General features: G+C 39.7%; 2 protein-coding genes and 1 pseudogene across 6 annotated transcripts in view; 2 read left to right on the top strand and 1 right to left on the bottom strand.

Moving 5' to 3' along the window:
- The window catches only part of LOC112797076 (uncharacterized), a 7,158-nt gene extending 6,578 nt beyond the window's left edge, over positions 1-580 (top strand). For all 4 annotated transcript variants that reach the window (XM_025839834.3, XM_029297916.2, XM_025839833.3 and 1 more), the window contains 2 exons: positions 32-88; positions 190-580. In XM_025839834.3, the coding sequence (XP_025695619.1) occupies positions 32-88; positions 190-329 (197 nt within the window). In that variant the 3' untranslated portion in view covers positions 330-580. The remainder of the gene's footprint in view (positions 1-31; positions 89-189) is intronic.
- Positions 581-6,032: 5,452 nt separating this feature from the next.
- Positions 6,033-8,689, bottom strand: LOC112795092 (MDIS1-interacting receptor like kinase 2-like). 2 transcript variants are annotated; one of them, XR_011881285.1, is made up of 2 exons: positions 6,629-8,686; positions 6,033-6,546 (listed from the first exon to the last, which is right to left on the bottom strand). XR_011881285.1 is itself a non-coding variant. In XM_072235763.1 (2 exons), the coding sequence occupies exons 1-2, from the start codon at positions 7,317-7,319 to the stop codon at positions 6,224-6,226; spliced, it is 1,014 nt and encodes a 337-aa protein (XP_072091864.1). In that variant the 5' UTR covers positions 7,320-8,689; the 3' UTR covers positions 6,033-6,223. The 2 variants fall into 2 exon arrangements, 1 of the variants encoding a protein (XP_072091864.1); XM_072235763.1 differs by having other exon boundaries at positions 6,629-8,689.
- Positions 8,690-21,023: 12,334 nt separating this feature from the next.
- Positions 21,024-42,524, top strand: LOC112795091 (uncharacterized; annotated as a pseudogene).
- The last annotated feature ends 29,565 nt before the right edge of the window (positions 42,525-72,089 follow it).

Below are 72,089 nucleotides of genomic sequence, written 5' to 3'. Positions count from 1 at the left end.
TTCTTACCTAGTTTTCTATTTTGATTCCCAGGTATGAGGCGAGATGTAAATGTTCTGATCTTTTTAGATGTTAGAAAAGCATTGGAGGGTATGATAATATTCCAATCACAATTCTTGAAATGCTGAACTTCTTAGTTGTTTGTTGATGATAGTAACTAAAGATATATTCCTTTTGCAATCTTATTGCAGAAGGTATGAAGCTTTTCATTTCTGACAACAAGGTTATCTTGACAGAAGGTTTTGATGGAGTTGTACCCCCCAAGTATTTCCAAAAGATAGAATCGTGGCCCGGTAGACAACCTATTCCTCTCCAAAATAATTTGTCGTAGTTTATTACTGGTTTAGGATTACAGTGTGTGGATTACTGCTTGCCTGATTGGTTGTGTAAACAATGGCAGTTTTTTCAGTCTTCACCACCGTTATTTGGACTTTCTTATTAGAAATTCAATTAGTCCGGCTTGAGAAACTGTCATTGTTTCTTCAGCATGGATGTTTTATACTCTTGTTAAATTTAAAACAAAATGGTTAAGTCTAACTCATCCTATGAATTGTTAATAAAGTTTTTCCGAAGTTTCAAGTTTTTTGCATGTTCTATATAATATTAGACAAAAAAAAATATCTAATGTATGATTTCAGGTAGGTTGATGATTCATAAACTTTCTATTTGAAAGCCCCACATAATATTGGTTACCATTAAGATTTAGTTATTTGAGTGAGCAAACTGCATAATTTGAAAGGGAATGCTATAAGTGATAAAAATCATAATACAAGGCGAAAATACATAAAAAAATTTGAACTGGAAGGCATACCCAGTTGAAAACAAAACAGAAGATGGCTTTCATACATAAAATTAGGGCAATCACCTAAGAAAATATGATTAAAAAACCTCCTAATTTTTACCTATTGCGTATATTTCTTGATTTACAAGTTGGTGAATTGAAATACCATCAAAATGCCAAAGCAATGGCGACTTTGAAAACAAAAGCTCATTAGCTATGTCCTGCATTGAAGGTCTTGATTTTGGGTTGGGATGCAAGCATGCCAATGCTAATGTTAGAACAAGTACAATATCCTGCATGTCTTTTCGAAGAAAGGGCAATGGGATACGTGAATCCAATACATCTTTGATCATGATCTTTGGAGGAGATGGTTTTGACATATTGGAAAGTAGTTCCTTAGGATGTTCTCCCATTATTGTTTCTAAAGCCACCACTCCAAAGCTATAAACATCACATTTTGTTCACATTTTGTTGTCACGTTGATGCTGTAAGCCAGTTCTACAATATATTCAAACATTAAATAGGTTACTATGACATTTAAATAATAAATAAATAAGAGAATAAAATACAGTTTTACCTGGGGCAACGTATCTGGGAGTGCCAGCTAATAGAGTTTGATTAGATGAATCAGAAGAAAGTAGTTTAGCTGTACCAAAATCTGATAGACAAACCTCTAAATTTGAAGTCAACAAAACATTGGTACTAGTTACATCTCGATGGACAATGGGTGGAGTGCAATGATGGTGCATATGAGTGAGAGCAAATGCAGTCCCTTTAATAATGTTTACTCTCTTAGACTCTTACTCCAATTCAACTCTTGAGCTTCTTCATCAATGGCTAGGTTATAGAACAAGTTTCCCTTTTCCATATACTCATACACCAAAAACATACAGCTGTTGTACACCAAAAACATACAGCTGTTGTGCAAACAAAAACCATAAAGCCTAATGATGTTGCGGTGGCGAATTTCTGTCAAGACCTTGACCTCATTGCTAAAACTCTTGTAAAATGATAGATTTTCAGACTCTGTATTGTGAAGCTTCTTAATGCAACATTTCTGCCACTAGGAAGCTGTGCTTTGTAGACACTTCCATAAGCACCTATTCCAATGCAATACCTTATATCAAAGTCTTCTGTGGCTTTGATTATGTCTTTAAATGCAATTTTACCATCATAGTTCCAAACTGAGAAGATATCCCCATTCTTGCTTCTTTCCTCAAATCCGTACTCTCTTTGGAGGGGATAGAAGACACTGATTCCAAGCCATATGAACACTGTTGTAATGAAGAAGTAATTCAAGGCAGCAAGGGAAACTAGTGCTATGGTACTATATGGAGAAGAGCAAGAGGGTGACTGCTTATTACCAATCAGTGCTTCACTTGGAAAACCACAAAAGTGTGTATCTGGAATAAAGGAATTGTAAGATATATTGAGATATGGAACGGAATGGAGTCCCTCTGGTATGCTTCCTGAGAGGCTATTATTACTGAGGTCTAGATAAGAAAGATTGCCAATTTGAGAAGGAATATGTCCACTTAAAAAGTTGTTACTTAGTTGCACATAACTGCAATGATTTAGAATACCAAATGGAATTGGTCCCTTAAGGCTATTGTTGGAAATATCTAAAGTTGAAAGCCTAGAGAGTTGTCCAATCCCAGATGGTATAACACCAGAAATATTGTTATGGGAAAGGTCTAAGGCTTTCAAATGGAACAGGTTCTCAAATTCTACAGGGATGGGACCTTCAATATGGTTTGAATCAAGGGACAAAGATTCCAAATCCTCTAGTTGTCCAAAGGTAGAAGGGATTGAACCATTCAATGAGTTATTTGACAGAGTTAACTGCTCTAAATGCTTTAAGTACCCTAGCCTTTCGGGAATGGGAATGGGGCCTTCAAGATTGTTTGAGTGAAGAGAAAGTTGAGCCAAACACTTCAACTGACCAAAAGTGGAAGGAATAACACCTCTAAGAAAATTGCTAGCAACATTAACTAACTTAAGTTGAGTGAGATTTGAAATTGGAGTAGGCAACTCACCTTCAAGATAGTTAGAAGAGAGATCAAGATACATAAGCTTTGTAAGAGTGCTTATTTCACTGGGAATGGTTCCCTTGAGTTCCAAACCAGTAAGTTCTAGACGGATCAAATTGGGGAATGCAGTAAAATTGAAGTTCCTCAATTCAGATGAAGGGATAAAAAAAATAACGCCTTGTTGAAATCTCTATGACACTTCCAACGTCATTGCACACAATACCAGTCCAGTTACAATGTTTTGAGATGTCACGACCTTCCGTCCACCCGCTATGGAGCAAGGCCTTTTGTTCCTCGTTCAAGGACGAGGAATTTGATGCTGCCACCATGGTGTTGGCACTCATAACGGTTAGGAGGACTAAGGCAAACAAAGTGTGAACAAAGATAAGCTTCATTAATGCAAGTAAATTGCAACCTGAGTTTGTCATGTGTGTATCTAAATTTCACTGAATTGTGTTGTATAATATTCTCTCAATTGTTGTTGCACATATATATAATAAGGAGTAAATGAACAAAAATATTATGAAAGAGTTTGGAGTGGACAGAAATACACATAAAAGATCGTAAATATTAAAGTACACTCGAATATTGAAAGAAACGGTGAGAATGTGACATATATAGAAAGGGAAAGTATAAGGAGTCAATGAAATATTTGTATAAAGAATGACTAATAATTAATACTAGCTTTAGACTCAGGCATTCCACCGGAATAAAATGGATTTACATTTTATAAAATATATAAATTAAATTAAAATTTAATAATTATAAAATTTAAAAATATATACATAAATTGGACTTTAAATAAAATTACAAAAATATTTAATTTAAATTTATTTATTTAATTTTATATTATTATTTGTATTTTTTAAACAGTCAGTTTTGTTTATTTTTTAGATTTTTTTTTACCAAAAATATGACTCGAACCCGCGACCTCTTAAATGAGTATGGGGAGATTATGCCATTTGAGCTATAACTCATTGGCTAAAATTTGGAAAGATAGGAGACTCGAACCTGCAACCTCTTAATTGAGTATGGGGAGTCTATGCCATTTGAGCTATTATTCATTGGCAAAATTTGGAAAGATAGGAGATTCGAACTCGCAACCTCTTAATTGAGTATGGGGAGTCTGTGTCATTTGAGCTATTACTCAATGGCAAAATTTGGAAAGATAAGAGACTCGAACCCGCAATCTCTTAATTGAGTATGGGGAGTCTATGTCATTTGAATATAAAATTATTAGATAAAATGCAAGTTTAAAATATAATGTTTTAATAGTTGAAATTAACATTCAATTTTTTAATTTTATTTTTTATGATTTACAATAATATGATGAATTTTCATAAATATTATAATTAAATGATATTAAAAAATATAAATTGTTGAAAAGAAAAAAAAAGCGATATATAGATGATATAACTAATGAATACAATTAGACCAAAAATAAAAAACTAAAATGAAATTATAAAGGACATGATTAGTTGAAATTAATATTAAATGTTCTAATTTTATTTTTTATGACTCGCAATAATACCACGTATTTTCAACAATATTATAACTTAATGATATTAAAAAATATAAATTGCTAAAAAGAAAAAAGGAATGATATAATTAATGAACACAATTAAACCAAAAGTAAAAAAAAAACTAAAAGGAAATTGTAAAAGTCTAGTGTTTTAGTAATTTATCAAATGAATACAATTAAACTAAAAATGAAAAAACTAAAAAGAAGTTATAAAATTCTAGTGTTTTATAAATTTATCACCTAATACACATATTTAGCAAATTAAAAAAAGAGTTGTGGTCATGAACCAAATTCTTCAAATACTCGTGTAAAATATTAGTAAGAATAGAGAAAAAAATAATAAGAGGCATGATATTATGTGAAAAGAGGAGATAAAAAAAATGTGTGAAGTGAATATTGATTTATATAATAAACATAAGAAAGAGTGAATATGAAAGAAGATGATGAATTATGTTTATTACTAAATTTATGTCTATTAAAAAGAAATAACATTAATATTGAAACCATATAGAATCCTATATAAAAATAAAAAGTAAGAAAATATGAAAAATATATAATAACCTAAAGAAAAATAAATGTTATAAGAATGAGAAGGAAAATGAAAAAGAATTTTAAGTTATAATTTTATATAATAAACATAAAAATGAGTGAATATAAAAGAAGAAAATAAATTATGTTTATGCATATTAAAGAGAAATAATATTAGTATTAAAGGCATATAATATTATTTTATATAAAAATAAAGATTAAGAGAATATAAAAATTATAGAGTAACTTAAAGAAAAATAAATATTATAAAAGTGAGAAGGAAAATAAAAGAAAAATCTTAAGTTATAATAATGAAACACATGAAAAGTTGAAAAAAATAATTAAAAAATAATTTAATTAAATAAATAATAAATAAATTATGTCCATTAATTATTTAAATTAACGTGGCATAATATTAAAAGGTTAGAAGTCTAAGAATATATTGAAAAATATAAGGCTTGTAATGAATGGTTAACTATTATCCTTCCATCATTTTCTTGAAGAATCTTGGTCACCTAATAAGGCTTATAATGAATGGTTAACTATCATCATCTTTCACTATATATCATTTTGGAAAATATTGTTGAAAACTATGACGATTGACGACCCATTAAGCACGAAATGTGGTCTCCCAAGGAAGGAGTTCAAGATCTTAACCTCAGTGTACGTCTAGTGAAGCTATGTAAGTTGCATCTAAAATTCTAAATAATGATGTTCTCTATTATATTTTTTTTAATGACGTTTTAATGCTCCAAATATTTAGTTTGACTTAGTATTTTTATATTATATTATTAAATAAATAAGAAGGAATATTTGTACAAAAGCGAAGATAGTTTTGGTGTACGAATGTAATTAGAGGCAATTACATATTATATAATACTATAGAACTATTAATATGACTTTAAATAATGCTTTTCATAATAGAAAATATTTTTGTTTTCTAAAACTAAGGAAATTCAATTAAGTTATACGTTGGGGGGAATGTTGAGGCTCTCTCAATTGTTGAACTCTTTGGGCTCTTTTAGGTTGGGTCAACGGGTCAAAAAACTAGTTAGTTAGTCGGGAAAATTTCCAAATAGGATTGCAAAATACCTCGCGATAGTAATAAAAAACAAAAAGAAATTTGCTTAGCTTTTGAAATAATATAAATCAAACAATTTGATCAATATAAACTAAATTGAAACGATACTGCTCAACCCATAGATTAGAACATTGAGGGATGTCATATTTAGTTATATGCCCAAAAGTTCAAGTGTTGCATTATTTTGTGACTCACTAAAACATACAACTTGCAATGTTGCGTATATATGCTACTAAAATACAATCATATGACATGCTAATGCTTCAATTGGTAGATTGAGACATCAAAAAAAAGAAGAATTCATTGAAGTCTTGGAAGCTGAAAACTCATTAGCCACATCCTGCATTGATGGTCTGGATTTTGGGTCAGAGGAGAGGCATGCTAATGCTAGCTTTACAACATGCACAACATCTTGCATTTCTTTCCGAGATTTCGGAAGTGGAATCCGTGGATCCAACACATCTTTCACCAATAATTGTTGAGTAGATGGCTTTGTCATAGTGGACATGAATTCTCTTGGGTGATGACCCATCGTTGTTTCTAATGCCACCACTCCGAAACTATAAACATCACATTTTGTAGTCACACTCATGGTGTATGCCAATTCTACATCAAAAACAACCATAGAGAGTTATATAAATGATGATGAGGACAGTGATTTATTTGGATAATTAGAATTAGAAATTACCTGGAGCAATATATCCATAAGTGCCAACTAAAAGAGTTTGGTTAGATGAATCAGGATCAAGAAGTCTCGCTGTGCTAAAATCTGAGACACAAGCTTCTAACTCTGAATTCAGCAGAACATTGTTGCTGCTGACATCTCTATGAACAATAGGAGAAGGACAATGATGATGCATGTGAGCAAGAGCATAAGCTGTCCCTTTGATGATATTCACCCTCTTGCTCCACTTCAACTCTTGTGCTTCCATCTCGTTGGCCAAGTTACAGAATAAGCTTCCTCTTTCCAAGTATTCGTACACCAAAAACATGCATCTGTTATGCAAATAGTAGCCATAAAGCCTAATGATGTTGCGGTGGCGAATCTCTGTCAAGACCTCAACTTCATTGCAGAAGCTCTTGTAATAGGATGGATTTTTTGATTCTGTTTTGTGAAGCTTCTTTAATGCAACAGTTTTGTCACTTGGAAGTCTCGCTTCGTAGACGCTACCATAAGCCCCGGTTCCAATGCAATATCTGATATCAAAGTCCTGTGTGGCTTCAATGATGTCCTCAAATGCAATTTTGCCATCATAGTTCCAAATTGAGAACAAGTCTCCATTTTTTGTGGCCTTATTTTCAAGCTTGCCATGATGCCTGGCACGGAAAATGCATATTCCAATTCCAACAGAACCCAATGAAATGGTAACGCAGACCATGATTATGACCAAAACCAGTGATCGGCCAAAATGCTTATTATGATGATGGTCTTCTAATTGATAACAGAATGGAATAATAGACTCAAGTTCCTTTGTGTTTTTGATACTAAGATTATTGTAAAAAAGGTCTAAATATGAAATGTTTCCAATTTGAGAAGGAATGCTTCCACTTAAATTGTTATGGCTAAGATCCACATAACTAGAGTGAATAAAGATAGAAGATGGGATAACACCAGAAATAGCATTATAACAAAGATTTAAAACTTCTAGATGCAACAAAAGCTCTATTTCTTTGGGGATACAACCATCTATCCTGTTGGATCCGATGCTGAGCACTTCCAAACGGGTCGCACCCGATTTGCTCAGGAATTGGACCAGACAAGAAATTTGAACTCAGGTCTAACGTTAATAAATTTGTTAATTTCCCTATTTCATGAGGAATGAAACCACTAAGCAAATTTGAATGAAGGTGGAGACTTGTCAAACGCTTCAAGTACCCAATTTGCTCAGGAATTGGACCAGACAGGGAATTTGAACTCAGGTCTAAGGTTAATAAATTTGTTAATTTCCCTATTTCATGAGGAATGAAGCCACTATGTTTGTTTTGGGAAAGGTCCAACACAAGAAATTGAGTTAGATTTGGCAATGTGAAAGGAACCTCATCACCAAAATGTTGATTGTTGGAAAGGTTCATGTGTGTGAGATTGCTCATTTGACCAAAAATCAATGGAATGCTTCCAAGGAACCTGTTGGCACTCAAGTCCAACATGACAAGTCTCTCCAGCTTGCTTAGTTCTTGTGGAATTGTACCACTAATATAATTGTTAGAAATGTCCAACACCACAAGTTGAGTTAGATTTTCCAATAATGTAAAAGGAACCTCACCTGCAAAAGTGTTGTATGATAGGTTGAGATGTTGTAGCTTCTTGAGACCACTTAGTTTAGGGAACTCACATAACCCCATTTCACTGAGATCTAGATGGACTAGATTTTGAAACACTGAAAAGTTTAGTTTCAAAAAGCAGAGTTGTGTCCTGAACTCGTCGGTGAAATTACTTGGAGTTGGAGGTGAAAGCAATGTTATACTTCCAGCTTTGTTGCAGTTGACTCTGGGCCAGTTGCAACGGTTTGAGACATTATTATGTTGGTTACTCCACAACTCTTTACTAATTGAAAGCATAGCATTGGCTTCTTGATCCAAGGGTGACAATTTGTGAGTTCCAGCATTGGTGGTGATGCCAACAAAGACAAGTGGCACTAACATCAAAATAATAGTGCAAGTGCATGATATAGCCATTGGAGTTACAAGTGTTTGATGAATTAATGATCAAGTTATGTATTTTTCAATTATTATTCCACAACTTAAAGCCTCAGGGAAAGTGGAACAAGGCTACTAATTAGTGTCATTTTCTACAACTTGAAAGCCACGACAATCAAAGTGGAACATAGCACTTTGGTTTTTCCACGATGGAATTCTCAAGTCGTTGGTGGAACATAGAATGAACGTGTAAGTCGGGCAAATCAAGTTCTGCCAAATATATAGTCATAAAGGTATGACTAAAATAGAGTTCAAGAGGATGGAATGTATACATATATAGATGTCCGTTGATTCTTCCATCATTTTCTTGATGAGTGTTCTTAGTCACTGTACAAGATGGCTCTGGTACGGGTTGAGAGATGGATTGAGAACTTGCGGGTTGAGGTGGATGCCGGATCGCTTGACTGAAGCAATGGAGGGAGGTACCTGCAAAGACACTCCGACGCTCAAGTCAGAATGGATCTGAGAGGTATAAGGTGTGAGGAATGAATGAATACCTGTAGGGACTTGGGTCCTCTATTTATAGGTGTTGGGAGTTGTCTTATCTTATCTTGTTTGGTCAAGATAGGGAAGACGTTTGAATTCGAAAGTTGGTTAGGGGTTCTAGAGGGCCATTTTTCGGGCCTTCTGGAAGAGGGGGACGGGTCGGACCCGAGGAACCGGGTTCGGGTTCAAACGTGGGTTCGGGATTCGTGGGCCGGATCCGTAACAGTTGCCCCCGCAGTGGGAGAGCGAGCAAGGTCGGTCTGTCGCTGGGAGGTGTGGTGTTGACCGCGGGCTAGGTCTTTAGTTTTTCTCGGGCGTTCGTTTGGTTCTTTTGGAGGGAGATCGGTGTCTCGGCCTCAGCTTTGCTGAAGGTTCGTCTGACCGTTTTGGTTCGACGTGACTCTTCGGAGTCCACTGCATCCGTTGCGTTCTTCGAGGCATGCTTTATTAGCTTCTTTTTTCGAGGGGGCATTTAATGTGAGGGGACGTTTTCCTCTTTTGCCCCTACAAGCCTTACCTTGCTTAGGGTTAATTGTGTCTTTTCACCCCCTTCCTTTTGAAACCGTTTTTGGCATTTTACTTTAGTTCCCTCGTTCATTTTATTTTCTTTTTTGTTCTCTCTTATGGAAAAAATCTCCTTTTCTCTCTGTGGTACTTCTCTCTGGTGTTGCTTGCTGCTTCTGCTTCTCCAGCTTTCCCAGGCTCATCTTCTGCATTACCAGGTTGGCACGCTTTACTTTTTTTCTTTTTTGTTTTGTGGTGCACCTGTCGTTCTATTTTTTGCCATGCATTGTTCTGTCTTTTTTCTTTTTCTTTCAATTTTGTACTGCGTTTGGTGTTCTTGGGAGGTGGTATTTGAGTCTTGAAGGGGCTGAGCACTGTCGTGTTTGGTTAGTAGTGGTGCACCACCGTGTTGGGTTGGTAGTAGTGGTAGGTTTCTGTTTTGCTTCTGCGTAGGGTTAGTAGGCTGATGGTGGTGCTCCTCCCTGTTTTAGGTATGCATCGGCGGAGAAATGAGGGTGTGGGAGCTCCAATAGCCCCCTCCAGGGGCGTCCCCGCTCACTACACCTGGGTTACTAGCGACGTGTGGGGCGTTCCGTTGTGGATGACGGAGGCTGATCTTCATCGCCTCCGTGATCGGGGGTGATTTGTGGTGGTGGCGATATGGAGCGGCAATACGAGCTTGCCCTTCCGGACGCCGATGAGCGCGTTTGTTATTTGAACCTTGACTCGCCCACTGTTCCAGACTGGATGTGGGTTTACGAGTCAATGTTTACTCGGCTCGGCGTACGGCTTCCTTTTTCGCCGTTTGTTCAGGAGCTGCTAAGTCGGTGTTCCGTGGCGCCATCTCAGCTTCATCCGAATAGTTGGGCCGCCGTTCGAACTTTCGAGCTTGTGTGCCGGTATCTTGATCTCCCGGCTTCAGTTCCTGTCTTCCTTTTTCTTTTCTTATGTACTCTTCCGTCTAAGGAGGGGAAGCATAAGAAAGGGTACATGTCGTTCCAGGATCAGCTTCATCGCCGCATTTTTGGTTTGTTTGAAGACTCTTTTCATGGTTTTAAGAGAGAGTATTTTAAGGTGCGCCCTGTCCGGGGGCACCATCCATTTTGGTTGTCGCTAGAGGGTGTGCGCCAGTTTCCGACTTATTGGAATTTCCGTGCCGGGTCGTCGGTTTTGACTAAGGTTACTTATGATGGTCTGTCTCCTGAGGATAAGGATATTGCCAATGTCTTGTGGCATCTGTTTGGTGAGAGCCCGTTGAATCCTTGAGACGTCATGGGGGATCCCGAGGCTTGTCGGGCGTATGTTGGTGTGTGGCTGTTTCTTTCTTTGGTTTTTATATTTTGTCTCCCGTTTTTGTGACTTGGAATTTTTCTTTGGTTCCTTTCAGTTGAAATGGCTGGTGGTTTGACTTCTCTGGCGCGGCTGAAGGAGGCGATGGGTCGGGAGAAGGGGTCGTCGTCTCCAGCTACCCCTGTTTCTAATCCTGCTATGGATTCTCAGGCTGTTTCTCAGGAGGTGGTTTCTTCGGGTGTGCGGGCCGATGCTCAGGCGTTGCCTGGTCCTGCAAACTTGCCTGAAGTCGTTGTGGTCACGGCTGCTGAGGCTTCTCGGAAGAGAAAGAGGCATGAGGAACCGAGCTGCGAGACCTTCGAGGAAGAGGGTGTTGTGCCTAGTGTGATGGACCGACGTTTTGATGCCTCAGGGTTCATTGATCAACACTTGATGCCTGGTACAGAGCCGTTTTTTGATGGCTGTGATGTTTCGTTCCAGGCTAAGTCGGTGTATCATGCCCTCCTTCGATCTGCCGTTGTTGTTCGAAAAGCTGAGCCCGTGATGGCTCAGGTCGGTTTGTTGGATAAGAAACTCTGCCATTCGTAAGCCGAGGTGGTTAAATTGAAGGAGAAGCTCGAGGCTGCCGAGGATGCGAGGGCAAAGGCAGTGAAGTCTTCTGAGGAAGCCGGGGCGGAGATCCTCCGTCTTTCTGAGGTTGAGACTTCACTTCTTTCCCAACTGGGCGAGGAGCGGCAACGGGCTTCTAATGCGGGTTCTCAAGCTGCCGTGCTTCTCGGTGAGTCGGAAGCTCTGAAGGCCGAGGTTGCTACCTTGAAGAAGGAAAAAACGGAGTTGTTGGCTGATGCTAAGGGCGCGATTGTTGCTACCGAGGAGACGATAAGGGATCAGGCTTTAGTGTTGGCTCCGGGTGTGGATGTGTCCATGATGGGAGCTTTCAAGACTGTCCGTGATGGCCAGATTGTCGACCTCGAGTAGTTTTCTACCTTTGTTATTTTGAATTTTGTTTTGAACTTTGTGTTTTGGATATTTTGGTTGGCTGTGGGCCGTGTAACCGTGACTTCGTAATTTTGGACTCCGTTTAATGACTATTTCGGCCGTTCGGGCCTCTTTTGTATATTCCGTTTTAAGCTATTCCATTTTTTGTTTATTTATTCCCTTTGTTTGTGATGAGCGGACCGTCGTTTGCTCGGGTTTTCGTGGATATCCATGTTTTGGGCCTGGGGGTGATCGGCCCCCCAGTCATGGTCGTGTTTTTGTTCCGTATTTGGGACACTTAGAGAGGTAGAAATAGCTTTTTAATGGAATTTTATTAATGGTTGGGCCTCGTTAAAACCCTCCGTCTATGGCGAGAAAGAGTACCCGGGATTGATACTCAAACGAAAATTGAAATTTCAAGAGTCGTAAACTGGGAAGATAAGTAAAGTAAAGAAAAGACATAAACAATAAAGAGAAAAGGGGTGACCTAGTTAGGTCGGTCTAAGTGTAGTATCGTCGTAGGTTGGTGGCGTTCCATGTCCTTCGGATTTCGTTGCCGTTAAGCCGTTCGAGTTTGTATGCTCCCTTCCCGATTGCAGCCTTGATTCTGTATGGTCCTTCCCAGTTGGGAGTGAGTTTCCCTTCTCCTGGGGTTGGGGGACCGATATCGTTTCGTCGTAGGATGAGGTCGTTGGTTGCGAATTCTCGTCGGATGACGCCATGGTTGTATCTTAGGCTGATTCTTTGTTTTAGGGCTAGTTCTCTGATATGAGCTATGCTTCTTTCTTCGTCGATGAGGTCGCGTTCTGCTTCCTCATCGTTTCCTCCGACTGTTTTTCTGGGGCTTGGGTCTCCGATCTCTACCGAGATGACGGCCTCCACACCGTATGTTAATTGGAAAGGTGTTTCTCCCGTGGTCGTTTGAGGCGTTGTTCGGTATGACCATAGGACCGATCCGAGTTCGTCGGCCCATAGTCCTTTGGCTTCGTCAAGCCGCTTCTTGTGTCCTTTGACGATTATTTTGTTTGCGGACTCCACCTGTCTGTTTGTTTGGGGGTGTTCTACCGAGCTGAAGCGATGGGATATACGTAGCCCTTCTAAAAATTCTCTGAACTTTTTGTTAGCAAATTGGGTTCTGTTGTCCGAGATCATGATCTCAGGGATCCCGAATTGGGTGATGATCTGTCGCCAGAGGAATTTTCGGCATTGGGTTGCCGTTTTGGAGGCCAGGGGTTCGGCTTCGATCCATTTGGTGTAGTAATCTATGGCGACGATGAGATACCGGAGTTGACCGGGTGCCGTAGGGAAGGGCCCGACGAGGTCGATCCCCCAAGTGCCGAATGGCCGCTCTGCCGATATGATGCTGAGTTGGTGAGGGGCGGCTTGGTGGATATTGACGTGTCTTTGGCATTTGTCACAGTTTTTAACTAACTGTATGGAATCCCGGATAACCGCGGGCTAGAAGTAGCCTGTCCTGATGACTTTTTGGGCTAAGGTTTTACCTCTGACGTGGTGGCTGCAACAACCTTCGTGGATTTCGCAGAGTATATACTCCGTGTCCCCGGGTTCGACGCATTTGAGCAGGGGTTGCGAAAATCCGCGTTTGTATAGTTGTCCTGCGACAACTGTATAGTTGGTGGGTTCCCTCTTTACTCGTTTTCCCTCTTTGGGGTCTGGTGGTAGTGTTCCGTCGAGAAGGTACTGTAGGATAGGGTAGGTCTAAGATCCCTGGTTCGAGAGTGTTAGGTGAGCGTTGGTCGTTGTTGATACAAAGGGCGACTTAACGACTTCCTGAATTAGCAATTTGTTACCGTGTCCTGGTTTGGTGCTGGCTAGTTTGGAAAGTAGGTCTGCCCTGGCATTTCGTTCCCTAGGAACGTGTTGTATGGTAACATGTTCGAATCCTTCTTTCAGTTTGTTTACCTTGGCAAGGTATTGTTGGAGTAGGGGATCTCGTGTCTGGTAGTCTCCGTTAATTTGGGAACTGACTACATGTGAATCGGTATTCACCTCCAGGACCTTTGCTCTGACTTCCCGGGCTAGGGCTAGGCCTGCCAAGAGGGCCTCATATTCTGCTTGGTTGTTCGATACTGGAAATTCGTATCGTACTGACTGTTCGATTGTGATCCCGTTTTGACTTTCGAGGATGACTCCGGCGCCTCCATAGGTGACGTTTGACGAGCCGTCGACGTGTAGTTTCCATGATTCGGAGGTGAGCTTTCCCAGGGTCATCTCGGCGATGAAATCGGCCATGGCTTGTGCTTTGATTGCGTTTTGGGGTTCGAGCTTAATCTGGAATTGGGATACCTCGATGGACCACGCTAGCATTCTTCCCACTAGGTCGGGTTTTTGTAGTACCTGCTTGACCACTTGGTCAGTTCGGACCGTCATAGGGTGGGCCTGGAAGTATTGTCGCAGGCGTCGGGCGGCTGTGAGGAGTGCAAAAGCTAGCTTTTCTAAGCATGAGTAGCGAGTTTCCACATCTTGTAAGACTTTGCTTATGAAGTATACGGGCTTTTGTTCTTTCTTCTCGTTTTCACGGATGAGCGCTGCTGCGAGCGCTTCTTCCGTTATGGAAAGGTATAGGTAGAGTGTCTCCCCTGTCTGGTGTTTGGCGAGGATTGGTGGTTCCGTTAGGACTCTCTTGAAATGTTGGAATGCTTCTTCACATTATGTCTCCCATTTGAAAGGTGTTCCTTTTTTCATCAGTTTGAAGAAAGGGATCGCTTTTTGAGCCGATGCCCCGAGAAAGCGTGATAGCGCCGTCAATCGACCGGTGAGCTTTTGGATATCTTTAAGGGTTTTTGGGCTCGTCATCTCAAGGACGGCACGACATTTCTCTGGGTTTGCTTCAACTCCGCGTTGTGTGATCATTACAGCCGAGGAACTTCCCTGCCTCCATCCCGAAGGCGCATTTTGCCGGGTTGAGTCGCATTTGGTGCTTTCGTAGGGTGTTCATTATGACCTTGAGGTCGTTGATGAGTTGTTCGCCGGATTCAATCTTGGCGAGCATGTCGTCTATGTAGACTTCTAGTTTGCTTCTGGATAGGTTTTGAAATATCTTGTTGACAAGTCTTTGATAGGTGGCTCCGGCATTTTTTAGGCTGAAGGGCATCACTGTGTAGCAGTATGTCCCATCTGGGGTGATGAACACTATTTTTTCTTCGTCTGGTCGGTGCATCAGAATCTGGTTGTAGCCGGAGTATGCGTCCATGAAGCTGAGGTATCGATGGCCGGATGCGGTATCTACTAATCCGTCAATGTTTGGTAGGGGAAAGGCGTCCTTTGGGCAGGCTTTGTTGAGATCCGTGTAGTCGACGCACATTCGCCACTTCCCGTTGGATTTCTTCACTAGCACGACATTGGCTAGCCAGGTCGTGTAGGGGAGTTCCCTGATGAAATTGGCTTCGAGTAGGGCTTTAACTTGCCTTTTGATCTCGGCGGCTCGGTCTGGTGACATTTTCCGTCTCCTTTGTGCTACTGGTTTAGCTTTGGGGTCCACGGCTAGCTGGTGGGACATTAGGTCGGGGTTTATTCCCGGCATGTCGGCTGGTGTAAATGCGAACAAGTCTCTATTTTGTTTCAGGAGTTGGGAAAGATCTTCTTTAAAATCGTACGGGAGGTTCCTGTTAATGAAGGTGTATTCCTCTTTGGTTGGCCCTATTTGTAGTTTTTCCATGTCGTCTTCCGGCTCTGGCCTGGGTTGGCCGTCTTGTCGAGCGTCCAGGTCGGCTAGGAATATTCCGGCCGCATCTCAGGATTTCTTTCTTAGGGCCAGGCTGGTGTTGTCGCACTCTGCTGCGACCTCCCGGTCCCCGTGGATGGTACCGATGGAGCCGTCCTCGGTTCTAAACTTCATGAGGAGGTATTTGGTAAAAATGACTGCGGAGAAGTCATTGATTGTTCTTCTTCCGAGAATCACGTTGTAGGCGGTGGAGTCTTTTAGGACTACGAATTCAGATAGGATTGTCTTCTTCTAGTTGCTCATCCTTATGGTGATGGGAAGGGTGATTGAGCCGTCTGGTTTGAGAAAGTTGTCTCGAGTCCCGTGACACCGTTGCGGTGTGTTTGGAGGTTGTCGTTGTGGAGCCTGAGTTTATCGAAGGCTCCTCGGAAGAGGATGTTTGAGTCTGCCCCGGTGTCCACCAGTATCCTTCGTACTAGTCCTGTTCCGATCCTAGCCGAGATGGCGATAGGGGAATCTTCGGCCGAGGTGCCGTGCTGCCAGTCCTCAGGTAAGAAGGTTATCGTATTGTCGGCCTCGGTGGTTGGAGTTTGGTTTCTGACGGCCATTACTTTGAGATCTTTTTTCAGTGTTAGTTTTGACTTGCCCGATATGTCCTTGCCTGTGATGACGTTTACTATGATGGTCGGGTCTTCCTCTGGGCTTTCCCTGGGAGGTAGCTTTTGCGTTCTAGGGTTACCTCCTTCTCTTTCCGGCGACCTGTCTCTTTTTGCACGTTTTGGTTCTCTAATGATTTTGGTAAACTCTGGGAGTTTTCTGTCTCGTATGGCTTGTTCGAGGGCGTCTTTAAGGTCGAAACAATCTTGTGTCCTGTGTCCGTAACCTCAGTGGTAGTCGCAATAGAGGGTTTTGTTGCCTCCCGTCCTTTCTTTAAGTTGTCCGACTTTCGGTATGATGCCTCGATCTGCTATTTGGCGGTATATCTCTGTAATTGGTGCTGTTAGGGGCGTGTAATTAGAGAATTTGCCGATTCTCGGTGGTGGGCTTGTATTTTTCAGTTTGGGGTGGTCCCTTTAATTTTCTCTGGGCAGTGGGTTATGTCGGGGCGACGGGTTGCCGTGTTGGGCGTTGCCGTGTTGCCGTTTATTGGCGGCGACGACCTGGCTGACTTCCTCATCGTTGATGTAGTCTTTGGCGACGTTTTGGATCTCATGCATGGTCTATACTGGTTTGGTGGTGAGGTGTTTACGAAAATCTTCGTTCATGAGCCCGTTGGTTAGACAGAGGCTTGCGACGGAATCCGTGAGTCCGTCGACCGTTAGGCATTCGTCGTTGAAGCGGTCGAGGTATTTCCTTGTGGATTCTTCTTTTTTTGCGTGATCCCTAGTAGGCTGATGGGGTGTTTGGCTGTAGTGATTCTAGTCGTGAACTGGGCCATGAACTTTCGCATTATGTCGTGGAAACTGGCTATGGATCTATTTGGGAGGGCGTTGAACCATTTGATTGCCGGCCCGGCTAGAGTTACCGGGAAGGCTCTGCATCGGACCGCATCGGCTGCTCCTTCTAGGTTCATCCTGGCCTCGAAGGCCGTTAGATGTTCCTAGGGATCCTTGGTTCCGTCGTACTTCATGTCGGTGGGTTTATCAAAACCTTTAGGGAGTTTTGCTCTCAAAATCCTTTCTGTGAAAGGTGTAGCTCCCATTATTGTGTGGTCGTTTCTTGTGCGTTTGGTTTCTCGGTGCCGCCGATCTTCGTCCGAGTCGTGCTGTCGACTCAGATCTCGGGAAGCACTGCGGTTGTGCCTTTTGCTGTATCGCCGTTCTGGCGATTTCTCTCGCCCATGGTTGCGCGAGGTGCTGCGATCGTATCTCTTATCGTGTCGCCGTGTCGGTGATCTGCCGTGTCGAGATTTTGACCTGAAAGTTGCATGGCTTCCGTGTTCATTTTGATGTCTATCCTTGGTGGCCAACCTGCCTTCGAGTTCCTGGACTCGGAGGCAGAGATCTTGGATGATTCGCGCCGCTTTATCCCCCGTTTTCTCGGGGTGTCGCGGTTCCGTGACGATATGTCGTTTGCATGGTGGATAGTGCTTGCTATCCTTCCTTGGTTTGCGATCTCCTGGTGTTCTGGGGGTCAGGTTCTTTGGTTGAGAGCCCTCCTGGCTTGAGGAGGCTTCTTCCAGTACGTCCCCCATTCCGGCTTGGTCGGCGCAAGTTCCCCACAGACGGCGCCAATGTACAAGATGGCTCTGGTACGGGTTGAGAGATGGATCGAGAACTTGCGGGTTGAGGCGGATGCCGGATCGCTTGACTAGAGCATTGGGGGGAGGTACCTGCAAAGACACTCCGACGCTCAAGTCAGAATAGATCTGAGAGGTATAAGGTGTGAGGAATGAATGAATACCTGTAGGGACTTGGGTCCTCTATTTATAGGTGTTGGGAGTTGTCTTATCTTATCTTGTTTGGTCAAGATAGGGAAGATGTTTGAATTCGAAAGTCGGTTAGGGGTTCTAGAGGGCCATTTTTGGGCCTTCTGGAAGAGGGAGACGGGTCGGACCCGAGGAACCGGGTTTGGGTTCAAACGTGGGTCCAGGATTCATGGGCCGGATCCGTAACAGTCACCTAATGAGCCTTATACATCAAGGAATGGTTAACAAGATTGCCACCATTCGCTATAAATCAATTTTGGAAAATATTATTGAAAACTTCGATGACCCATTAAGCACGAAATGAGGGTTTTGCAAGCATATCAAGATCTTAATGCTTCCAAATATTTAATATGGCTTAGTAATGATTTATTAGTAAGTAAATAACAAGCAATATTTGATATAAGCTTAGGCAATTTTGGTTTACGAATATATAATTAGAGGTAGTTATTATATGAGACTCTAAAATTATAAGTACTAATAAATAAAACTCTACCTACCCTACCCGCGGGTTGAGAATCTCTCAACCCTACCCTAAAATTTTAAACTCTACCCTAGCCTATCCTACCCGCAGAAATATCAATTTTTTTCAAAGTAAATATAAAATTCAATCATTTCGAATTTTATACATATTAATAACATAAAAAATAAAAAATTAATGTTCTAAATTATTGAATTAACTAACTAATTTTAGTGGTTGTTCACTTATTGTAAGTCATTACATAAGGGAGGTTGTGGGTTTAACTCTCACTTCTTTCACTATATACCTAATTTTTATAAAATATGTGTTATATATGAGGTGCGGATAGGGTACACCCTTGACCTGTATCCTACCCTACCCGCAGACATACCTGGACCGTACCCTATCCTACCCGCAGCGGGTCGGGTAACCTACCCTACCCGAACGGGTTGGACCAGATTGGGTACCCGCGGGTAAGATATGAATTGCCAGCCCTACCTCCAAATGGTTAAGAAAAAAAGGAAAGAAAAATCTAAATTATATATGTTAATCAAACAATTTGACCAATTTAAACTAAATTTGTGTTGAAACCATACCGTTAAAGGGATGTTACCCTTAATTTATTGCCACGATATTTTTCATTTCTATATAATAAGAACATTGAGGATGTTACCCTTAATTTTAGTCTTAAAATTTTCAATCTTGTATTATTTTGTGATTTGCTAAAACTTAAGTTTAAAAGAATAGAACTAAGATAGAAATGCATTTGTAAAATGTATGTTATAATATTGAATTTATTAATTGTAGAAAAATATATTCATATATATAAATATATTAGCTTCAATATCCCCATTGCTGAGGAAACATTGAGGATCCTTGGTCAAGTGAGTAGCTGAAGCAAAGGAAGAAGAACCTCAGTTACTCTTTCATCTCTAAAGAAGTTGGTTTCAACACATTCCTCAACTAGCTCATAATTTTGCTAACTATGATTTCCCAATTCACCCCGCTTCCACACCAACAAATTAATTAAGGTTATGATGCCATTTATTTAGTGATAATGTTAGATTAATTTTCTTAAAAGTTTAATATAATTTCCATGTACTCAAAAAAATAAGTCACTAAATTATTATTTTGATAGTAAATATTTTTATGGAAATCTCTTAGCAATCAGGGTAACATGAGATATTTTTATGGATATTAAAGTACTTGCTTGGACTATTTTACTCAATTTCTTGAGGATATCTTTTCTATTGAATAACTACATCTAGCATCCCTTTAGTTTTAGTTATTCCCTTGTATGCAACCATTTCTAGTTAAGTTTGATTTACTTAGTTTTTGTCCTCGTTTCTTACCTAGTTTTCCATTTTGATTCCCAGGTATGAGGCAAGATGTAAATGTTCTGATCTTTTTAGATGTTAGAAAAACATTGGAGGGTATGATAATATTCCAATCACAATTCTTGAAATGCTGAACTTCTTAGTTGTTTGTTGTTAATAATAACTAAAGATATATTCCTTTTGCAATCTTATTGCAGAAGGTATGAAGCTTTTCGTTTCTGACAACAAGGTGATCTTGACAGAAGGTTTTGATGGAATTGTTCTCCCCAAGTATTTCAAAAAGATAGAATCGTGGCCTGGTAGACAACCTATTCCTCTTCAAAATAATTCATCGTAGTTGTTTATTACTGGTTTAGGATCGCAGTGTGTGGATTAATGCTTGCTTGATTGGTTGTGTAAACAATGGCAGTCTTTTCAGTCTTCACCACCATTATTTGAACTTTCTTATTAGAAATTCAATAGTCCGGCCCGAGAAACTGTCATTGTTTCTTCAGCATGGATGTTTTATACACTTGTTGAATTTAAAACAAAATGGTTTTTCCGAAGTCTAACTCATCCTGTGAATTGTTAACAAAGTTTTTCCGAAGTTTCAAGTTTTTTGCATGTTCTATATATTAGACCAAGAAAAATGTCTTAACGTATGATTTCAGGTAGGTTGATGGTCCATAAACTTTCTATTTGAAATCCCTACATGATATTGGTTACCATTAAGAATTAGTTATTCGAGTAAGAAAACTGCATAATTTAAAAGGCAATGCTATAAGTGATAAAAAAACATAATACATAAAAATATTTGAACTGGAAGACATACTGAGTTGAAAACAAAACAGAAGATGACTTTCATACAAAAAATTAGGGCAATCACATGAGAAAATATGATTAAAAAACATCCTAATTTTTACCTATTGCATATATTTCTTGATTCACAAGTTGGTGAATTGAAATACCATCAAAATGCCAAAGCAATGGTGAGTTTGAAAACAAAAGCTCTTTAGCTATGTCCTGCATTGAAGGTCTTATTTTGGATTGGGATGCAAGCATGCAAGTGCTAATGTTACAACAAGTACAATATCCCGCATGTCTTTTCAAAGAAAGGGCAATGGAATACGTGAATCCAATATATCCAATGAGAAGCCAACTCGGCTCGGCTCAGTTCCTCTCAGCTCAGCTCATATTCCTATGTCGCTCTTCATTGTTTAGTTTCTGATTCATCAATCAAATATCCATCCATGTTTGCTTCGGTGAGCGACAGCACTATCCTTCTTTTGCGCCACTGCCGCTTCTTACTTCCACGTCTCACCGTTTTCATTTTCATTAGCGTTACCGTTACCTCACCGTCTCCTCTCTTATTCTCTCTGCCTTCCTCCTCTTACTTTCCTCCAACAATGAACAACAAAAGCAAAAATCCCAATACCACTTCCTTCTCCTCCTACGCTCACTCCTCTTCCAGGTTCTTCTCTCTCTCTCTCTCTCCAACAAATAATTATCCTTCTTTATAGCTATTATCGAATTAAAATTTGTTTCTTTTGCGTCTTGCTGTTGAAGCTTGCTCAAAATAATTGCGTTTAGCTCAAATTTCCTAATTTTTGCTTCTTTGTTGTTTTTTAATTCCTCTTCCTTTTACTTTTGTATGATAATGGTCAGTTTTTCTAGTGAATGAAGCAGAAAGTTTTATGCTTTTAACTGATGCCATTTTTGGGCTTTTGAGTGGCAGTGGTGGAAGAGGAAGTTCTTTTGATATGAGGAACGACAGGGAAAGAACAAGAGGACGTGGCAGTGGCCGTGGTGGTGGTGGCAGCTCCGGAAAGGATAAAATTGACGCTCTTGGTAGGCTCCTGTAAGCACTAATTTGCTCTTTGCTCATTATTTTCTCTCAATTTTTGTTTTTGTGGGATAGTTCTCGATTTCTTGTAATTGTAGTCCATCAAAACAAGTTTCGGAGAAAATTTTATGTATGTTTGTCTTTCTAATAGAATGAACTATTTTATAAAGTGTAAACTATCTTGTGTGGAGCAACTGCTCATAAGGAAATTAGTATGCATGGTTTATGCAATGTACTAACATTATATATCACGCATTTTCTTTCTAAGGTCAAAGTTAGTGATTTTTGTATGTTTCTCTGGTAATACCTGCAGGACGAGGATTTTGCGTCATATGGCATCTGAATTGAACTTAGATATGCGAAGTGATGGTTATGTCAAAGTTAATGATCTGCTAAAGCTGAATATGAAGACATTTGCTAATATTCCATTAAGATCCCACAATATTATTGATGTTAGGGAGGTCAGTTTAATTATTCATATATTTTTTGTTTTTTGTTTTTTATTTGTTATAATTGCCATTTCTATTGTAATTTGGATTATTGTGTTGCATTTTGGAGAAGCATTTGGCTTGGGGAAAATAGCAAAATAGAAAATAGTCACATCATAGATACAAGACAAAAACTTCGGTACCACTTCTATTGTTGTTTAGCATACAAGATAAATACATTGTATTGTATTGTGTCTATCGACATTTTCAACTTGTTATTCTATTTAGCATTTTATTCCTGTATCCTCAGCATAGAATTTCCTTTTCTAAATCTTTTGTTGCAGAATGATACTAGTTTGATCTTGTAAAAGCAGTCACAATATGGTTTTCAAAATTTCTTGATCCATCCCTTTTGCAACTAACAATAGTATAAATCAATAGTTGAATGAATCGGATAGGATTGACATGTTGATTATAGCTGGTCAAGTGTATCCCACTCTTAATTCTTTACTTACTGCTACATAATATCTGTGGCTTATCTTTTTTTATGAATTGTTATTGTATTTATAACCAGTTTTTTTCTGTAAACTGTATATATATGGTATTTATTTGTGTTTATTTAGTCACTGAAGTAAAATATTTTAATGTCTTTCATAGTTTCATTTTCATATGAATTAACTATTAACTGAAGACCTTTTTCTAAATGATCTCATGTTTATTCTCAGGCCGTTTGAAAGGATAATAAGTAGCGCTTCAGCCTTATAGAAGAGAATGGGGAGCTACTTATACGAGCTAACCAAGGGCATACAATAACGGTAAACTATTCTGTTTTAGTTTTATGTGGAGACATTTAAATTGCTTTTGAAGTTTTTAAGAAAATATTCAAACCTTAAGTAATTGGATCTGTACTCTGTTATGAATATTATGTAGACATTCTCATGTCATTTTATGTTAAATTGATCATTTGTGGAGTAATTAAAATACATGATTAACTTTTGATCTGCAGACCGTTGAAACTGAAAGCTTGTTGAAACCAATCCTTTCAGCTGAAGAAATTCGAGGTGAATAATCAATGGAGCTGTATTTCTGTTAACTTTGCTGTCTTTGCAAGCCATATTCTCCAAATGTTTATTTTTCTTCACACCCACTTTCTATTTTTTGTTTTTTCTTGATTTTGCTACCATATGCAGTTTGCGTGCACGGAACCTACAGAAAGAACATGAATTCAATTCTAGAATCTGGCCTCAAGCGCATGAAGAGATTGCATGTTCATTTCTCTTGTGGTTTACCAACAGATGGAGAAATAATAAGCGGTAATGTGATTACCTATCAAAAATTCATTTGGATATTTTCCCCCTATTTGTTTAGGTTTGGTCATTTTCTTCCTCCAGTATTAAGGCTGGCAGTTATGTTATACAGTAGCAAAGGAATACAGATGTCTTGTCTATTGTGATTAACCACTTAAGCACTTTCACTTTGGAATTTGGATGTCTTTAGTCTTTACTTGTGCTTATTTACAAGAGCCTGGTATAGTATAATCACTAAACATATTAACATGAAAGTAATTCAAATAATAATTAGTCAATGATCCATAGTCTGAATAAACTGGTTACTTGGAATAAAATGCCTGTAAACTTCACTTATTTATTAGTAAATCAATTATGCAATTGAGCCATTCAATATTGCCCTCACAAGTACCATAACTAATAATGCTTTGCATTTTTAAGCATTTGTTTACCCTTGATCATTTGTTGGGGGTGGTGGTGGCAATTGATTGGAAATCTCTTTTTTTTTTTTGTCAGAATTGGAAATCTCTTAGCAATCAGGGTAACATGAGATATTTTTATGGATATTAAAGTACTTGCTTGGACTATTTTACTCATTTTCTTGAGGATGTCTTTTCTATTGAATAACTATATTGGTGGACGAAATTGTGATCAATACTTTTCACAACTCAAATAATCCCCGGTGATGAACCCAAAAACTTGGTGTTCAATACCATGGAATAAACACAACTTCGCACAACTAACCAGCAAGTGTACTGGGTCGTCCAAGTAATAAACCTTAAGCGAGTAAGGGTCGATCCCACAGAGATTGTTGGTATGAAGCAAGCTATGGTCACCTTGTAAATCTTAGTCAGGCAAACTCAAATGGTTATGAATGATGAATAAAACATAAAGATAAAGATAGAGATACTTATGTAATTCATTGGTGGGAATTTCAGATAAGCATATGAAGATGCTTGGTCCCTTCCGTCTCTCTGCTTTCCTACTGTCTTCATCCAATCCTTCTTACTCCTTTCCATGGCAAGCTGTATGCAAGGGTTTCACCGTTGTCAGTGGCTACCTCCCATCCTCTCAGTGAAAATGTTCAACACACCCTGTCACGACACGGCTATTCATCTGTCGGTTCTCAATTAAGTTGGAATAGAATCCAGTGATTCTTTTGCGTCTGTCACTAACGCCCAGCCTTCAGGAGTTTAAAGCTCGTCACAGTCATTCAATCATTGAATCCTACTCAAAATACCACAGACAAGGTTTAGACCTTCCGGATTCTCTTGAATGCCGCCATCAATTCTAGCTTATACCACGAAGATTCCGGTTAAGGGATCCAAGAGATAAACATTCAAGCCTTGTTTGCTTGTAGAACGTGAGTGGTTGTCAGGCACGCGTTCATAAGTGAGAATGATGATGAGCGTCACATAATCATCACATTCATCATGTTCTTGGGTGCAAATGAATATCTTAAGAACAAGAATAGGCTGAATTGAATAGAAGAACAATAGTAATTGCATTAGTACTCGAGGTACAGCAGAGCTCCACACCTTAATCTATGGTGTGTAGAAACTCCACCGTTGAAAATACATAAGAACAAGGTCTAGGCATGGCCGTGAGGCCAGCCCCCAATGATCTAAGATAGCATAAAAACGACGATAGCTACCAAGATGAAGATACAATAGAAAAAGGTCCTATTTATAAAGAACTAGTAGCCTAAGGTTTACAAAGATGAGTAAATGACATAAAAATCCACTTTCGGGCCCACTTGGTGTGTGCTTGGGCTGAGCATTGAAGCATTTTCGTGTAGAGACTCTTCTTGGAGTTAAACGCCAGCTTTTATGCCAGTTTGGGCGTTTAACTCCCATTCTTGTGCCAGTTCCGGCGTTTAACGCTGGGAATTCTGATGGTGACTTTGAACGCCGGTTTGGGCCATCAAATCTTGAGCAAAGTATGGACTATCATATATTGCTGAAAGCCCAGGATGTCTACTTTCCAACGCCGTTGAGAGCGCGCCAATTGGGCTTCTGTAGCTCCAGAAAATTCACTTCGAGTGCAGGGAGGTCAGAATCCAACAGCATCTGCAGTCTTTTTTAGTCTCTGAATCAGATTTTTGCTCAGGTCCCTCAATTTTAGCCAGAAAATACATGAAATCACAGCAAAATACACAAACTCATAGTAAAGTCCAGAAAAGTGAATTTTAACTAAAAACTAATAAAAATATACTAAAAACTAACTAAAACATACTAAAACATACTAAAAACAATGCCAAAAAGCGTACAAATTATCCGCTCATCACAACACCAAACTTAAATTGTTGCTTGTCCCCAAGCAAATGAAAATCAAATAAGATAAAAAGAAGAGAATATGCAATGAATTCCAAAAACATCTATGAAAATCAGTATTAATTAGATGAGCGGGGCTTTTAGCTTTTTGCCTCTGAACAGTTTTGGCATCTCACTCTATCCTTTGAAATTCAGAATGATTGGCTTTTTTAAGAACTCAAAATCTAGATAGTGTCATTGATTCTCTTAGCTAAGTATGATGATTCTTGAACACAGCTACTTATTGAGTCTTGGCCGTGGCCCAAAGCACTCTGTCTTCCAGTATTACCACCGGATACATTCATGCCACAGACACATAATTGGGTGAACCTTTTCAGATTGTGACTCAGCTTTGCTAGAGTCCCCAATTAGAGGTGTCCAGGGTTCTTAAGCACACTCTTTTTGCCTTGGATCACAACTTTTATTTTTTTCTCTCTCTTTTTTTCATTTTTCTTTTTTTTCTTTTTTTTGTTTTCTTTTCTCCTTCTTTTTTTGTATTCACTGCTTTTTCTTGCTTCAAGAATCATTTTTATGACTTTTCAGATCCTCAGTAACATGTCTCCTTTTTCATCATTCTTTCAAGAGCCAACATTCATGAACCACAAATTCAAAAGACATATGCACTGTTTAATGCATACATTCAGAGAACAAAAATATTGCCACCACATCAAAATAATTATACTGTTATAAAATTCAAAATTCATGCAATTCTTCTCTTTTTCAATTAAGAACATTTTTCATTCAAGAAAGGTGATGGATTCATAGGACATTCATAACTTTAAGGCATAGACACTAAGACACTAATGATCACAAGACACAAACATAGCTAAACATAAGCATAATTTTCGAAAAACAGGAAATAAAGAACAAGGAAATTAAAGAACGGGTCCACCTTAGTGATGGCGGCTTGTTCTTCCTCTTGAAGATCCTATGGAGTGCTTGAGCTCCTCAATGTCTCTTCCTTGTCTTTGTTGCTCCTCTCTCATGATTCTTTGATCTTCTCTAATTTCATAGAGGAGAATGGAATGTTCTTGGTGCTCCACCCTTAGTTGTCCCATGTTGGAACTCAATTCTCCTAGGGAGGTGTTCAGTTGCTCCCAATAGTTTTGTGGAGGAAAGTGCATCCCTTGAGGAATCTCAGGGATCTCATGATGAGTGGGATCTCTTGTGTGCTCCATCCTTTTCTTAGTGATGGGCTTGTCCTCATCATTGGGGATGTCTCCCTCTATGTCAACTCCAACTGAATAACAGAGGTGACAAATGAGATGAGGAAAGGCTAACCTTGCCAAGGTAGAGGACTTGTCCGCCACCTTATAAAGTTCTTGGGCTATAACCTCATGAACTTCTATTTCTTCTCCAATCATGATGCTATGAATCATGATGGCCCGGTCTATAGTAACTTCAGACCGGTTGCTAGTGGGAATGATTGAGCGTTGGATAAACTCTAACCATCCCCTAGCCACAGGCTTGAGGTCATGCCTTCTCAATTGAACCGGCTTTCCTCTTGAATCTCTCTTCCATTGGGCGCCCTCTTCACAAATGATTGTGAGGACTTGGTCCAACCTTTGATCAAAGTTGACCCTTCTAGTGTAAGGATGTTCATCTCCTTGCATCATGGGCAAGTTGAATGCCAACCTTACATTTTCTGGACTAAAATCCAAGTATTTCCCCGCACCATTGTAAGCCAATTCTTTGGGTCCGGGTTCACACTTTGATCATGGTTCTTGGTGATCCATGCATTGGCATAGAACTCTTGAACCATTAAGATTCCGACTTGTTGAATGGGGTTGGTAAGAACTTCCCAACCTCTTCTTCGGATCTCATGTCAGATCTCCGGATATTCACTCTTTTTGAGTTTAAAAGGGGCCTCGGGGATCACCTTCTTCAAGGCCACAACTTCATAGAAGTGGTCTTGATGCACCCTTGAGATGAATCTCTCCATCTCCTATGACTCGGAGGTGGAAACCTTTGCCTTCCCTTTCCTCTTTCTAGAGGTTTCTCCGGCCTTGGATGCCATAAATGGTTATGGAAAAACAAAAAGCAATGCTTTTACCACACCAAACTTAAAAGGTTTGCTCGTCCTCGAGCAAAAGAAGAAAGAAGAGAGTAGAAGAAGAAGAAATTAAGGAGATGGGAATGGCTTTTTGGTCGGCCAAAGGGGGAGAAGTAGTGTTTAGGTTGTGTGAAAATGAAGGAGTGAAGGTGGGTTTATATAGGGGTGGGGAGAGGGGTAGGGTTCGGCTATGGGATGGTGGGTTTGGGTGGAAAAGTGGTTTGAATTTGAATGGTGAGGTGATTGGTGAATGGGTGAAGAAGAGAGAGGGTGGTGGGGTAGGTGGGGATCCTGTGGGGTCCACAGATCCTGAGGTGTCAAGAAAAAGTCATCCCTGCACCAAGCGGCGAGCAAAATTGCTCTTTGTGCCAATTCTAGCGTTAAATGCCGAGCTGGTGCCCATTTCTGGCGTTTAACGCCAAGTTCTTGCCCTTTACTGGCGTTTAACGCCAGTCTGGTGCCCCTTTCTGGCGTTAAACGCCCAGAATGGTGCCAGACTGGGCGTTAAACGCCCATCTGCTAGCCTTACTGGCGTTTAAACGCCAGCAAGATCTTCCTCTAGGGTGTGCTATTTTTCTTTCTATTTTTCATTCTGTTTTTGTTTTTTCAATTGATTTTGTGACTTCTCATGATCATCAACCTACAGAAAACATAAAATAACAAAGGAAAATAGATAAAATATAACATTGGGTTGCCTCCCAACAAGCGCTTCTTTAATGTCAGTAGCTTGACAGTGGGCTCTCATGCAGCCTCAGAGATGCTCAGAGCAATGTTGGAACCTCCCAACACCAAACTTAGAGTTTGAATGTGGGGGTTCAACACCAAACTTAGAATTTGGTTGTGGCCTCCCAACACCAAACTTAGAGTTTGACTGTGGGGGCTCTGTTTGACTCTGTTTTGAGAGAAGCTCTTCATGCTTCCTCTCCATGGTGACAGAGGGATATCCTTGAGCCTTAAACACTAAGGATTCTTCATTCACTTGAATGATCAATTCTCCTCTGTCCACATCAATCACAGCCTTTGCTGTGGCTAGGAAGGGTCTGCCAAGGATGATGGATTCATCCATGCACTTCCCAGTCTCTAGGACTATGAAATCAGCAGGGATGTAATGGTTTTCAACTTTTACCAGAACATCCTCTACAAGTCCATAAGCTTGTTTTCTTGAATTGTCTGCCATCTCTTGTGAGATTTTTTCAACTTGCACCTCAAAGATCCCTAGCTTCTCCATTACAGAGAGAGGCATGAGGTTTACACTTGACCCTAGGTCACACAAGGCCTTCTTGAAGGTCATGGTGCCTATGGCATAAGGTATTGAAAACTTCCCAGGATCTTGCCTCTTTTGAGGTAATTTCTACCTAGACAAGTCATCCAGTTCTTTGGTGAGCAAAGGGGGTTCATCTTCCCAGGTCTCATTGCCAAATAACTTGTCATTCAGCTTCATGATTGCTCCAAGGTATTTAGCAACTTGCTCTTCAGTGACATACTCATCCTCTTCATAGGAAGAATACTCATCAGAGCTCATGAATGGCAGAAGTAAATTCAATGGAATCTCTATGGTCTCAGTGGGAGCCTCAGATTCCCAAGGTTCCTAATTGGGGAACTCATTGGAGGCCAGTGGACGTCCATTGAGGTCCTCTTCAGTGGCGTTCACTGTCTCTTCCTCCTCTCCAAATTCGGCCATGTTGATGGCTTTGCACTCTCCTTTTGGATTTTCTTCTATATTGCTTGGGAGAGTACTAGGAAGGAGTTCAGTAATTTTCTTGCTCAGCTGTCCCACTTGTGCCTCCAAATTTCTAATGGAGGACCTTGTTTCAGTCATGAAACTTTGAGTGGTTTTGATTAGATCAGAGACCATGGTTGCTAAGTCAGAGGTATTCTGCTTAGAACTCTCTGTCTGTTGCTGAGAAGATGATGGAAAAGGCTTGCCATTGCTAAACCTGTTTCTTCCACCATTATTATTGTTGAAACCTTGTTGGGGTCTCTGTTGATCCTTCCATGAGAGATTTGGATGATTTCTCCATGAGGGATTATAGGTGTTTCCATAGGGTTCTCCCATGTAATTCACCTCTTCCATTGAAGGGTTCTCAGGATCATAAGCTTCTTCTTCAGATGAAGCTTCCTTAGTACTGCCTGGTGCATTTTGCATTCCAGACAGACTTTGAGAAATCATATTGACTTGCTGAGTCGATATTTTGTTCTGAGCCAATATGGCATTCAAAGTGTCAATCTCAAGAACTCCTTTCTTCTTATTTGTCCCATTGTTCACAGGATTCCTTTCAGAAGTGTACATGAATTGGTTATTTGCAACCATTTCAATGAGCTCTTGAGCTTCTGTAGGCGTCTTCTTCAGATAAAGAGATCCTCCAGCAGAGCTATCCAAAGACATCTTGGATAGTTCAGAGAGACCATCATAGAAAATTCCTATGATGCTCCATTCAGAAAGCATGTCAGAGGGACACTTTCTGATTAATTGTTTGTATCTTTCCCAAGCTTCATAGAGGGATTCTCCTTCCTTCTGTCTGAAGGTTTGGACTTCCACTCTAAGCTTACTCAATTTTTGAGGTGGAAAGAACTTTGCCAAGAAGGCATTGACTAGCTTTTCCCAAGAGTTCAGGCTTTCTTTAGGTTGTGAGTCCAACCATATCCTAGCTCTGTCTCTTACAGCAAAAGGGAATAGCATAAGTCTGTAAACTTCAGGGTCAACCCCATTAGTCTTGACAGTGTCACAGATTTGTAAGAATTCAGCTAAAAACTGATGAGGATCTTCCAATGGAAGTCCATGAAACTTGCAATTCTGTTGCATTAGAGAAACTAATTGAGGTTTAAGCTCAAAGTTGTTTGCTCTAATGGCAGGGATAGAGATGCTTCTCCCATAGAAGTCGGGAGTAGGTGCAGTGAAGTCACCCAGCACCTTCCTTGCATTGTTGGCATTGTTGTTGTTTTCGGCTGCCATGGGGTCTTCTTCTTTGAAGATTTCTGTTAGGTCCTCTACAGAGAATTGTGCCTTAGCTTCTCTTAGCTTTCGCTTCAAGGTCCTTTCAGGTTCAGGATCAGCCTCAACAAGAATGCTTTTGTCTTTGCTCTTGCTCATATGAAAGAGAAGAGAACAAGAAAATATAGAATCCTCTATGTCACAGTATAGAGATTCCTTGAGGTGTCAGAGGAAAAGAAAAATAGAAAGAAGAGGTAGAAGAAGAATGTGAGAAGAGGGGAAGAATTTTCGAAAATTAAGTAAGAGATTTTAAAAACATTTTGAAAAACTTTTAATTGATTTTCGAAAATTAAGAGTGGAAAAGAAATCAAGTGATTTTTGAAAAAGATTTTGAAATTAGAAATTAAAAAAGGATATGATTGAAAACTATTTTGAAAAAGATGTGATTGAGAAGATATGATTTAAAAAACATTTTAAAAAGATTTGATTTTAAAAATTAATAACTTGGCTAACAAGAAAAGATATGATTCAAACATTAAACCTTTCTCAACAGAAAAGGCAACATACTTGAAATGTTGAATCAAATCACTAATTGTTAGCAAGTATCTTTGAAAAAGGAAAGAAATTGATTTTTGAAAAAGATTTGATTGAAAAGATATGATTTGAAAAAGATTTGATTTTGAAAAACTTTGAAAACTTGAAAAAAATTTGAATTAAAAACAGAATCTTCCCTTTTGTGCCATCCTGGCGTTAAACGCCCAGAATGGTGCACATTTTGGCGTTTAACGCCCAAACTACTACCTTTTTGGGCATTAAACGCCCAGCCAGGCACCCTGGCTGGCGTTTAAACGCCAGTTTGCCTTCTTCATTGGGCGTTTTGAATGCCCAGCTTTTTCTGTATAATTCCTCTGCTGTATGTTCTGAATCTTCAATTCTCTGTATTATTGACTTGAAAAGACACAAATTAAAAATATTTTTGGATTTTTAATAATTAAAATGCAACTAAAATCAAACAAACAATGCATGCAAGACACCAAACTTAGCAGTTTGTATACTACTGACACTAACAAAATGAGAATACACATGCGAAACACAAAACACTCAAGTCAATAGAATTCAAAGATCAGAGCACTGAAATCATCAAGAACAACTTGAAGATTAATGAAGACACATGCATGAATTCGAAAAATGCAAGGAAAACATGCAATTGACACCAAACTTAACATGAGACACTAAACTCAATAAGAAACATAAAATATTTTTGGTTTTTTCGAAAATTAAGTGAGAAGAAAAAAAATAAAAATATCAAAATTCTTAATGAGAATTCCAGGAATCATGCAATGTTAGTCTAAAGCTTCAGTCTAAAGAAATTAGACATGGCTGAACAAGCTTCAGCAGGACATTGCATTCAAGAGCTAAATTGAAGAAAATCAATCAGCTTTGGTGATGATAAGAACATCACCTTGAAACACTATAATTCATTCTTAAGAACTCTGAAGAAAAATACCTAATCTAAGCAACAAGATGAACCGTCAGTTGTCCATACTCGAACAATCCCCGGCAACGGCGCCAAAAACTTGGTGGACGAAATTGTGATCAATACTTTTCACAACTCAAATAATCCCCGGTGATGAACCCAAAAACTTGGTGTTCAATACCATGGCATAAACACAACTTCGCACAACTAACCAGCAAGTGTACTGGGTCGTCCAAGTAATAAACCTTACGCGAGTAAGGGTCGATCCCACAGAGATTGTTGGTATGAAGCAAGCTATGGTCACCTTGTAAATCTTAGTCAGGCAAACTCAAATGGTTATGAATGATGAATAAAGCATAAAGATAAAGATAGAGATACTTATGTAATTCATTGGTGGGAATTTCAGATAAGCGTATGAAGATGCTTGGTCTCTTCCGTCTCTCTGCTTTCCTACTGTCTTCATCCAATCCTTCTTACTCCTTTCCATGGCAAGCTGTATGCAAGGGTTTCACCGTTGTCAGTGGCTACCTCCCATCCTCTCAGTGAAAATGTTCAACGCACTCTGTCACGGCACGGCTATTCATCTGTCGGTTCTCAATCAGGTTGGAATAGAATCCAGTGATTCTTTTGCGTCTGTCACTAACGCCCAGCCTTCAGGAGTTTGAAGCTCATCACAGTCATTCAATCATTGAATCCTACTCAGAATACCACAGACAAGGTTTAGACCTTCCGGATTCTCTTGAATGCCGCCATCAATTCTAGCTTATACCACGAAGATTCCGGTTAAGGGATCCAAGAGATAAACATTCAAGCCTTGTTTGCTTGTAGAACGGGAGTGGTTGTCAGGCACGCGTTCATAAGTGAGAATGATGATGAGTGTCACATAATCATCACATTCATCATGTTCTTGGGTGCAAATGAATATCTTAGAACAAGAATAGGCTGAATTGAATAGAAGAACAATAGTAATTGCATTAATACTCGAGGTACAACAGAGCTCCACACCTTAATCTATGGTGTGTAGAAACTCCACCGTTGAAAATACATAAGAACAAGGTCTAGGCATGGCCGTGAGGCCAGCCCCCAATGATCTAAGATATCATAAAAACGAAGATAGCTACCAAGATGAAGATACAATAGAAAAAGGTCCTATTTATAAAGAACTAGTAGCCTAAGGTTTACAAAGATGAGTAAATGACATAAAAATCCACTTTCGGGCCCACTTGGTGTGTGCTTGGGCTGAGCATTGAAGTATTTTCGTGTAGAGACTCTTCTTGGAGTTAAACGCCAGCTTTTATGCCAGTTTGGGCGTTTAACTCCCATTCTTGTGCCAGTTCCAGCGTTTAACTCTGGGAATTCTGATGGTGACTTTGAACGCCGGTTTGGGCCATCAAATCTTGGGCAAAGTATGGACTATCATATATTGCTGAAAGCCCAGGATGTCTACTTTCCAACGCCATTGAGAGCGCGCCAATTGGGCTTCTGTAGCTCCAGAAAATTCACTTCGAGTGCAGGGAGGTCAGAATCCAACAGCATCTGCAGTTTTTTTTAGTCTCTGAATCAGATTTTTGCTCAGGTCCCTCAATTTTAGCCAGAAAATACATGAAATCACAGCAAAATACACAAACTCATAGTAAAGTCCAGAAAAGTGAATTTTAACTAAAAACTAATAAAAATATACTAAAAACTAACTAAAACATACTAAAACATACTAAAAACAATGCCAAAAAGCGTACAAATTATCCGCTCATCACAACACCAAACTTAAATTGTTGCTCGTCCCCAAGCAAATGAAAATCAAATAAGATAAAAAGAAGAGAATATGCAATGAATTCCAAAAACATCTATGAAGATCAGTATTAATTAGATGAGCGGGGCTTTTAGCTTTTTGCCTCTGAACAGTTTTGGCATCTCACTCTATCCTTTGAAATTCAGAATGATTGGCTTTTTTAAGAACTCAAAATCTAGATAGTGTCATTGATTCTCTTAGCTAAGTATGATGATTCTTGAACACAGCTACTTATTGAGTCTTGGCCGTGGCCCAAAGCACTCTGTCTTCCAGTATTACCACCGGATACATTCATGCCACAGACACATAATTGGGTGAACCTTTTCAGATTGTGACTCAGCTTTGCTAGAGTCCCCAATTAGAGGTGTCCAGGGTTCTTAAGCACACTCTTTTTGCCTTGGATCACAACTTTTATTTTTTTCTCTCTCTTTTTTTTCATTTTTCTTTTTTTTCTTTTTTTGTTTTCTTTTCTCCTTCTTTTTTTTGTATTCACTGCTTTTTCTTGCTTCAAGAATCATTTTTATGACTTTTCAGATCCTCAGTAACATGTCTCCTTTTTCATCATTCTTTCAAGAGCCAACATTCATGAACCACAAATTCAAAAGACATATGCACTGTTTAATGCATACATTCAGAGAACAAAAATATTGCCACCACATCAAAATAATTATACTGTTATAAAATTCAAAATTCATGCAATTCTTCTCTTTTTCAATTAAGAACATTTTTCATTCAAGAAAGGTGATGGATTCATAGGACATTCATAACTTTAAGGCATAGACACTAAGACACTAATGATCACAAGACACAAACATAGCTAAACATAAGCATAATTTTCGAAAAACAGGAAATAAAGAACAAGGAAATTAAAGAACGGGTCCACCTTAGTGATGGCGGCTTGTTCTTCCTCTTGAAGATCCTATGGAGTGCTTGAGCTCCTCAATGTCTCTTCCTTGTCTTTGTTGCTCCTCTCTCATGATTCTTTGATCTTCTCTAATTTCATAGAGGAGAATGGAATGTTCTTGGTGCTCCACCCTTAGTTGTCCCATGTTGGAACTCAATTCTCCTAGGGAGGTGTTCAGTTGCTCCCAATAGTTTTGTGGAGGAAAGTGCATCCCTTGAGGAATCTCAGGGATCTCATGATGAGTGGGATCTCTTGTGTGCTCCATCCTTTTCTTAGTGATGGGCTTGTCCTCATCATTGGGGATGTCTCCCTCTATGTCAACTCCAACTGAATAACAGAGGTGACAAATGAGATGAGGAAAGGCTAACCTTGCCAAGGTAGAGGACTTGTCCGCCACCTTATAAAGTTCTTGGGCTATAACCTCATGAACTTCTATTTCTTCTCCAATCATGATGCTATGAATCATGATGGCCCGGTCTATAGTAACTTCAGACCGGTTGCTAGTGGGAATGATTGAGCGTTGGATAAACTCTAACCATCCCCTAGCCACAGGCTTGAGGTCATGCCTTCTCAATTGAACCGGCTTTCCTCTTGAATCTCTCTTCCATTGGGCGCCCTCTTCACAAATGATTGTGAGGACTTGGTCCAACCTTTGATCAAAGTTGACCCTTCTAGTGTAAGGATGTTCATCTCCTTGCATCATGGGCAAGTTGAATGCCAACCTTACATTTTCTGGACTAAAATCCAAGTATTTCCCCGCACCATTGTAAGCCAATTCTTTGGGTCCGGGTTCACACTTTGATCATGGTTCTTGGTGATCCATGCATTGGCATAGAACTCTTGAACCATTAAGATTCCGACTTGTTGAATGGGGTTGGTAAGAACTTCCCAACCTCTTCTTCGGATCTCATGTCAGATCTCCGGATATTCACTCTTTTTGAGTTTAAAAGGGGCCTCGGGGATCACCTTCTTCAAGGCCACAACTTCATAGAAGTGGTCTTGATGCACCCTTGAGATGAATCTCTCCATCTCCTATGACTCGGAGGTGGAAACCTTTGCCTTCCCTTTCCTCTTTCTAGAGGTTTCTCCGGCCTTGGATGCCATAAATGGTTATGGAAAAACAAAAAGCAATGCTTTTACCACACCAAACTTAAAAGGTTTGCTCGTCCTCGAGCAAAAGAAGAAAGAAGAGAGTAGAAGAAGAAGAAATTAAGGAGATGGGAATGGCTTTTTGGTCGGCCAAAGGGGGAGAAGTAGTGTTTAGGTTGTGTGAAAATGAAGGAGTGAAGGTGGGTTTATATAGGGGTGGGGAGAGGGGTAGGGTTCGGCTATGGGATGGTGGGTTTGGGTGGAAAAGTGGTTTGAATTTGAATGGTGAGGTGATTGGTGAATGGGTGAAGAAGAGAGAGGGTGGTGGGGTAGGTGGGGATCCTGTGGGGTCCACAGATCCTGAGCTGTCAAGAAAAAGTCATCCCTGCACCAAGTGGCGAGCAAAATTGCTCTTTGTGCCAATTCTAGCGTTAAATGCCGAGCTGGTGCCCATTTCTGGCGTTTAACACCAAGTTCTTGCCCTTTACTGGCGTTTAACGCCAGTCTGGTGCCCCTTTCTGGCGTTAAACGCCCAGAATGGTGCCAGACTGGGCGTTAAACGCCCATCTGCTAGCCTTACTGGCGTTTAAACGCCAGCAAGATCTTCCTCTAGGGTGTGCTATTTTTCTTTCTATTTTTCATTCTGTTTTTGTTTTTTCAATTGATTTTGTGACTTCTCATGATCATCAACCTACAGAAAACATAAAATAACAAAGGAAAATAGATAAAATATAACATTGGGTTGCCTCCCAACAAGCGCTTCTTTAATGTCAGTAGCTTGACAGTGGGCTCTCATGCAGCCTCAGAGATGCTCAGAGCAATGTTGGAACCTCCCAACACCAAACTTAGAGTTTGAATGTGGGGGTTCAACACCAAACCTAGAATTTGGTTGTGGCCTCCCAACACCAAACTTAGAGTTTGACTGTGGGGGCTCTGTTTGACTCTGTTTTGAGAGAAGCTCTTCATGCTTCCTCTCCATGGTGACAGAGGGATATCCTTGAGCCTTAAACACTAAGGATTCTTCATTCACTTGAATGATCAATTCTCCTCTGTCCACATCAATCACAGCCTTTGCTGTGGCTAGGAAGGGTCTGCCAAGGATGATGGATTCATCCATGCACTTCCCAGTCTCTAAGACTATGAAATCAGCAGGGATGTAATGGTTTTCAACTTTTACCAGAACATCCTCTACAAGTCCATAAGCTTGTTTTCTTGAATTGTCTGCCATCTCTTGTGAGATTTTTTCAGCTTGCACCTCAAAGATCCCTAGCTTCTCCATTACAGAGAGAGGCATGAGGTTTACACTTGACCCTAGGTCACACAAGGCCTTCTTGAAGGTCATGGTGCCTATGGCATAAGGTATTGAAAACTTCCCAGGATCTTGCCTCTTTTGAGGTAATTTCTACCTAGACAAGTCATCCAGTTCTTTGGTGAGCAAAGGGGGTTCATCTTCCCAGGTCTCATTGCCAAATAACTTGTCATTCAGCTTCATGATTGCTCCAAGGTATTTAGCAACTTGCTCTTCAGTGACATACTCATCCTCTTCATAGGAAGAATACTCATCAGAGCTCATGAATGGCAGAAGTAAATTCAATGGAATCTCTATGGTCTCAGTGGGAGCCTCAGATTCCCAAGGTTCCTAATTGGGGAACTCATTGGAGGCCAGTGGACGTCCATTGAGGTCCTCTTCAGTGGCGTTCACTGTCTCTTCCTCCTCTCCAAATTCGGCCATGTTGATGGCTTTGCACTCTCCTTTTGGATTTTCTTCTATATTGCTTGGGAGAGTACTAGGAAGGAGTTCAGTAATTTTCTTGCTCAGCTGTCCCACTTGTGCCTCCAAATTTCTAATGGAGGACCTTGTTTCAGTCATGAAACTTTGAGTGGTTTTGATTAGATCAGAGACCATGGTTGCTAAGTCAGAGGTATTCTGCTTAGAACTCTCTGTCTGTTGCTGAGAAGATGATGGAAAAGGCTTGCCATTGCTAAACCTGTTTCTTCCACCATTATTATTGTTGAAACCTTGTTGGGGTCTCTGTTGATCCTTCCATGAGAGATTTGGATGATTTCTCCATGAGGGATTATAGGTGTTTCCATAGGGTTCTCCCATGTAATTCACCTCTTCCATTGAAGGGTTCTCAGGATCATAAGCTTCTTCTTCAGATGAAGCTTCCTTAGTACTGCCTGGTGCATTTTGCATTCCAGACAGACTTTGAGAAATCATATTGACTTGCTGAGTCAATATTTTGTTCTGAGCCAATATGGCATTCAAAGTGTCAATCTCAAGAACTCCTTTCTTCTTATTTGTCCCATTGTTCACAGGATTCCTTTCAGAAGTGTACATGAATTGGTTATTTGCACCCATTTCAATGAGCTCTTGAGCTTCTGTAGGCGTCTTCTTCAGATAAAGAGATCCTCCAGCAGAGCTATCCAAAGACATCTTGGATAGTTCAGAGAGACCATCATAGAAAATTCCTATGATGCTCCATTCAGAAAGCATGTCAGAGGGACACTTTCTGATTAATTGTTTGTATCTTTCCCAAGCTTCATAGAGGGATTCTCCTTCCTTCTGTCTGAAGGTTTGGACTTCCACTCTAAGCTTACTCAATTTTTGAGGTGGAAAGAACTTTGCCAAGAAGGCATTGACTAGCTTTTCCCAAGAGTTCAGGCTTTCTTTAGGTTGTGAGTCCAACCATATCCTAGCCCTGTCTCTTACAGCAAAAGGGAATAGCATAAGTCTGTAAACTTCAGGGTCAACCCCATTAGTCTTGACAGTGTCACAGATTTGTAAGAATTCAGCTAAAAACTGATGAGGATCTTCCAATGGAAGTCCATGAAACTTGCAATTCTGTTGCATTAGAGAAACTAATTGAGGTTTAAGCTCAAAGTTGTTTGCTCTAATGGCAGGGATAGAGATGCTTCTCCCATAGAAGTCGGGAGTAGGTGCAGTGAAGTCACCCAGCACCTTCCTTGCATTGTTGGCATTGTTGTTGTTTTCGGCTGCCATGGGGTCTTCTTCTTTGAAGATTTCTGTTAGGTCCTCTACAGAGAATTGTGCCTTAGCTTCTCTTAGCTTTCGCTTCAAGGTCCTTTCAGGTTCAGGATCAGCCTCAACAAGAATGCTTTTGTCTTTGCTCCTGCTCATATGAAAGAGAAGAGAACAAGAAAATATAGAATCCTCTATGTCACAGTATAGAGATTCCTTGAGGTGTCAGAGGAAAAGAAAAATAGAAAGAAGAGGTAGAAGAAGAATGTGAGAAGAGGGGAAGAATTTTCGAAAATTAAGTAAGAGATTTTAAAAACATTTTGAAAAACTTTTAATTGATTTTCGAAAATTAAGAGTGGAAAAGAAATCAAGTGATTTTTGAAAAAGATTTTGAAATTAGAAATTAAAAAAGGATACGATTGAAAACTATTTTGAAAAAGATGTGATTGAGAAGATATGATTTAAAAAACATTTTAAAAAGATTTGATTTTAAAAATTAATAACTTGGCTAACAAGAAAAGATATGATTCAAACATTAAACCTTTCTCAACAGAAAAGGCAACATACTTGAAATGTTGAATCAAATCACTAATTGTTAGCAAGTATCTTTGAAAAAGGAAAGAAATTGATTTTTGAAAAAGATTTGATTGAAAAGATATGATTTGAAAAAGATTTGATTTTGAAAAACTTTGAAAACTTGAAAAAAATTTGAATTAAAAACAGAATCTTCCCTTTTGTGCCATCCTGGCGTTAAACGCCCAGAATGGTGCACATTTTGGCGTTTAACGCCCAAACTACTACCTTTTTGGGCATTAAACGCCCAGCCAGGCACCCTGGCTGGCGTTTAAACGCCAGTTTGCCTTCTTCACTGGGCGTTTTGAATGCCCAGCTTTTTCTGTATAATTCCTCTGCTGTATGTTCTGAATCTTCAATTCTCTGTATTATTGACTTGAAAAGACACAAATTAAAAATATTTTTGGATTTTTAATAATTAAAATGCAACTAAAATCAAACAAACAATGCATGCAAGACACCAAACTTAGCAGTTTGTATACTACTGACACTAACAAAATGAGAATACACATGCGAAACACAAAACACTCAAGTCAATAGAATTCAAAGATCAGAGCACTGAAATCATCAAGAACAACTTGAAGATTAATGAAGACACATGCATGAATTCGAAAAATGCAAGGAAAACATGCAATTGACACCAAACTTAACATGAGACACTAAACTCAATAAGAAACATAAAATATTTTTGGTTTTTTCGAAAATTAAGTGAGAAGAAAAAAAAATAAAAATATCAAAATTCTTAATGAGAATTCCAGGAATCATGCAATGTTAGTCTAAAGCTTCAGTCTAAAGAAATTAGACATGGCTGAACAAGCTTCAGCAGGACATTGCATTCAAGAGCTAAATTGAAGAAAATCAATCAGCTTTGGTGATGATAAGAACATCACCTTGAAACACTATAATTCATTCTTAAGAACTCTGAAGAAAAATACCTAATCTAAGCAACAAGATGAACCGTCAGTTGTCCATACTCGAACAATCCCCGGCAACGGCGCCAAAAACTTGGTGGACGAAATTGTGATCAATACTTTTCACAACTCAAATAATCCCCGGTGATGAACCCAAAAACTTGGTGTTCAATACCATGGCATAAACACAACTTCGCACAACTAACCAGCAAGTGTACTGGGTCGTCCAAGTAATAAACCTTACGCGAGTAAGGGTCGATCCCACAGAGATTGTTGGTATGAAGCAAGCTATGGTCACCTTGTAAATCTTAGTCAGGCAAACTCAAATGGTTATGAATGATGAATAAAGCATAAAGATAAAGATAGAGATACTTATGTAATTCATTGGTGGGAATTTCAGATAAGCGTATGAAGATGCTTGGTCTCTTCCGTCTCTCTGCTTTCCTACTGTCTTCATCCAATCCTTCTTACTCCTTTCCATGGCAAGCTGTATGCAAGGGTTTCACCGTTGTCAGTGGCTACCTCCCATCCTCTCAGTGAAAATGTTCAACGCACTCTGTCACGGCACGGCTATTCATCTGTCGGTTCTCAATCAGGTTGGAATAGAATCCAGTGATTCTTTTGCGTCTGTCACTAACGCCCAGCCTTCAGGAGTTTGAAGCTCATCACAGTCATTCAATCATTGAATCCTACTCAGAATACCACAGACAAGGTTTAGACCTTCCGGATTCTCTTGAATGCCGCCATCAATTCTAGCTTATACCACGAAGATTCCGGTTAAGGGATCCAAGAGATAAACATTCAAGCCTTGTTTGCTTGTAGAACGGGAGTGGTTGTCAGGCACGCGTTCATAAGTGAGAATGATGATGAGTGTCACATAATCATCACATTCATCATGTTCTTGGGTGCAAATGAATATCTTAGAACAAGAATAGGCTGAATTGAATAGAAGAACAATAGTAATTGCATTAATACTCGAGGTACAACAGAGCTCCACACCTTAATCTATGGTGTGTAGAAACTCCACCGTTGAAAATACATAAGAACAAGGTCTAGGCATGGCCGTGAGGCCAGCCCCCAATGATCTAAGATAGCATAAAAACGAAGATAGCTACCAAGATGAAGATACAATAGAAAAAGGTCCTATTTATAAAGAACTAGTAGCCTAAGGTTTACAAAGATGAGTAAATGACATAAAAATCCACTTTCGGGCCCACTTGGTGTGTGCTTGGGCTGAGCATTGAAGTATTTTCGTGTAGAGACTCTTCTTGGAGTTAAACGCCAGCTTTTATGCCAGTTTGGGCGTTTAACTCCCATTCTTGTGCCAGTTCCAGCGTTTAACGCTGGGAATTCTGATGGTGACTTTGAACGCCGGTTTGGGCCATCAAATCTTGGGCAAAGTATGGACTATCATATATTGCTAGAAAGCCCAGGATGTCTAATTTCCAACGCCGTTGAGAGCGCGCCAATTAGGCTTCTGTAGCTCCAGAAAATCCACTTCGAGTGCAGGGAGGTCAGAATCCAACAGCATCTGCAGTCCTTTTTAGTCTCTGAATCAGATTTTTGCTCAGGTCCCTCAATTTCAGCCAAAAAATACCTGAAATCACAGAAAAACACACAAACTCATAGTAAAGTCCAGAAAAGTGAATTTTAACTAAAAACTAATAAAATATACTAAAAACAAACTAAAACATACTAAAAACATACTAAAAACAATGCCAAAAAGCGTACAAATTATCCGCTCATCATACATCTAGCATCCTTTTAGTTTTAATTATTCCCTTGTATGCAACCATTTCTAGTAAAGTTTGATTTGCTTAGTTGTTGTCCTTGTTTCTTACCTAGTTTTTCATTTTGATTCCCAGGTATGAGGCGAGATGTAAATGTTCTGATCTTTTTAGATGTTAGAAAAGCATTAGAGGGTATGATAATATTCCAATCACAATTCTTGAAATGCTGAACTTCTTAGTTGTTTGTTGTTAATAGTAACTAAAGATATATTCCTTTTGTAATCTTATTGCAGAAGGTATGAAGCTTTTCATTTCTGACAACAAGGTGATCTTGACAGAAGGTTTTGATGGAGTTGTTCCCCCCAAGTATTTCAAAAAGATAGAATCGTGGCCTGGTAGACAACCTATTCCTCTTCAAAATAATTCGTCATAGTTGTTTTTTACTGGTTTAGGATCGCAGTGTGTGGATTACTGCTTGCCTGATTGGTTGTGTAAACAATGGCAGTCTTTTCAGTCTTCACCACCATTATTTGAACTTTCTTATTAGAAATTCAATAGTCCGGCCCGAGAGACTGTCATTGTTTCTTCAGCATGGATGTTTTATACACTTGTTGAATTTAAAACAAAATGGTTTTTCCGAAGTTTAACTCATCCTGTGAATTGTTAACAAAGTTTTTCCGAAGTTTCAAGTTTTTTGCATGTTCTATATATTAGACCAAGAAAAATGTCTTAACGTATGATTTCAGGTAGGTTGATGGTCCATAAAATTTCTATTTGAAATCCCTACATGATATTGGTTACCATTAAGATTTAGTTATTCGAGTGAGAAAACTGCATAATTTGAAAGGCAATGCTATAAGTGATAAAAAAACATAATACATAAAAATATTTGAACTGGAAGACATACTGAGTTGAAAACAAAACAGAAGATGAATTTCATACAAAAAATTAGAGCAATCACATGAGAAAATATGATTAAAAAAATTCTAATTTTTACCTATTACATATATTTCTTGATTCACAAGTTGGTGAATTGAAATACCATCAAAATGCCAAAGCAATGGCGAGTTTGAAAACAAAAGCTCTTTAGCTATGTCCTGCATTGAAGGTCTTGATTTTGGGTTGGGATGCAAGCATGCAAGTGCTAATGTTACAACAAGTACAATATCCCACATATCGTTTCGAAGAAAGGGCAATGGGATACGTGAATCCAATATATCCAATGAGAAGCCAGCTCGGCTCGACTGAGTTCCTCTCAGCTCAGCTCATATTCCTATGTCGCTCTTCATCGTTTAGTTTCTGTTGCATCAATCAAATATCCATCCATGTTTGCTTCGGTGAGCGACAGCACTGTCCTTCTTTTGTGCCACTGCCGCTTCTTACTTCCATGTCTCACCGTTTCCGTTTCCATTAGCGTTACCATTACCTCACCATCTCCTCTCTTATTCTCTCCGTCTTCCTCCTCTTACTTTCCTCCAACAATGAACAACAAAAGCAAAAACCCCAATACCTCTTCCTTCTCCTCCTACGCTCACTCCTCTTCCAGGTTCTTCTCTCTCTCTCTCTCTCTCTCTCTCTCTCTCTCTCTCTCTCTCTCTCCAACAAATAATTATCCTTCTTTATAGCTATTATCGAATTAAAATTTATTTTTTTCGCGTCTTGCTGTTGAAGCTTGCTCAGAATAATTGCGTTTAGCTCAAATTTCCTAATTTTTGCTTCTTTGTTGTTTTTTAATTCATCTTCCTTTTACTTTTGTATGATAATGGTCAGTTTTTCTAGTGAATGAAGCAGAAAGTTTTATGCTTTTAACTGATGCCATTTTTGGGCTTTTGAGTGGCAGTGGTGGAAGAGGAAGTTCTTTTGATATGAGGAACGACAGGGAAAGAACAAGAGGACGTGGCAGTGGCCGTGGTGGTGGTGTGATAAACCCCATTTTTAGGGTTTATCTTGTATTGAATTTAGAGTATTTTGATAACCTTTTGTCACATTTAGCCTATGAATTAGCATAGTTTTGTTATCTCTCCCATATTTATGCTTAAGTGTAAAAACATGCTTTTTAAGCCTTATTTTGATGAATTCTAATTTCTCATTGATTCCATAAGATGCCTTGATGTGTTTGCTAGTAATTCCAGGATTGAAATAGGCTAGGCATGGATCAAAGGAGTAAGGAAGGAAGCATGCAAATGGAGAGAAGCACAAAAGACAAAAGAATTGATCTCGGCCAAGCACGCGCACGCGCACATGGCGCTCGCGCGCACATGGCGCTCGCGCGCACATTGCAGAATCGACCGGGGACGCGCACGCGTACCGTGTGCGCATGCGTCGATAACCGCACATGACTTCATTAAAGCAACACGTGCCTGGTGATTTGAGAGGGTTTCTGAACCCATTTTTGGCGCCAATTGCTGATAGGAAGGAATAAAAGGATCAAGGATTGAGGGGAAGGCATCATGATTGAATCTAGGGAATCATATAGCATAATTAGGATTAGTTTAGAGTTAGTTTTAGAGAGAGAAGCTCTCACTTCTCTCTAGAATTAGGATTAGGTTTAGGTTAATCTCTCTTCTTAGATCTAGGTTTAATTCATGCTTTGATTCACTTTTCCTTCGCCAATTCTTAATCTTCTCCTCTTCCTCTTTCTAGTTTTGTGCTTTAATAATTGTAATTCTTCATTTTGTTTTGGATAGATTGTTGTTCCTTTGTTTTCTTTCAATAATGCAATTTGAGGTAATTCATGATAATTGTGATTTCCTTGATTGTTGTTGTTAATTCTTTGCAATAATTGTTGTTAGATTTTATTTTTGTTCTCAAAATTACTATGCTTTTCTTATGTGCCTTCCAAGTGTTTGATGAAATGCTTGGTTGGACTTTAGTGTAGGTTTTGTTCCTCTTGGCCTAGGTAGAGTAATTAGTGACTCTTGAGTTATCTAATTCCTTTGTTGATTGATAATTAGAAGTTGCTAATTGATTTGAACACCTCTAAAGCTAGTCTTTCCTTTAGGAGTTGATTAGGACTTGAGGAATCAAATTAATTTATCCACTTGACTTTCCTTTATTTAGTAAGGGTTAACTAAGTGGTAGCAATGAACAATTCTCATCACAATTGAGGAGGATAACTAGGATAGGACTTCTAATTTTCATACCTTGCCAAGAGCCTTTTATAGTTGTTAGTTTACTTTCTTGCCATTTATCTTTCATGCCTCTTATCAAAACCCCAAGACAACTCAAACCAATAACAAAACACTTCATTACAATTCCTAGGGAGAACGACCCGAGGTTTGAATACTTCGGTTATTAATTTTAGGGGTTTGTTACTTGTGACAAACAATCTTTTGTATGAAAGGATTATTGTTGGTTTAGAAACTATACTTGCAACGAGAATTCATTTGTGAAATTCTAAACCGTCAAAAATCCAATCATCAAAATGGCACCGTTGCCGGGGAGTTGCAATGGTGTTATGTTATTGGTTGTTGTATATATGTGAATAGTGTGAATATCTTGCTTTTGCTTTATTTTCTAGTTTTTGTTAGTTTTATTTTGCTTTTCCATTATGAATTCTCACTTTGGCTATGAGTTTGGTTATAATTATGTTGTAGGAAATGAGAGCTTCAATGAGAATGTGTATCAAGGATGGGATAATCAAAGGTGGGAGGAGCCATATGCATATGATCAATCTTCATGGCAACAACCTCTACCAATGCACTGCGAAGAAGAGCCATTCTATGATGCATATCAATCCAACGGCTATGGTGAATCACTTTGTGACTTTCACGAACCACCACCATATGCCTATGAACCATATCCTCAACATAAACCTCAACCATACTCACAAGCCTTTCCATACCAAGCACCTTCCTATGATCCATATCCATCATATGACCAATCATCCATACCATATTTTTATGACCATTTTGAGCAAAAACCCTTAGAACCACCACAACCCTATCAAGATTACTCCCAAGAACCACCTCAATACACACAATCTCCACAACCTTACAAAGAAGAACCACCTTCCCATTATGAACCCTCTCTCCAAAATAATGAACCTTCCTATTCACCCCAAGCCCCAATAAACGATCCTCTCACTTTGTTACTCCAAGGACAAGAAGCCATGAAGTGGGATACACTTGAGTTTGTGACCAATTTGACCAAGGTGGTGCACACTTTAGCCCACCAATGTTTGAATACTCAAGGTAATTCCGTGACCACGTATGAAAGGTCAAAAGAAGAGCAAAGCATGAAAGAGAAATTGGAAAATTCAGTGGAGAAGGAGGAGTCGAATTTTGTGTTGGAACAATTGGAGGAGCCTATGATCATTGAAGAAAAGGGAGAAGTGGTTGAAGATTTAGAAGATGTTGAAAGTCCATGGGAATGTAGTATCATGGCGAACTCTTCCAAGAAGCTTGATATTGATGTTGAGGAGGGTGCGCAACCTCCAAAGCATATCATCATTGGAGACTTGGAAGAAGCTTATCAAGAAATGGATTCAATCATGGATGAATTTCTCTCCACAATGGAATCCTCTCCCATTGGACATGAAGCTGAAACTATAAAAGAGTGTGTACAACCTCCCAAGGAAAACGAAAATGGCATGGTGTATATTGAAATTGAAGAATATGAAGAGGTTGATCAAGAGATGAATTCATTCATCAATGAATTCCTATCCAAAATTGAATCACCTCCCATTAAACAAGATGAAGTTCTTGAAGACAACACCAAGCCACGTAACAAAGGGGATGAGGTCGAAATTGAAGAAGCTTGTGAAGAGGTGGAACCAACCAAAGAAGAGCCTGAAGAAGTAGACCTTGCATTGTCTAAGTGTGGGGAAGTCTCCCTCCCCAAGTCACCATCCAACACAACATTCAAGTGGGTAAAACTCTTATCCCTAAGCTTTACTTTCTCACTTGAATATGGCTTAATTGAAAATGATGGTCAACTTAGAGTTCTTTGTAGAACTAAAAGCAAAAATGAGTTGTGTAGTGGTTGCAAGTTAGGAATTAGGCTCATCAAGGTCAAAGTTTTAAGGTATAGGAACGATGATTGGAAGAATACCACTTTACAAGGGTACCGACGGAAGGCTTGGTATGTTAAAGAGAATTCTATGTGTCAATCGCCCTTATGTCAACCACCCGGAAAGAAAAAGTATGAAGATCAAATTGAAGATGGGTGTGAAGATAAGATATGGGATCCCGGTTCGCTATGTGAAGACCAACTATGGGGACTCATATCTTGGGTAGAACTTTGCCCAAGCTTAATGAAAATGGTTGGAAATTCTGTCAACCAATTGAGAAGCATGGATCCTTGGAGATTCAAGGATGAGTACAAACATAAGCCACCATGACAATAAGCACCTTAACATGTCCAACTTAAGGACTTAAACTAAAAGTGCTAGGTGGGAGACACCCCACCATGGTAAACTCTTTCCATTCTCTTTTAAATTTGCTTAATAAGTGATTTGCGTTCCCATTGTAGGTAGATGTTTCATATAAATTTGTTTGTACAACTTAATTGTTAGCTTAGTCACATGTATGTTGTGTTTAGTAGTAGATAAATAATATCAAATTGCATTTTTTGTGAATTGTATGATGGTTGATTGAATGAAGAGTTGTGAGCAGTATGGGGAGCACCCAGCATAATTTTTCTGAAAAAAAAATTGGGGGTGGACGCGCGCGCACATGGTACGCGCACGCGTCCCTGTGCGGATGCATCATCACCCACATCCCCGAGAGTTGGGCCTGTCTTGGGCAAACACTATGACCTGAGCCCAACACAATCCACGCTGACGCGCACTACGTGCGTGCGCACCGGTCATGAGAACATGAAAGTTCACGCGGACGGGAACCTGCCGCGCCCGCGTCGATCTGCTGCTGCAATTTTTTGAGCCAAGCCCCAGAGAATTGAGCCGGATCTAGGCCAACTTTAAGCCCCCAGCCCAACTCGGTTTGCGCGGACGCGCACTTGCCACGTGCGCGCCCACATGCCCAGGGAGGAACAGACGTGAGCGCACGCATCGCGCTAGCGCGCCTTATCACAGATTATCAATATACGCGGACGCGCACTTGCCGCGCGCGCGCCCTTACACGCTGCCGCCACTCTAGGCTTTTGCCCCGAGAGTTGGACGTGCATCAAGCCCACTCTAAGCCTCAGGCCCAACCCCATGTACGCGTGCGCGCGCTGTACGCGCACGCGCCCTTGCATAGTCTGCCAATTCACGCTAGAGCGCACTGCACGCTCACGCGTGGGTCTCTATTTTTCCCAATATACGCGGACGCGCGAGGTGCGCGCCCGCGTCGATCCAAAAAAAGGGGTAACCCTAAGATGCGAAGAGCGTTGCGCCGCAGCGCACTCCTTTCTCTCCCACAGTTTCCTTTCTTCTTCTTCTCCCCCATAACCACCTCTGCTCCGCCGGCAACCACCACCGCACGGCCAGCTTCTCTTTTCTCTCTCTCTCTCTCATCACCACCCAACCCCTCTTCGCTCTCTCCCTCTCATCCACTCACTCTCTCCTCCTCGGTCACCCCTCAACCACCGCCGCCGCCAGTTTCACCTCCACCGTCCACGGCGGCGCGAGCTTCTGCCTCTGCTGCCCTTGCCCCAATCCCAATTCTCCTTTCCATTCACAGTTCTTCTCCCGCTCCCAGGTTCTTGTTCATACTCTGTTTGTTTTAACTGTTCCATTTTGTTAGCTTTTGTAATTTTCTGTTAGTTAGTTGAATTCAAATGTTGTATGTTAGGTTAGATAGAAATATTTTCTGTTAGGTAGCTAGGACTGGATAGAGGATTCTAGGCCTGATAAGTGCTCCGTATGTGCATATTTGCTGCTTGTTTCCTTGGGTACTATCTGTTGATCTTGGGTTGCTATTTTGTGCAAATTGTGTTGCCTGCATGCTATACCACTACTGATGTGCTTAATTGATGTTGCTTTCTTGCTATCTGTGCTATTTTGCTATCCGGGAACGTCCGATTTTAAGCCGGAATGCTGCCCAATTTTCAAGAAATCTATTTTCATTTGAGTCTCTATTGTAATTTGGGCTAATTTCCGTTTCCTCTCAACTTCCCGAATTTGCATCAATCATTGTGGACATGAACCGCAACTCATTAACCATTCTTTCAACGGTATGATGATTCTATTGTTTAATGAGTAAGAGTTGTTGACTTTAGTGACCATAACATTGATGATTTCCTTTCGATTCATTGCACCCCGTTGCAATCTCATTTTCATCATCAATAATTGCACCTCATTGTATGCATTTTGTGAATCCTTTTGTTAGGCAAGCTTTCTTTCATCATAACACTAAGTATCAATCTCATCTCTTCCTTGCTAACTTGTTTAACCTACTGACTTTAGTTTTCTTTACTTAGCTCATTGACCAGTCTTTTGAGTTGTGATGATGAATATGCCTACTCTTTAAGAATTGTGTACATTGTTGGATGTATTGATTTTGTTGGTTTATGTTCCCACTTATGCTTATTTGCACACCAAGTTTCCAACACATATCATGATTGCTTATCATTCTTCTTACATCTTGAAGTTGCTTTTAATTGCTATATGCTACATGCTTAATTGTCATCATATTTGTTTTTTTTTTCAGGATGTCGGATAAAGGAAAGGCTATAGCCACTGCCTCCAAGAAAAGAAAACATTCTACACCCTCTATTTCCTCCGTCTACAAGAATTATGCTAAGAATCTGTTAAATGATGAAGAAAAGGAAAATCAGTTGCTATCTTCTACCGATCCGACTACGTTCCCCAATCTCTACTGTGAGCTTCGACTTTCCAAATATCGAACGACGAAGCTGAATACTGAGAAGAAATTGCTCCTACCCAATGATGTCCACCGGTCCATTACTAGTCGGATCCTTGAGTTGGGTATCGATTTTGTTGACAGAGATTTGAGGGATATTAGCATCTCTTGGGTGAAGGAATTTTATTGCAACTTCTTCCGTCCGACTTTGGATTCGGTTCATTTGAGGGGTAGAGAGGTCATGATTACTGAGACTGCCATTGAGGAGGCTTTGCAGTGCCGACATATTCCTGATGGCACTTGCGCCCATCAGCAGGCCGAGTTGGCCATACACAGCATGACCTTTGATTATGAGGCGCTTAGGCGCGTGATTGGGTTACCGGATGCTACATGGGTCATGGATGCGACCAACACCAAGCCTAAGGGGATGCTATTTGCTCAGTTGACCAGAGAGGCCAAGACTTGGCAGATGATCTTTGCCCACTATGTCTTGCCTACCACTCACTTCTCTGAGATCCCTATGGAGATGCTTCTGCTGATTGGGTGTGTCATGGAGGGGAAGGACGTCTATTTTCCTCGACTTATCCGGCAGTGCATGTGGCGGGCGCATATTCGTGGCTTACTTCCATTTTCTACTTTGGTCACGAGTATGGCGTCCCTAGCTGAGGTCCCCTGGCTAGATGATGATGTGTTACCACCACCCCCTGATGCAGATGACAGGGAGGTTACTATTCCTTGGGGTGGTTGGGTGCACGAGAAGCCCCCAGCTAGACGCAGTTCTAGGGCTAGAGCAGTCGTAGGGACAGCTTCACCATCAGCCCCTACAGCAGCCCCTTCCTCTTCTACAGCAGCAGCTCCATCTTCATCGACCGTTCCTCCTGCAGCACCTGAGCCCACCTACTTACTGGTCCAGCGTCTATTTCGGTTTTTAGAGCGCGAGAGACTCCATGTCAGACGCCGACTGGATCGGATGGACCAGGCGCTCATTTCTCTGGGTGCTGAGTTACCTCCGCTTCCCGACTCTCCGGCCTCCGATGAGCAGGATCATCAGGAGGAGGATGCGAAGGCACCGACTCAGCAGGATGCTCCTCCAGCTGCCCCAGCCACCATTAGAGGACCGGTGAACATTTTGGCTACTATTCCTAGTTATCTTATTTTGCATATCTTTTGTATATATTTTGATGCATTTTGAGTTTACTTTGGATACTTTTACTGCTTATTTTGGATTTTAGATATTTTGATGCTTTTGGATATTTTTAGATGTTTTGGATGATAGATTCCATACTTTTAGTTGGATTTTTCTTTATACATTTTTGCATATCTTTCTTTTTTAGTTTGTGGTTGTGATTAGAAATCATACTTTGAATTGCAAACACTTAATTACCCTTTTTGCATAAGAAATTGGTTTTAAGCGGAAAAGGAAAGGGTAAACTAAGGAAATTTTTGCATTTTTCAATCACAACAATGCTTAGTCAAATATTGAGATTTTTCAAGAAATTTAAATATAGGGCATTAACCCAATTGATTGAAAGAAAATTTTTGGTGAAACTTGCTTGAATTCATACTCTGTGAAGCATGTATTGAATTAAGAACACAAGCTTGTGAGACTTGAGCCTATTGATGTGGTTACATTTTATAACCACTTATTTTCCATTCTTGTGTGAAATTGTTCTCTTTCTATGATTATGATCCTTGATTTGCTTGATTCTATATGTCCATTTATTTCTTGTATTTATGCATTTATATGATTGAGGCCATCATTTCATTAGCTTACTTACCCAAATAGCCTACCTTTTTACTCTCCATTGTTAGCCAATTTTGAGCCTATGCTTAACCAACTTATTCTCATTTTAGCACATTACAAGCCCAAGGCGGAAAACCAATGAAAAGTCCTTGTTTGGATCTTTGATTAGCCTAGGCTAGTGAGAGTGTTTATTATTCAAAGTTGGTGAGGCTTGGGAACATTGGATGGGATAAAAGGGGTAGTACACTTTCATATTTTAGAATTGGGAACATACTCATGTATTGATTAAATGTATAGACCTTATGCATTGATGTTCTTGTGTATAGTTTGAAAGAAAAAAAAAAGAGAAATGAAAAAAAAAAGAAATAAAAGTGAAAATGAGAAAAACAAAAGAATAGAAAAGAAAAAAAAGAGAGAAGAAAAAAAAAGAAGAAAAATAATAAAAAGGGGACAAAATGCCCCAAGGTGAAGTTCAACAAAAAGGAATCAATGCATAAGGGTTATGAATTAAAGAATAAGAATGCATGAGTATGTAAGAAAAAGCGAAGAATGGGTAGTTAGAATAGTTTGAACTTGTATAGGTCATTATATAGTTAGGTGGGGAAGTCTATGCTAATCAAAGATTGGTGCACGAAATTGTGATCAATACTTTTCACAACTCAAATAATCCTTAGTAATGAATCCAAAAATTTGGTGTTCAATACCATGGCATAAACACAACTTCGCACAACTAACCAGCAAGTGTACTGGGTCGTCCAAGTAATAAACCTTACGCGAGTAAGGGTCGATCCCACAGAGATTGTTGGTATGAAGCAAGCTATGGTCACCTTGTAAATCTTAGTCAGGCAAACTCAAATGGATATGGGTGATATACGAATAAAACATAAAGATAAAGATAGAGATACTTATGTAATTCATTGGTGGGAATTTCAGATAAGCGTATGGGGATGCTTGGTCCCTTCCGTCTCTCTGCTTTCCTACTGTCTTCATCCAATCCTTCTTACTCCTTTCCATGGCAAGCTGTATGCAAGGGTTTCACCGTTGTCAGTGGCTACCTCCCATCCTCTCAGTGGAAATGTTCAACGCACCCTGTCACGGCACGGCTATCCATCTGTCGGTTCTCAATCAGGCCGGAATAGAATCCAGTGATTCTTTTGTGTCTGTCACTAACGCCCCGCCCTCAGGAGTTTGAAGCTCGTTACAGTCATTCAATCATTGAATCCTACTCAGAATACCACAGACAAGGTTTAGACCTTCCGGATTCTCTTGAATGCCGTCATCAGTTCTAGCTTATACCACGAAGACTCCGGTTAAAGAATCCAAGAGATATCCACCCAATCTAAGGTAGAACGGAGGTGGTTGTCAGGCACACGTTCATAGGTGAGAATGATGATGAGTGTCACCGATCATCACATTCATCAAGTTGAAGAACAAGTGATATCTTAGAACAAGAACAAGCGGAATTGAATAGAAAAACAATAGTAATTGCATTAATACTCGAGGTACAGCAGAGCTCCACACCTTAATCTATGGTGTGTAGAAACTCCACCGTTGAAAATACATAAGAATAAGGTCTAGGCATGGCCGTGAGGCCAGCCTCCCAGTGATCTAAGAACTAGGTGTCCGAAGATGATCTAGAGATCTAAAGTGATCAAAAGATGAAAATACAATAGTAAAAGGTCCTTCTTATAGAGAACTAGTAGCCTAGGGTTTACAGAGATGAGTAAATGACATAAAAATCCACTTCCGGGCCGACTTGGTGTGTGCTTGGGCTGAGAATTGAAGCATTTTCGTGTAGAGACTCTTCTTGGAGTTAAACGCCAGCTTTGGTGCCAGTTTGGGCGTTTAACTCCCATCTTTGTGCCAGTTCCGGCGTTTAACACTGGGAATTTCTGAGCTGATTTGGAACGCCGGTTTGGGCCATCAAATCTCGGGCAAAGTATGGACTATCATATATTGCTGGAAATCCCAGGATGTCTAATTTCCAACGCCGTTAAGAGCACGCCAATTGGGCTTCTGTAGCTCCAGAAAATCCACTTCGAGTGCAGGGAGGTCAGAATCCAACAGCATCTGCAGTCCTTTTTAGTCTCTGAATCAGATTTTTGCTCAGGTCCCTCAATTTCAGCCAGAAAATACCTGAAATCACAGAAAAACACACAAACTCATAGTAAAGTCCAGAAAAGTGAATTTTAACTAAAAACTAATAAAAATATACTAAAAACTAACTAGATCATACTAAAAACATACTAAAAACAATGCCAAAAGCGTACAAATTATCCGCTCATCACAACACCAAACTTAAATTGTTGCTTGTCCTCAAGCAACTGAAAATCAAATAAGATAAAAAGAAGAGAATATGCAATAAATTCCAAAAACATCTATGAAGATCAGTATTAATTAGATGAGCGGGGCTTTTAGCTTTTTGCCTCTGAACAGTTTTGGCATCTCACTCTATCCTTTGAAATTCAGAATGATTGGCTTCTTTAGGAACTCAGAATCCAGATAGTGTCATTGATTCTCCTAGTTAAGTATGATGATTCTTGAACACAGCTACTTATTGAGTCTTGGCCGTGGCCCAATGCATTTTGTCTTCCAGTATTACCACCGGATACATACATGCCACAGACACATAATTGGGTGAACCTTTTCAGATTGTGACTCAGCTTTGCTAGAGTCCCCAATTAGAGGTGTCCAGGGTTCTTAAGCACACTCTTTTTGCCTTGGATCACAACTTTATTTCTTTCTTTTTCTTTCTTTTTCTCTTTCTTTTTCTTTTTCTTTTTCTTTCTTTTTTTCAATTTTTTTTTGTATTCACTGCTTTTTCTTGCTTCAAGAATCATTTTTATGATTTTTCAGATCCTCAGTAACATGTCTCCTTTTTCATCATTCTTTCAAGAGCCAACATTCATGAACCACAAATTCAAAAGACATATGCACTGTTTAAGCATACATTCAGAAAACAAAAGTATTGCCACCACATCAAAATAATTAAACTGTTATAAAATTCAAAATTCATGCAACTCTTTTCTTTTTCAATTAAGAACATTTTTTATTCAAGAGAGGTGATGGATTCATAGGACATTCATAACTTTAAGGCATGGACACTAAGACACTAATGATCACAAGACACAAACATAGATAAACATAAGCACTAAAATTCAAAAAAACAGAAAAATAAAGAACAAGGAAATTAAAGAACGGGTCCACCTTAGTGATGGCTGCTTGTTCTTTCTCTTGAAGATCCTATGGAGTGCTTGAGCTCCTCAATGTCTCTTCCTTGTCTTTGTTGCTCCTCTCTCATGATTCTTTGATCTTCTCTAATTTCATGGAGGAGAATGGATTGTTCTTGGTGCTCCACCCTTAGTTGTCCCATGTTGGAACTCAATTCTCCTAGGGAGGTGTTTAGTTGCTCCCAATAGTTTTGTGGAGGAAAGTGCATCCCTTGAGGAATCTCAGGGATTTCATGATGAGAGGGGTCTCTTGTTTGCTCCATCCTCTTCTTAGTGATGGGCTTGTCCTCATCAATGGGGATGTCTCCCTCTATATCAACTCCAACTGAATAACAGAGGTGACAAATGAGATGAGGAAAGGCTAACCTTGCCAAGGTAGAGGACTTGTCCGCCACCTTATAAAGTTCTTGAGCTATAACCTCATGAACTTCTATTTCTTCTCCAATCATGATGCTATGAATCATGATAGCCCGGTCTATAGTAACTTCGTACCGGTTGCTAGTGGGAATGATTGAGCGTTGGATAAACTCCAACCATCCCCTAGCCACGGGCTTGAGGTCATGCCTTCTCAATTGAACCGGCTTTCCTCTTGAATCTCTCTTCCATTGGGCGCCCTCTTCACAAATGACTGTGAGGACTTGGTCCAACCTTTGATCAAAGTTGACCCTTCTAGTGTAAGGATGTTCATCGCCTTGCATCATGGGCAAGTTGAATGCCAACCTTACATTTTCCGGACTAAAATCCAAGTATTTCCCCCGAACCATAGTAAGCCAATTCTTTGGATCCGGGTTCACACTTTGATCATGGTTCTTGGTGATCCATGCATTGGCATAGAACTCTTGAACCATTAAGATTCAGATTTGTTGAATGGGGTTGGTAAGAACTTCCCAACCTCTTCTTCGGATCTCATGTCGGATCTCCAGATATTCACCCTTTTTGAGTGAAAAGGGGACCTCGGGGATCACCTTCTTCAAGGCCACAACTTCATAGAAGTGGTCTTGATGCACCCTTGAGATGAATCTCTCCATCTCCCATGACTCGGAGGTGAAAGCTTTTGCCTTCCCTTTCCTCTTTCTAGAGGTTCCTCCGGCCTTGGATGCCATAAATGGTTATGGAAAAACAAAAAGCAATGCTTTTACCACACCAAACTTAAAAGGTTTGCTCGTCCTCGAGCAAAAGAAGAAAGAAGAGAGTAGAAGAAGAAGAAATGAGAAAGAAGGGAATGGCTTTGTGTTCGGCCAAAAAGGGGAAGAAGTGGTGTTTAGGTTGTGTGAAAAAGAAGGAGTGAAGATGGGTTTATATAGGAGTGGGGGGGCTCATAGTTCGGTCATGTATGGGTGGGTTTGGGAGGGAAAGTGGTTTGAATTTGAAGGGTGAGGTAGGTGGGGTTTTATGAAGGATGGATGTGAGTGGTGAAGAGAAAGATGGGATTTGATAGGTGAAGGGTTTTTGGGGAAGAGGTGTTGAGGTGATTGGTGAATGGGTGAAGAAGAGAGAGAGTGGTGGGGTAGGTGGGGATCCTGTGGGGTCCACAGATCCTGAGGTGTCAAGGAAAAGTCATCCCTGCACCAAGTGGCGAGCAAAAATGCCCTTTGTGCCAAATCTGGCGTTAAACGCCGGGCTAGTGTCCATTTCTGGCGTTTAACACCAAGTTCTTGCCCTTTACTGGCGTTTAACGCCAGTCTGGTGCCCCTTTCTGGCGTTAAACGCCCAGAATGGTGCCAGACTGGGCGTTAAACGCCCATCTGCTATCCTTACTGGCGTTTAAACGCCAGCAGGTTCTTCCTCCAGGGTGTGCTGTTTTTCTTTCTATTTTTCATTCTGTTTTTGCTTTTTCCATTGATTTTGTGACTTCTCATGATCATCAACCTACAGAAAACATAAAATAACAAAAGAAAATAGATAAAATATAACATTGGGTTGCCTCCCAACAAGCGCTTCTTTAATGTCAATAGCTTGACAGTGGGCTCTCATGGAGCCTCAGAGATGCTCAGAGCAATGTTGGAACCTCCTAGCACCAAACTTAGAGTTTGAATGTGGGGGTTCAACACCAAACTTAGAAGTTGGTTGAGGCCTCTCAACACCAAACTTAGAGTTTGACTATGGGGGCTCTTGTTTGGCTCTGTTTTGAGAGAAGCTCTTCATGCTTCCTCTCTATGATGACAGGGGGATATCCTTGAGCCTTAAACACCAAGGATTCTTCATTCACTAGAATGATCAATTCTCCTCTATCAACATCAATCACAGCCTTTGCTGTGGCTAGGAAGGGTCTGCCAAGGATGATGGATTCATCCATGCACTTCCCAGTCTCTAGGACTATGAAATCAGCAGGGATGTAATGGTCTTCAACCTTTACCAGAACATCCTCTACAAGTCCATAAGCTTGTTTTCTTGAGTTGTCTGCCATCTCTAGTGAGATTTTTGCAGCTTGCACCTCAAAGATCCTTAGCTTCTCCATTACAGAGAGAGGCATGAGGTTTACACTTGACCCTAGGTCACACAAGGCCTTCTTGAAGGTCATGGTGCCTATGGTACAAGGTATTGAAAACTTCCCGGGATCCTGTCTCTTTTGAGGTAATTTCTGCCTAGACAAGTGATGAGCGGATAATTTATACGCTTTTTGGCATTGTTTTTATATAGTTTTTAGTAAGTTTGAGCTACTTTTAGGGATGTTTTCATTAGTTTTTATGTTAAATTCACATTTCTGGACTTTACTATGAGTTTGTGTGTTTTTCTGTGATTTCAGGTAAATTCTGACTGAAATTGAGGGATTTGAGCAAAACTCTGAAGAAGGCTGACAAAAGGACTACTGATGCTGTTGGAATCTGACCTCCCTGCACTCGAAAGGAATTTTCTGGAGCTACAAACTCCAATTGGCGCGCTCTCAACGGCGTTGGAAAGTAGACATCCAGGGCTTTCCAGCAATATATAATAGTCCATACTTTATTCGAAGAATGACGACGTAACTTGGCGTTAAACGCCAAGTTCATGCTGCTGTCTGGAGTTAAACGCCAGAAAAACGTCATGATCCGGAGTTGAACGCCCAAAACACGTCATAACCTGGAGTTTGACGCCAAGAAATGCCTTAACTCGTGGATTGATCAAAGCTCAGCCTAAGCACACACCAAGTGGGCCCCGGAAGTGGATTTATGCATCAATTACTCACTCATGTAAACCCTAGGAGATAGTCTAGTATATATAGGACATTTATCTATTGTATTAGACATCTTTGGTCTCAGTTTTGTTTTATTCTTCATCCTAAGAAATCATTGATCACGTTAGGGGGGGCTGGCCATTCGGCCATGCCTGAATCTCTTTTACTTATATATTTTCAACGGTGGAGTTTCTGCACACCATAGATTAAGGGTGTGGAGCTCTGCTGTACCTCAAGTATTAATGCAATTCTATTTTCTTTTATTCAAATCTCTCTTATTCTTATTCCAAGATATTCATTCGTACCCAAGAACATGATGAATGTGATGATAAGTAACCCTCATTATCATTCTCACTTATGAACGCGCGTGATTGACAACCACTTCCGTTCTACATGCAACAGAGCTTGAATGCGTATCTCTTAGATTCCCCAACAGAATCTTCGTGGTATAAGCTAGATAGATGGCGGCATTTATGAGGATCCGGAAAGTCTCACCTTGTCTGTGGTATTCCGAGTAGGATCCTGGGAATCCGGAAAGTCTAACCTTGTCTGTGGTATTCCGAGTAGGATTCCGGTAATGAATGACTGTGACGTGCTTCAAACTTGCAACCTGCTGGGCGTTAGTGACAGACGCAAAAGAATCAAGGGATTCTATTCCAGTAGGAGCGGGAACCAACCAGTGATTAGCCGTACTGTGACAGAGTGCGTGAGCATTAGTTTTCACTGCGAGGATGGGATGTAGCCATCAACCATGGGTGATGCCTCCAGACGATTAGCCGTGCGACTGACAACCGCATAGGATCATTTTCCCGAGAGGATTGAAAGTAGCCACAGCTGATGGTGAACCCCTATACAAAGCTTGCCATGGAAAGGAGTAAGAAGGATTGAATAGAGGCAGTAGGAGAGCAGGCGTCCTTGAGCCATACAGCATCTCCCTTCGCTTATCTGAAATTCTCACCAATGAATCTACATAAGTCTTCTATCCTTTTTACTATCTATTTTCTTATTTTTATTTTCGAAACCCATAAACCATTTTAATCTGCCTGACTGAGATTTACAAGGTGACCATAGCTTGCTTCATACCAACAATCTCTGTGGGATCGACCCTTACTCGCGTAAGGTTTATTACTTGGACGACCCAGTACACTTGCTGGTTAGTTGAACGGAGTTGTGAATTTGACCAAGAGACACAATAGTTTTTGTGTATATGCCAAAGAGCCAATATTGATGATCACAATTTCGTCCACCAAGTTTTTGGCGCCGTTGCCGGGGATTGTTCGAGTATGGACAACTGACGGTTCATCTTGTTGCTCAGATTAGGTAACTTTCTTTTCAAAAATCTTTTTCAAAAATTTTTCTTTTATTTTTCGTTTTTTTTCAAAAATGTTTTTCGAAAAAAATCAATAAAAATACAAAAAAAAATTAGAAAATCATAAAAGTCAAAAATATTTTGTGTTTCTTGTTTGAATCTTGTGTTGATTTTTAAGTTTGGTGTCAATTGCATGCCTTTAAAATTTTTCTTGCATTCTTTTCGAAAATCTCATGCATTCATAGTGTTCTTCATGATCTTCAAGTTGTTCTTGACAAGTCTTCTTGTTTGATCTTGATGATTTCTTGTTTGGTGTCTTTTGTTGTTTTTCATGTGCATTTTTGCATTCATATTTTCCATGCATTAAAGATTTCTAAGTTTGGTGTCTTGCATGTTTTCTTTGCATCAAAAATTTTTCAAAAATATGTTCTTGATGTTCATCATGATCTTCGAAGTGTTATTGGTGTTCATCTTGACATTCATAGCATTCTTGCATGCATTCATTGTTTTGATCTAAAAATTTCATGCATTGAGTATTTTTGTTGTTTTTCTCTCTCATAATTAAAATATTCAAAAATCAAAAAAAATATCTTTTCCTTATTTTCCTCCAAAATTTCGAAATTTTGGGTTGACTTGGTCAAAAATTTTTTAAATTAGTTGTTTCTCACAAGTCAAGTCAAAATTTCAATTTTAAAAATCTTATCTTTTCAAAATCTTTTTCAAAAATCATATCTTTTTCATTTTTTTTATAATTTTCGAAAATTTCAAAAATCTTTTTCAAAATATTTTCAAAATCTTTTTCTTATCTTTTATATTTAATTTTCGAAAATTAACTAACAAGTAATGTGATTGGTTCAAAAATTTGAAGTTTGTTACTTTCTTGTTAAGAAAGGTTCAATCTTTAAGTTCTAGAATCTTATCTTGTAGTTTCTTGTTAGTGAAATTATTTTTAAAATTAAATCTTTTTCAAAATATCTTTTTCAACTATATCTTTTTATCTTTTATCTTATCTTTTTCAAAATTTTATCTTTTTCAAAATTTGATTTCAAAATATCTTATCTAACTTCTTATCCTCTTATCTTTTTTTTTTAAATTTTGATTTCAAAATCTTTTTCAATCAACTAACTAACTTTTTGTTTGTCTCTTATCTTTTTCAAAACCACCTAACTACTTTTCCCTCTTCAATTTTCGAAAATACCTCTCTCTTTTTCAAAAATTCTTTTTAATTAATTAATTGTTTCATGTTTTAATTTTAATTACATTTTATCTCTAATTTTCGAAAAATCACTAACCCCTTTTCAAAAATTATTTTCGAAATTTCTCTTTTCTTTTCTTCTTATATTTAATTATTTAATTGCTAACACTTCTCTTCATCCAAAATCCGAATCTCCCTCTTCATTCTTATACCCCTATCTTCTTCTACTAACATAAAGGAATCTCTATACTGTGACATAGAGGATTCCTCTTTCTTTTCTTGTTTTCTTCTCTTTCATATGAGCAGGAACAGGGAAAAGGGCACTCTTGTTGAAGTTGATCCAGAACCTGAAAGGACTCTGAAGAGAAAATTAAGAGAAGCTAAATTACAACAATCCAGAAACAACCTTTCAGAAATTTTCGAACAAGAGAAGGACATGGCAGCCGAAAATAATAATAATAATAATAATGCAAGGAGAATGCTTGGTGACTTCACAAAGCCAACGTCCAAGTTTGATGGAAGAAGCATCTCCATTCCTGCCATTGGAGCCAATAACTTTGAGCTTAAGCCTCAACTAGTTGCATTAATGCAACAAAACTGCAAGTTTTATGGACTTCCATCTGAAGATCCTTATCAGTTTTTAACTGAGTTCTTGCAGATCTGTGAGACTGTAAAGACGAATGGAGTTAATCCTGAAGTCTACAGACTCATGCTTTTCCCTTTGGCTGTAAGAGACAGAGCTAGAATATGGTTGGATTCACAACCTAAGGATAGCTTGGACTCCTGGGATAAGCTAGTCACTGCCTTCTTGGATAAATTCTTTCCTCCTCAAAAGTTGAGCAAGCTGAGAGTGGATGTTCAAACCTTCAAACAAAAAGATGGTGAATCCCTCTATGAAGCTTGGGAAAGATACAAGCAGCTGACCAAAAGATGTCCATCTGACATGTTTTCAGAATGGACCCTATTAGATATATTCTATTATGGTCTCTCTGAATTTTCGAAAATGTCACTGGACCACTCTGCAGGTGGATCTATTCACCTGAAGAAAACGCCTGAAGAGGCTCAAGAACTCATTGACATGGTTGCAAACAACCAATTCATGTATACCTCTGAGAGGAATTCCGTAAATAATGGGATACCTCAGAAGAAAGGAATTCTTGAAATTGATGCTCTGAATGCCATATTGGCTCAGAACAAAATGTTGACTCAACAGGTCAACATGATCTCTCAAAATCTGAATGGATTGCAACATGCATCCAACAGTACTAGAGAGGCAGCTTCTGAAGAAGCTTATGATCCTGAGAACCCTGCCATGGCAGAGGTTAATTACATGGGTGAACCATATGGAAATACCTATAACCCATCATGGAGAAATCATCCAAATTTCTCCTGGAAGGATCAACAAAAGCCTCAACAAGGCTTTAACAATGGTGGACGCAATAGGCTGAATAATAGTAAGCCATATCCATCATCTTCTCAGCAACAGACAGAGAACTCTGAACAAAACACTTCTAATTTAGCCAATATAGTCTCTGATCTGTCAAAGGCCACCTTCAGTTTCATGAATGAAACAAGATCTTCCATTAGAAACTTGGAGGCACAAGTGGGCCAGCTGAGTAAGAAAGTTATTGAAACTCCTCCCAATACTCTCCCAAGCAATACAGAAGAAAATCCAAAAGGAGAGTGCAAGGCCATTGATTTAATCAAAGTGGCCGAATGCACTAGGGAGGAGGAAGACGAAAATCCTAGTGAGGAAGACCTCCTGGGATGTCCTTCAAGTAAGAAGGAGTTTCCTATTAAGGATCCAGAGGAATCTGAGGCTCATACAGAGACCATAGAGATTCCATTAAACCTCCTTCTGCCATTCATGAGCTCTGAAGACTATTCATCCTCTGAAGAGGATGAAGATGTGACTGGAGAGCAAGTTGCTCAATATTTAGGAGCTATCATGAAGCTGAATGCCAAGCTGTTTGGTAATGAGACTTGGGAAAGTGAACCTCCCTTGCTCATTAGTGAACTAGATACTTGGATTCAGAAAACTCTACCTCAAAAGAGACAAGATCCTGGCAAGTTCTTAATACCTTGTACCATTGGCACCATGAGCTTTGAAAAAGCTCTATGTGATCTTGGGTCAGGGATAAACCTTATGCCACTCTCTGTAATGGAGAAACTGAGGATCATTGAGGTACAACCTGCCTTGTTCTCATTACAATTGGCAGACAAGTCAATGAGACAAGCTTATGGAATGGTAGAGGACATGCTAGTGAAGGTTGAAGGCCTTTACATCCCTGCTGATTTCATAATCCTAGATACTAGGAAGGAAGATGATGAATGCATCATCCTAGGAAGACCTTTCCTAGCCACAGCAGAAGCTGTGATAGATGTCCACAGAGGTGAGTTAGTCCTTCAATTGAATGGGGACTACCTTGTGTTTAAGGCACATGGCCATCCCTCTGTGACAAAAGAGAGTAAGCATGAAGAGCTTCTCACAGTTCAGAGTCAAGAAGAGCCTACACAGTCAAATTCTAAGTTTGGTGTTGTGAGGCCACAACCAAACTCTAAGTTTGGTGTTAAGATCCCATATCCAAACTCTAAGTTTGGTGTGGACAACTATACAACATTGACCTGATCACCTGGTGGCTCCATGAGAGCCACTGTCAAGCTATTGACATTAAAGAAGCGCTTGTTGGGAGGCAACCCAATTTTATTTATCTAATTTTATTTTATTTTGTATTAGTGTTATTTTTGTGTTTAATTAGGTACATGATCATGAGGAGTCACGAAAAAATCAAAAAAATTAAAAACAGAGTCAAAAACAGAAGAAAAAAATTTTTTACCCTGGAGGACGCATGGGCTGGCGTTCAACGCCCAGAAGGTGCATCTGGCCGGCGTTCAACGCCAGAACAGAGCACCATTCTGGCGCTGAACGCCCAAAACAAGCAACATCCTGGCGTTAAACGCCAGGATGGTGCCCAGAAAGGAAAAACTGGCGCTGAACGCCAGGAACAAGCATGAAACTGGCGTTCAACGCCAGAAACATGCATCACATGGGCGTTGAACGCCCAGAACATGCACCAATGGGCGTTTGAACGCCAGAATGGTGTGCCAAGGCATTTTACATGCCTATTTGGTACAGGGATGGAATTCCTTGACACCTCAGGATCTGTGGACCTCACAGGATCCCCACCTACCTCGCCCTCTCTCTTTCCATTCATGATCATCCCTTCTATTTTTCATTCACCACCTACATCTATCCACTCTTCCCCATACACCCCACCTACCTTTACAATTAAACTTCTCTAACCCACCCAATCCCACCCATATAAGCCGAATCCATCTCCCCTCACTCACCTCCATCTTCTTCTTCTTCTTCTCTTCTTTCTTTTCTTGCTCGAGGGCGAGCAATATTTTAAGTTTGGTGTGGTAAAAGCATAGTTTTTTTGCTTTTCCATTACCATTAATGGCACCTAAGGCCAGAGAAACCTCAAAGGGAAGACAAAAGCTTCCACCTCTGAGTCTTGGGAGATGGAAAATATAAGCCGTCATAGCTCAGTGGTATAACATGTGGCTGCAAATCAAGAGATCCCTGAGATACCTCAGGGGATAAGCTGTCCTCCACACAACTATTGGGAGCAAATAATGTTAAAAACACCAAAATCACTAGGGATCATGCAACAGAAGCAAGGAAGGGACATAGAAGAGTTAAAGAACATCATTGGTCCTTCAAGAAGAAGACGCCACTAGAGGTGGATTCATTCCTTGTTCTTTATTTTCTTTCTGTTTTTCATTTTTAATATTGTGTTTATCTATGTTTTGTGTCTTTACTTCATGATCATTAGTATGTAACCATGCCTTAAAGATTATGAATAATTCCATGAATCCTTCACTTATCTTAAATGAAAAATGTTTTAATTCAAAAGAACAAGAAGAACATAATTTTCGAAATTATTATTGAATTTAATTTAATTATATTGATGTGGTGGCAATAATTTTTGTTTTCTGAATGAATGCTTGAACAGTGCATATTTTTGATCTTGTTGTTTATGAGTGTTAAAATTGTTGGCTCTTGAAAGAATGATGAACAAAGAGAAATGTTATTGATGAACTGAAAAATTCATGAATTGATTCTTGAAGCAAGAGAAAGCAGTGAAAAAGTAAGCTTGCGAAAAAAAAATGGCGAAAAAAAAAAGAATAGAAAGAAAAAGCAAGCAGAAAAAGCCAATAGCCCTTAAAACCAAAAGGCAAGGGTAGCAAGGACCCAAGGCTTTGAGCATCAATGGATAGGAGGGCCCAAGGAAGTTAAATCCAGGCCTAAGCGGCTAAATCAAGCTGTCCCTAACCATGTGCTTGTGTCATGAAGGTCCAAGTGAAAAGCTTGAGACTGAGTGGTTAAAGTCGTGATCCAAAAGAGTGTGCTTAAGAGCTCTGGACACCACTAACTGGGGACTCTAGCAAAGCTGAGTCACAATCTGAAAATGTTCACCCAGTCATGTGTCTGTGGCATTTGTGTATCCGGTGGTAATACTGGAAGACAAAGTGCTTAGGGCCACAGCCAAGACTCATAAGTAGCTGTGTTCAAGAATCAACATGCTTAACTAGGAAAGTCAATAACACTATCTGAAATTCTAAGTTCCTAGAGAAGCCAATCACTCTAAACTTCAAAGGAAAAAGTGAGATGCCAAAACTGTTCAGAAGCAAAAAGCTACAAGTCCCGCTCATCTAATTAAATTAATATTCATTGAGATTCTGGAATTTATAGTATATTCTCTTCTTTTATCCTATTTGATTTTCAGTTGCTTGGGGACAAGCAACAATTTAAGTTTGGTGTTGTGATGAGCGGATAATTTATACGCTTTTTGGCATTGTTTTTATATAGTTTTTAGTAAGTTTGAGCTACTTTTAGGGATGTTTTCATTAGTTTTTATGTTAAATTCACATTTCTGGACTTTACTATGAGTTTGTGTGTTTTTCTGTGATTTCAGGTAAATTCTGACTGAAATTGAGGGATTTGAGCAAAACTCTGAAGAAGGCTGACAAAAGGACTACTGATGCTGTTGGAATCTGACCTCCCTGCACTCGAAATGGATTTTCTGGAGCTACAGAACTCCAATTGGCGCGCTCTCAACGGCGTTGGAAAGTAGACATCCAGGGCTTTCCAGAAATATATAATAGTCCATACTTTATTCGAAGAATGACGACGTAACTTGGCGTTAAACGCCAAGTTCATGCTGCTGTCTGGAGTTAAACGCCAGAAAAACGTCATGATCCGGAGTTGAACGCCCAAAACACGTCATAACCCGGAGTTTGACGCCAAGAAATGCCTTAACTCGTGGATTGATCAAAGCTCAGCCCAAGCACACACCAAGTGGGCCCCGGAAGTGGATTTATGCATCAATTACTCACTCATGTAAACCCTAGGAGATAGTCTAGTATATATAGGACATTTATCTATTGTATTAGACATCTTTGGTCTCAGTTTTGTTTTATTCTTCATCCTAAGAGATCATTGATCACGTTAGGGGGGGCTGGCCATTCGGCCATGCCTGAACCTCTTTTACTTATATATTTTCAACGGTGGAGTTTCTGCACACCATAGATTAAGGGTGTGGAGCTCTGCTGTACCTCAAGTATTAATGCAATTCTATTTTCTTTTATTCAAATCTCTCTTATTCTTATTCCAAGATATTCATTCGTACCCAAGAACATGATGAATGTGATGATAAGTAACCCTCATTATCATTCTCACTTATGAACGCGCGTGATTGACAACCACTTCCGTTCTACATGCAACAGAGCTTGAATGCGTATCTCTTAGATTCCCCAACAGAATCTTCGTGGTATAAGCTAGATAGATGGCGGCATTTATGAGGATCCGGAAAGTCTCACCTTGTCTGTGGTATTCCGAGTAGGATCCTGGGAATCCGGAAAGTCTAACCTTGTCTGTGGTATTCCGAGTAGGATTCCGGTAATGAATGACTGTGACGTGCTTCAAACTTGCAACCTGCTGGGCGTTAGTGACAGACGCAAAAGAATCAAGGGATTCTATTCCAGTAGGAGCGGGAACCAACCAGTGATTAGCCGTACTGTGACAGAGTGCGTGAGCATTAGTTTTCACTGCGAGGATGGGATGTAGCCATCAACCATGGGTGATGCCTCCAGACGATTAGCCGTGCGACTGACAACCGCATAGGATCATTTTCCCGAGAGGATTGAAAGTAGCCACAGCTGATGGTGAACCCCTATACAAAGCTTGCCATGGAAAGGAGTAAGAAGGATTGAATAGAGGCAGTAGGAGAGCAGGCGTCCTTGAGCCATACAGCATCTCCCTTCGCTTATCTGAAATTCTCACCAATGAATCTACATAAGTCTTCTATCCTTTTTACTATCTATTTTCTTATTTTTATTTTCGAAACCCATAAACCATTTTAATCTGCCTGACTGAGATTTACAAGGTGACCATAGCTTGCTTCATACCAACAATCTCTGTGGGATCGACCCTTACTCGCGTAAGGTTTATTACTTGGACGACCCAGTACACTTGCTGGTTAGTTGAACGGAGTTGTGAATTTGACCAAGAGACACAATAGTTTTTGTGTATATGCCAAAGAGCCAATATTGATGATCACAATTTCGTCCACCAACAAGTCATCCAGTTCTTTGGTGAGCAAAGGGGGTTCATCCTCCTAAGTCTCATTTCCAAATAACTTGTCATTTAGCTTCATGATTGCTCCAAGGTATTTAGCAACTTGCTCTTCAGTGACATACTCATCCTCTTCAGAGGAAGAATACTCATCAGAGCTCATGAATGGCAGAAGTAAGTCCAATGGAATCTCTATGGTCTCATTTTGAGCCTCAGATTCCCATGGTTCCTCATTGGGGAACTCATTGGAGGCCAGTGGACGTCCATGGAGGTCTTCCTCAGTGGCGTTCACTGCCTCTTCCTCCTCTCCAAGTTCGGCCATGTTGATGGCCTTGCACTCTCCTTTTGGATTTTCTTCTGTATTGCTTGGAAGAGTACTAGGAGGGAGTTCAGTAACTTTCTTGCTCAGCTGACCCACTTGTCCTTCCAAGTTTCTAATGGAGGACCTTATTTTAGTCATGAAACTTTGAGTGGTTTTGATTAGATCAGAGACCATGGTTGCTAAGTCAGAGGTGTTCTGCTTAGAACTCTCTGTCTGTTGCTGAGAAGATGATGGAAAAGGCTTGCTATTGCTAAACCTATTTCTTCCACCATTATTGTTATTGAAACCTTGTTGAGGTCTCTGTTGATCCTTCCATGAGAAATTTGGATGATTTCTCCATGAAGGATTATAGGTGTTTCCATAGGGTTCTCCCATGTAATTCACCTCTTCCATTGAAGGGTTCTCAGGATCATAAGCTTCTTCTTCAGATGAAGCCTCCTTAGTACTACCTGGTGCATTTTGCATTCCAGACAGACTTTGAGAAATCAAATTGACTTGCTGAGTCAATATTTTATTCTGAGCCAATATGGCATTCAGAGTGTCAATCTCAAGAACTCCTTTCTTCTGATTTGTCCCATTGTTCACAGGATTTCTTTCAGAAGTATACATGAATTGGTTATTTGCAACCATTTCAATCAGTTCTTGAGCTTCTGTGGGCGTCTTCTTCAGATGAAGAGATCCTCCAGCAGAGCTATCCAAAGATATCTTGGACAGTTCAGACAGACCATCATAGAAAATACCTATGATGCTCCATTCAGAAAGCATGTCAGAGGGACACTTTCTGATTAATTGTTTGTATCTTTCCCAAGCTTCATAGAGGGATTCTCCTTCCTACTGTCTGAAGGTTTGGACTTCCACTCTAAGCTTACTCAATTTTTGAGGTGGAAAGAACTTTGCCAAGAAGGCATTGACTAGCTTTTCCCAAGAGTTCAGGCTTTCTTTAGGTTGTGAGTCCAACCATATCCGAGCTCTGTCTCTTACAGCAAAAGGGAATAGCATAAGTCTGTAGACCTCAGGGTCAACCCCATTAGTCTTGACAGTGTCACAGATTTGCAAGAACTCAGCTAAAAACTGATGAGGATCTTCCAATGGAAGTCCATGGAACTTGCAATTCTGTTGCATTAGAGAAACTAATTGAGGCTTAAGCTCAAAGTTGTTTGCTCCAATGGCAGGGATAGAGATGCTTCTCCCATAGAAGTCGGGAGTAGGTGCAGTAAAGTCACCCAGCACCTTCCTTGCATTGTTGGCATTGTTGTTGTTTTCGGCTGCCATGTGTTCTTCTTCTTTGAAGAATTCTGTTAGGTCCTCTACAGAGAGTTGTGCCTTAGCTTCTCTTAGCTTTCGCTTCAAGGTCCTTTCAGGTTCAGGATCAGCCTCAACAAGAATGCTTTTGTCTTTGCTTCTGCTCATATGAAAGAGAAGAAAACAAGGAAATATGTGGAATCCTCAATGTCATAGTATAGAGATTCCTTGAGGTGTCAGAAAAAAAGAAAAATAGAAGGCAGAAGTAGAAGAATTCGAACTTATCAAGAGAGATGGAGTTCGAATTGTTCATTGAGGAATAGTATTAGTCCATAAATAGAAGGATGTGAGAAGAGGGGAAGTAATTTTCGAAAATTAAGTAAAGGATTTTGAAAACATTTTGAAAAACTTTGATTGATTTTCGAAAACCAAGAGTGGAAAAGAAATCAAGTGATTTTTGAAAAAGATTTTGAAATTAGAAATAAAAAAGATTTGATTGAAAACTATTTTGAAAAAGATGTAGTTAAGAAGATATGATTGGTTTTAAAAAGATGTGATTAAGAAGATATGATTTGAAAAACATTTTAAAAAGATTTTATTTTAAAAAATTAATGACTTGGCTAACAAGGAAAGATATGATTCAAACATTAAACCTTTCTCAACAGAAAAGGCAACATACTTGAAATGTTGAATCAAATCATTAATTGATAGCAAGTATTTTTGAAAATGGAAAGAAATTGATTTTGAAATCATATGATTGAGAAGATATGATTTGAAAAAGATTTGATTTTGAAAAATTTTGAAAACCTGAAAAAAAAATTTGAATTAAAAACAGAATCTTCCCTCCTGTGCCATCCTGGCGTTAAACGCCCAGAATGGTGCACATTCTGGCGTTTAACGCCCAAACTACTACCCTTTTGGGCGTTAAACACCCAGCCAGGCACCCTGGCTGGCGTTTAAACGCCAGTTTGCCTTCTTCACTAGGCGTTTTGAACGCCCAGCTTTTTCTGTATAATTCCTCTGCAGTATGTTCTGAATCTTCAATTCTCTGTATTATTGACTTGAAAAGACACAAATTAGAAATATTTTTGGATTTTTAATGGTGAAGAATAATCAAAATGCAACTAATATCAAATAACAATGCATGCAAGACACCAAACTTAGCAGTTTGTATACTACTGACACTAACAAAATGAGAATGCATATGAGAAACAACAAAACACTCAAGCCAAGAGAATTTAAAGATTAGAGCAATGAAATCATCAAGAACAACTTGAAGATCCTTAAGACACATGAATGAATGCAAGAAGAACAAAAACATGCAATTGACACTAAACTTAACATGAGACTCTAGACTCAACAAGAAACATACAATATTTTTGGTTTTTATGATTTTGTAATTTTTTTGTGCTTTTTCAAAAATTAAGTAGAGAAGAAAATAAAGATATCAAAATTCTTAATGAGAATTCCAGGAATCATGCAATGTTAGTCTAAAGCTTCAGTCTAAAGAAATTAGACATGGCTAGCCAAGCTTCAGCAGAACATTGCATTCAAGAGCTAAATTGATGAAGATCAATCAGCTTTGGTGATGATAAGAACATCACCTTGAAACACTAGAATTCATTCTTAAGAACTCTGAAGAAAAATACCTAATCTAAGCAACAAGATGAACCTTCAGTTGTCCAAACTCAACAATCCCCGGCAACGGCGCCAAAAACTTGGTGCACGAAATTGTGATCAATACTTTTCACAACTCAAATAATCCTTAGTAATGAAACCAAAAATTTGGTGTTCAATACCATGGCATAAACACAACTTCGCACAACTAACCAGCAAGTGTACTGGGTCGTCCAAGTAATAAACCTTACGCGAGTAAGGGTCGATCCCACAGAGATTGTTGGTATGAAGCAAGCTATGGTCACCTTGTAAATCTTAGTCAGGCAAACTCAAATGGATATCGGTGATATACGAATAAAACATAAAGATAAAGATAGAGATACTTATGTAATTCATTGGTGGGAATTTCAGATAAGCGTATGGGGATGCTTGGTCCCTTCCGTCTCTCTGCTTTCCTACTGTCTTCATCCAATCCTTCTTACTCCTTTCCATGGCAAGCTGTATGTAAGGGTTTCACCGTTGTCAGTGGCTACCTCCCATCCTCTCAGTGGAAATGTTCAACGCACCCTGTCACGGCACGGCTATCCATCTGTCGGTTCTCAATCAGGCCGGAATAGAATCCAGTGATTCTTTTGCGTCTGTCACTAACGCCCCGCCCTCAGGAGTTTGAAGTTCGTCACAGTCATTCAATCATTGAATCCTACTCAGAATACCACAGACAAGGTTTAGACCTTCCGGATTCTCTTGAATGCCGCCATCAGTTCTAGCTTATACCACGAAGACTCCGGTTAAAGAATCCAAGAGATATCCACCCAATCTAAGGTAGAACGGAGGTGGTTGTCAGGCACACGTTCATAGGTGAGAATGATGATGAGTGTCATAGATCATCACATTCATCAAGTTGAAGAACAAGTGATATCTTAGAACAAGAACAAGCGGAATTGAATAAAAGAATAATAGTAATTGCATTAATACTCGAGGTACAGCAGAGCTCCACACCTTAATCTATGGTGTGTAGAAACTCCACCGTTGAAAATACATAAGAATAAGGTCTAGGCATGGCCGTGAGGCCAGCCTCCCAGTGATCTAAGAACTAGGTGTCGGAAGATGATCTAGAGATCTAAAGTGATCAAAAGATGAAAATACAATAGTAAAAGGTCCTACTTATAGAGAACTAGTAGCCTAGGGTTTACAGAGATGAGTAAATGACATAAAAATCCACTTTCGGGCCCACTTGGTGTGTGCTTGGGCTGAGCATTGAAGCATTTTCGTGTAGAGACTCTTCTTGGAGTTAAACGCCAGCTTTGGTGCCAGTTTGGGCGTTTAACTCCCATCTTTGTGCCAGTTCCGGCGTTTAACGCTGGAAATTTCTGAGCTGATTTGGAACGCCGGTTTGGGCCATCAAATCTCGGGCAAAGTATGGACTATCATATATTGCTGGAAATCCCAGGATATCTACTTTCCAACGCCGTTAAGAGCGCGCCAATTGGGCTTCTGTAGCTCCAGAAAATCCACTTCGAGTGCAGGGAGGTCAGAATCCAACAGCATCTGCAGTCCTTTTTAGTCTCTGAATCAGATTTTTGCTCAGGTCCCTCAATTTCAGCCAGAAAATACCTGAAATCACAGAAAAACACACAAACTCATAGTAAAGTCCAGAAAAGTGAATTTTAACTAAAAACTAATAAAAATATACTAAAAACTAACTAGATCATACTAAAAACATACTAAAAACAATGCCAAAAAGCGTACAAATTATCCGCTCATCAAAGATTCAAATCCTAGTCCACTTAACCATAAATG

The sequence above is a fragment of the Arachis hypogaea genome, chromosome 4 (genome assembly GCF_003086295.3).
Source record: "Arachis hypogaea cultivar Tifrunner chromosome 4, arahy.Tifrunner.gnm2.J5K5, whole genome shotgun sequence".
Taxonomy (NCBI): domain Eukaryota; kingdom Viridiplantae; phylum Streptophyta; class Magnoliopsida; order Fabales; family Fabaceae; genus Arachis; species Arachis hypogaea.
The sequence above is the reverse complement of the archived record's forward strand: the minus strand, read 5'-3'. Positions and strand labels throughout refer to the sequence as shown.

What these genes read in the sequence shown, in the direction of transcription:
- LOC112795092 (XM_072235763.1), bottom strand. Translation starts at nt 7,319, where the DNA reads ATGGTCTGCGTTACCATTTCATTGGGTTCTGTTGGAATTGGAATATGC. An exon ending in TTATGGATATATTGCTCCAG is followed by an intron (nt 6,547 to 6,628) that starts GTAATTTCTAAT and finishes TTTTTGATGTAG; the next exon opens with AATTGGCATACACCATGAGT.